The 72089-nt window shown below is 42.1% G+C and overlaps 1 protein-coding gene across 1 annotated transcript; it reads right to left on the bottom strand.

Moving 5' to 3' along the window:
- Positions 1-25700: 25700 nt before the first annotated feature.
- On the bottom strand, positions 25701-52939 carry LOC308144345 (cadherin-20-like; the record flags this gene model as incomplete). Its single annotated transcript, XM_080515444.1, has 11 exons — positions 52712-52939; positions 46158-46452; positions 45715-45834; positions 40484-40651; positions 38676-38863; positions 38308-38561; positions 32987-33123; positions 29640-29761; positions 28540-28657; positions 27720-27971; positions 25701-26221 (listed from the first exon to the last, which is right to left on the bottom strand). The coding sequence occupies exons 1-11, from the start codon at positions 52928-52930 to the stop codon at positions 25701-25703; spliced, it is 2394 nt and encodes a 797-aa protein (XP_080371570.1). The 5' UTR covers positions 52931-52939.
- Between the last annotated feature and the right edge of the window lie 19150 nt (positions 52940-72089).

Genomic DNA, 72089 nt, shown 5'->3' with positions numbered 1-72089 from the left:
TTTATTTATTTTTCTCTATGGCCACTCCAGGGCTCCGGACTAAAGCAAGACGGACGTGAAAAAACACCAATAGAGCGACGAGGAGACGCAAAGTTTTCTGACTCTTTGGTCTGAATCTGAGGTTCAGACCAGACTAGACGGAGCGACTCGGGACAAAACCAACGAATACAGTCCGTCTCCTCGTTCCTGTATGATTGTTGTCGGTGCTAAATTGGTGAGATCAGTGATGTACAAGGTTTTGGAGTGACGCAATGACGTGGCTCTCACGTGGCTCCGTTAATATATAGGTACTAGTGTATATGAGTTTGCAGATCAGATCGTTGCTCAGAACACTTTTTTGAAAGTTTTGTGGCCACCGTGAGTTTTCTAACATGCTTTTCATTGTGTAAATGTAAAGCACTGGTCCAATATGTTTACAAGCTAAGATAAAAATAAAAAATTGAATCAAATGAATGTTTAGACTGATCTGAAGTTCACATATTTAGTCCTCAGTGCACCTGCTTTAGTTAAATATAGACGCATGCACTACTGAAAGTAGTCTTGAATGAAAGCTTCCACATGAATGACATATTCAGAAGAGACACACACACACACACACACACACACACGAACGCGCGCACACACGCACACACACACACACACACACACACACACACACACACACACACACACACACACACACACACACACACACACACACACACACACACACACACACACACACACACACACACACGGGGTCAGGTGATGTAAATGTCAGAGTGGCCCATTCTCAGGCAGTCAGGTTTGATTAGCCTCGAACTGACAGGTCGCGTTGAGTGTAGGAGCAGGTGTGTGTCCTCATGAATTCATGTGTATGTGATTATATGTGATTTATGTGTGATGCATAGATGTTATGACGTGGTGGGACGTCCCCTTTTAGCCTCTAAAAGATTGAAATTCCTGAATTTGAAAGTTACATTCATTCGAACATACATCCATGTGAAAGAAGAAAGCTTTGGAAGTTGCTTTTTTAATCAGGCTCACTCAAATATGAACCTTCAGCGGCCACAAAAGGGTTTGGTTTGTCAGTTCTGAGCTTTTCCTCCAATCTGAGTGATGCCTAACAGGGGATTTCTTCAGTCTTCCACATCTGTGCACACATGCCTGGTGCAGCTTTGCAGAAGTACTGGAGCCTGCAACACACCTATTACACAGTCAGACTGCTGCTAAGGCCTTTACACACTTGGCTGTAAGAAGTAGCTTAATCTTGAACACATTTAATATCGTTAAAAAAAAAGGTTGTTTTCGCTTCTCACCATATTGAAGGGATGTCTGTGTGTAATGAAAAGGTGGGAAATTGTGTTGTTTTTTTTCCTGTGAAGTTTTTGATTTTGACAATTTTGATAGCAAAGCGCTGGGATGACCGAGAGCATGTGATTCCTCCCTTTATATAACAGCAAAAGCTCAGGAACACCTTGATAAAGCTCTTCAAACGTGACATTCATTTTCAGGTCGCTAGATTACAAGGTTGAACTGAGAGAATTCGGGCATTTCGGTATAAGTTTAACCTCAGATCTGTCTCAATTCTGCCATTGAGACCCCCCCACCCCCCAGTTTGGACTTGAAGCATGGAGTCACTCCTTCAACCATCTGGTCTGGCTCCAGGGGTGCAACTGTGGTCTCGTGGTCCAGGCAGGGAACGAGATGTTCATATTCCTGATTCATGAGGTATTTTTAGACCTGTTTGTCTGGAGCTCCTCTCCAGACTGATCCACCTTGCGTGACCCTTCCAGAAGTAAATACTCCCAATGGGATCTATAAAAAACAAAACCACCATCCAGGAAGGATATATTACATACAATCTGATGAGGAAGCTCCGTGGTCACCTCCAATTAGACGTCTACCGATAGTTAGGAGCCCTCAAAGTTGGAACAGAACCCTCTGGAGAGATAATATCTCCTGGTTGGAGTGTGACTGAATTGGTTTCCTCCCAGAAGTGCTTGAGGAAGTTGCTGCAGAAAAAGATATCCGATTTGTTTGCTCTCCGTAGTGCCACAGTACCGGAAAGTGGATATTAGAGGGAAGTTTATTACATCTCCTGCTCATATTTGAATACAATAAAAATGTTGTTACAATTAAAGTTTTGTTTCATTTGCAACTTGCACAATGTTTGATTGGTTGCTATACAGTATGTAATGGATATTAGACATTTCTTTTAAACTGACATGTTGCAGAATTAAAAGTGTTTTCAACCTCTGTGCATTTGAGCAGCTGCTGTTACCACTGGAATGCAGGAAATGTGCATTTACGAGCTTCCTTTCATTTTCTTTTTTTCTTTTTTAGAATTGAAACACACACACATGCAGACTATTTCCAGAGTGCCAAACAAGTCTGCAATTATCCTTCAATCAGATGGCACAACGGGAGGGAGCACATTCAGCTAATGGAACCTCTTTATAGATAAGGGATGAAAAAGTAAGAGCAAATAAAGAGTTCAAGAACAACAGCCTCAGTTCAGGTTTTCTGTCCCAAAAACACCAAATCAAATAGAAACATGGAATAAATGTGAAAATACTGTTAAGTAAACAGCTAAATGTCATGTTAAATCAGGAGAACGTCATTCATTGAAAAAAATAAATAAAAAATGACTCACTGAATTAGTATTTTATTAACATTTTCACATATTTATTCATATGGTTGGAATCCAATCCAATGTTGCAACTTATGTGTATCATGCACATTTAAAGTGCAAAAGTGCACAGTTCCCATGTTTATATAAAATAGATAAAAGATACAGACAATACAATAAAACAAATGTAGTTAAACAGATTAAAAGGGATAAAATATTACTATAAATGGGTATTTACTTACTTTATTTAAATATACTTGTAGATCTTTCCATTATATCTATAGTGTGTGTGTGTGTATGTGTCGGTGTGTCGATGTGTCAGTGTGTGTGTGCATTATTAGATCATTTGAACCCTCTCCTGGCTGAAGAATCCTCCAATTATTCACAGCTGAAAAATCCTGCTCTTGCTTTCGGTTAATTGGTGACCTGAAATTGCCCCTGTGAGTGTGAGTGTGAGTGTGTGTGGTTGTTTGTCTCTGTGTGTTTGTCCTGTGATGGATTTACGACCTGTCCAGAGTGTGTCCTGGCCTCAGCAGGGATTGGTTCCAGCGCCCTGCGACCCTGAACAGGATATAAACAGTATCAAAAATGGATGGGTGACTAATTATCCACGCAAATGCTTTTCCTGGATTTCTTTTCAAGAGGTTTGCATTTTTTGCATTTTTCTTTTTTCTTTTGTTAACCCTCAGAGTGTTTATGATCACAGCCACAATTATCAGTATTATTGAAGAGAAAGTGGAGGAAAATGGGTGTAAAAACTCTTCAGAATGCTCTTACTTGAGACCCTGCGCACATTTACATAACTTACATTAGCATTTGATAAGTGACCCATAGCTGTAATGTAGTGTGTTTTTATTCCCTCTTTCCTTTTGGTTCGCAACGAATGTGTTTGACCTCGTTTGAGTCTCCTGCTCTACCTGTTCCGATGCCATCGATCTGTTTACGCCTCCCGGTCTTAATGAATGCACCAGGGAGGCTGTAGAGGCGGCGTGACGGATTAAAGGAGGTCATAGACGACTCAAAACAAATGTGTGTAATCCTGGGAATATGCATCACGCAGCACTGTGGACAAGATGCTTCCTCACGCTGCAGATTTCTGTCCGCCCCAAATCCTCCTTCATCCTAGCGTCGGCTCGGCTTGACACACACAGGATAGAGACGAGAATCGGACCGGACATTTTCAAGGTCGTCCACTCTTTCAAACCACTGCAAGAAGCTTGTTTTCTGCAGATTTCTGTGTAAATTGTAAGGACAAGATCAAAACCAGGAGCCAGAGATATTTGCTTATTTACTATTCTCGTTTCTGACTGGGAAGTTGATTTTTGGGTAAGGTGGAGGGATGACTTCTTCGTTAAGAAGAAAGACACTCTGAAGAGGTTGGGAGTTGTACAGAGAATACTGTGAGCTTCTTCAAATCAGAGTTAGTACAAATAATAACTGATTGGTTTGAGCCATCACTGGCAAATCACTATGGTCACACTGGGCAATGAACCACAAGTGGTTCAATGCTTTGGGCCAACTGGTTAGTCTATACAAGGGGTCTATAATGCTTCCCGTCAAAAGAGCCATTTTTGTAGATAAAGTTCTTCTGGAGCCACAAAACAGGCTCAATCATACAAGAACACGCAGCTTGGGAAGTAATTTATGCAGTGTTGCGAAGCACAACTTCATGACATTTCCTGACTACACCTTAGAATTAATTTCGCTGTTTTAGCTTTAGCCTACAATACAGAAGACAGGAAGGTGTCACCTGAACGAATGAAGAACAAAATGAATGTTTTTGTGTCACATTTCTCTTTTCTGACGCACACATTTCATGTCAGTACAGTGCGTCTGTGCGTACACTCATACGCCTGTGTTTGGGGTCAGACTGAAAGTCAGGTTACAACAGACACTGGACGGGTCCTCAGCCCATCGCAGGGCAAATAAAGAGAGACCATCACACACACTCACTTTCACATGGAGGTAATTTTGCAATTCAGGATAATCAAATAATCTGTAATAATCATTACACTGTAATGTTTTTGGAGTGTAGTTGGGGAACCTGGGAAACATTCATGCAAATTCACCGCAGAAAGGCATTAAGGCCGGATAAGCTCGCTGTTAGATGAGAGAGAACAAACCACAACGTCATGCTTCAACACAAGGAGACCATGTCCTTTAAATCTCCAACAAATGACAATTCAGCAAGAACTTAACGACTTTCAGGAAAAAGTTGTGTCTGTGTGTGTGTGCTTGTGTGTGCGTGCGTGCGTGCGTGCGTGCGTGCGTGTGCGTGTGTGTGTGTGTGTGTGTGTGTGTGTGTGTGTGTGTGTGTGTGTGTGTGTGTGTGTGTGTGTGTGTGTGTATACTCAAACTGATAGCATACTGACAAGGGGGGTAATACAGTTATTATTCCTTAAACATCAAGGTGAACACCCATTTCAAGGTTTGAACAACATTGGGAAAGATTCGGGGAAGTCGGAGTTATCGCTCGGTTTAAAACAAGTCTGAAAAATTAAATTTACAAACAAATATTTATACATGGTATACTGACTTCATGTATGATGTACAGTATGAGGGTGTGCATTGTATTCATGCATCTATTTGAAAGCCGCTGGAAACATGGGCTTATGCGTGCCGCCCCATTGACCATGAGTAGAAGACAAGTCATTCTAGCAAGTCTAACTTCTAATTTAAAACCAACTGTGGCATTTCCACAACATTTGGAGCAAAACTGAACCTGGTGAAAACAAGCAAATACATATTGTATGACTTCAGATTGACTGTGGACACATGAATGACATGGCTTTGCTTTGTGAATGAATGAATGAATGAATTGTTTTTTTTTTTTTTATGTGGATACATGTAGATAAAACCATTGGACGTCAGAGTTAATCGTAGCTTGTCCTGAAAGTGAAAGTCATTGAAGTGGAGTGTACATGCTCTGATCTGGCTGAAACTCGCATGAGAGTCTGTTACAAGATTTGTAACAGACTCTTACTGTTACCATGATCGGGCACAGTGCCACCTGCTGGGAACAGGGCCATGATTGGGCCGACCCTGACGGGCCAGGGTTTGTTTATTATTGTTCTGTGCTTGCCTCATACAGGCTGGATAAACTTACACAAAGGTCACAAAGTCGGAGGTATGAAGCGTCTCGGCCCCTCAGAGTCTTGGGATGCTCTGATCTTGGTCTCGACTTGGCCTCAGGTTTGGTGGTCTTGACTGCAACATAGACAGTAATCATAGGTTTCAAATCTTGCCCAAGGACACTGGGTTTCCATGGACAAGCCAAGCAGTGGATTTAACCATCTATATATATGATACCAGGAACTGACCAGCTGACTGTGGTTGTACATAAAATATAGGCTGTGCTGCTTAGTGTATGCACCTGGGCTTAAACCCAACCAGACGGCTTCCTGTGGTCGAACTCGCCAGCAGGTAGACGGAGGCAGCTGCTCCTCACTCACATGGCCAGATCTCCGTGAAGTGTGCAGATGAGTGATGTGCATTGGCAGCTTCTGTGATGTATCGAGTAGATCCGGACTGACGATGACAGCCGGCCTCTCGTTCTTCCCCGACAACGTAGCCTGAGGCTCGTCCTTCGCCGCTCGCCCTTCAGTTCCCGGCCGTCATTCCTCCCCTCCTCACCCCTCCACACCTGAGGATGTAAATGTCTGAGCTGGTGCTAATTGACCTCTACAGCTCTCTATCAAGGGGAAAATGCCTCTCAACTTTTTTCCCTCGAGGCCTCTTGGAAGTTTCCTCTGGTAGTTGGCATAATGTTTTTTTCTTTCTTCCTCACATGAATTGATCTTATAATAATGTAATTAAGTGGCTATGCAATCAGCTGAGGGGTGTGTGTGTGTGTGTGTGTGTGTGTGTGTGTGTGTGTGTGTGTGTGTGTGTGTGTGTGTGTGTGTGTGTGTGTGTGTGTGTGTGTGTGTGTGTGTGTGTGTAAAACAGCTGCCGGGCACTTCCTTTCAAGACTCCAATATTGATTTTTCCAAATGCCAGACGCACGCAGGAGTCCTGGAAACACCTCATCAGTTATTTTCTGTCTCAGGAACCTGCAGAGCACTAATTGGATGGACAGTACTCAAAGAAATGTCAACTGTACGGACGTGTTTTAAAGGGACTACATGTGGACTTGGAGTGTGGAGGAGGCATAGGCTGCTGCTGGTGTCTATTTACAATCTGTGCAACACTGTAATTCACTCACTTCTCAGTTCTATCAAAGCACTCACAGGGCCACTTATGGCTAATGTTAACAAACCATCTGAATAAAAACACAGTTCTATAAGTTGATGGTCCCCACATCCACAACAAATGGTAGAAGGCCAACTGATTAAGTGTTGTTGGTTCCAATCAATCCGATGGAGTGACATGGTCTATCCTCACTTCCTGGAACAGTCCAGTGGAGGAGCAGAGACGATGATATACTGAACCTTATTTGTTAGGGTAACAATGAACTTGTCACAGCATGGCTACTCTCTCATTGGGATAACAGCCTGAGGTCAAACATGGAAAAAAGGTTTGTTTCACCTGGTCAATATACTTTTCTTCTACACTACTTCAGTTGAGTCAACTTGCTTTATATAATCAAGTGTATCCTGCATTGATGCACACTGTCGGGAGCACCTGGAGATTCACTGTCTCGCTTCAGGACGCAACCACATATGGACAGGGTTAGTTGGGGGACCAAATTCCAACCTTTGAAGTCATCAATACTGCATTAACTAATGGACCATATTTGCCATGGTAACAAACATACCAATACTATCCTCGTGTTTTTAGTTTTGGTTTCACTTTGGGCTGAAACAATAAAAAAAAAAAAATCCTTGGCTTGGTCTAGTTTATATTTAGATTTCATTAACGGTTCACAGTAAGATGGAAACATAGAACCACATACCCTTGTGTGCAGAGAACAGTACAATGGAAATATTCAAGCGACTTCAAAGTGTCTTTCTTCACCATATAGGCCTCAATGTCTGCCGTATTGGAAGGAATCTACTCTTATGCAGATAATGGTCCACTAAATGTACACTTTGTTGGCCAAGTGTTGTGTCATTCTGGTGTTGTAGTCAAGATTGGTCTTGATCGCAAAATGCAGTGCTTTAGGAAAATATTTTGCTCTGGAAGACATTTGCAGAACTGACCATTTTCAGAGACTTCCAGCACTGCTGATGTATAAATGAACTGGTAAAATGAAATGAAAGACATTAAACATTCAAAACTGTCCATTGGAGGGGCATTTTGTCAGTAGATCTGGAGCCAGTATGTCTTTCTTCACCATACTGAAGTACTGAAGTAAACTTTTTGTCTTTAACTGCTGATATGACTTTGTTGGTTAACTGTTGTGATTATAAAGTGAACTTTAAAGAAATAAGAACAATTGTTTTTTTTTATCAGTTAAATCTACTTGAATAAAGAATTGTAAAACTGCTTCAAACATTGACTCGTTTTCTTTGAAGTGATTATTCATGAATTCAAAAGCTTGACAGCTAAAGATGTGCTGAGTTAATGTTCCCCGTTAATCCAGAATATCAAACGTGATCATTAAATCTAATATCAAAGCAAAATATAAACAAATCACAGTTCTTTGAAGCATGATCTTGAGCAAATCGGCTGGCCTTATTAATACTACCTGTAAACTTCTGAAGGATATTTTTTTTTTCATTTGCTAATGCACAGCAAAAGAAAAACAACTAAACTTTCGAAAGAAACTTCTTGTCAACCATCCTCTGACTTAGACCCAAATACGCAGACGTATACAGAAGCAGCCTTCTGTCTGTCTTCTGTAATTTGGTTCTTTTCCAGGCAAGAGTAATACCGATAATGACCTGTGGGGGAGCAGTGTTGCAGAGGATATAGCACAATGAACAAAAAAAAAGAAAGAAAGAACAAAGAACAGAATGGAAATGATGGATCTCTTAAAGAAAATCTACGACATTACAAACAATTTCTGCTTGCCATTGTTGATTTTCTCTACGTTACACTTGTCACACCTCTTCTAGATGTATTGCTTAAACAACCACAACAACATACGAATGGGACTATGAAAGGAGTGATGCATGACAACATTTAAAACACATGCAGCGATTTACATGTGTGAAAGGAAGCATAAATGAGTCGTACCCTAAGACTATAAAGAAATTATACAATCAACAAATAGCACCTTGTCAGTGTCTGGGAGTCAATCCAGGCTAACTAACAGTGAAGGCCGGGTACAGCCCGGAGGCTCGCCAGTCACAGGGTGACAAACAACCACACACTCACTTTCACACCGAGGGGCAATTTTAGGGTCACCAATTAACCTCACATGCACGTTTTGCTTTCACTGGATACCAGAGCACTTATAGAAAATACATGCGCGCATGGGGAACACACACAAATAAAGAAAAGAGTGGAGTCCACGTTGTCCAATTGACTTATGAGACGAGGAACTTTCGAGAATCTCTCTTGAGCGAGAATCCAGAACTGAAATGTGATATAAAATGTGACACAGACGCCGACGCAACTTCGCTGGACCTCACTGAAGTTTTCTGATTACATTCAGTTTTATTTAAAGGCTCCAGAGACTCGTGTGCCTCGTCTTGTTCCGCTGGTTTATCTGCAGTTATTGTCTGCTCTCGTTCTGCCTTCTTCTCCCACACCATGTCATTCAAAGACTTTGAGCTGAAGCTTCGAAAATTATTTTAACAACAGCAACAATACCGGTAGCTGCATTCTCATCCCTCTTCTATAATCAAGTCACTATTAATTGTGCACACCTGATGTTTGACTTCTCATGTTTCTGAGGCCTCTGTACTGTTGTGTTGCTGATAATAAAGTAAAAACTAGAGCTAAACATTAACACAATCCCACTTTTTCAGCCCAAAACTGTATGGATTTTTGAGAGAAACATTGTGTATAAGAACATATTTTAAACTGGGACGTAGAAAAGAGGAGGTGAGGCTCAAGGAACTGTAACTGATGGATGGATTTTGCCGACACAGCAGGTTTTGAGTGCTGCAGCAGTCTCAAAGGGTTTTTACATTATCAGTCATCCACTCAAACACACTTGCACACCGATGGTGACAGCTGCCATGCGAGGGACTTCAGCATCATTGGCATCAAACCAAAATAAGAAGTGCGACGACCAAACCCGGCTCGAGGTGAAGCTGGACCCTCGTTGTTTCACATCCTGATCCTGGAGCGCCTCCGTCTTATGTGCTCCACCATATCTCAGTCTCATCATTACACTCTGTTGAGAGCCTCATATTATGTTGTCATGGCGATAAGGGATGTTGAAGCAGAGGCACGTCTCAGACAGATTCTGCCACCTGTGCTATATTGAGCTGCTCACGTGTTTACAGTGGTCACCACAGGGAGTCATTGGAAGTTGCAGGGTAGACTGAGCTTGTCACGCTGGATGTCTTTATTCATGCATTTATACCCAGGTAGACTTCTTTATTTTTCAATTGCTTTAATTCAAGTGTAAAAGGTAAATAAATACATCCACAGGTTTGAAAGTTTAAATAGATATGCCTCGATACTGATGGGACAAATCTGTTAGTTTCCCTGCCTCGACACTAACGCAGATGTACTGAAATTGAACTTTAATGGCATCTGCCTCTGTTGGATAAAGAAAAAAAAAATTTAACAAGACTGAGTCTTGTTGGAGTTTCCTTTCAGTAACCCCCCCTTTTTCCTTTGTGTATTTACCCCCTAAAAGTAGAAGTAAGTGCTTTTGAAAAAGGCTTTTGCTTAAACTCTCAAACTCATGTGGACTCATCTCCTCTAACTGTGAAGTCATCTGTGACTGATTAAAGCTGAAGCAAATGAGTTAAACACAAGTGTCCTTTGAATTTTCCATGAAGAAAATGTGAGCTGACAGGCAGTCGGAGGGATACGAGTTATAAAAAGTCCTAACGTGGCTTTGAATTTGATGGTTGCTGCTGTGAATAGAGCTGAAACTTCTAGGTTTCATTTTGTTGACGACTGCTGAAACGTCCGGCTGCTCGAATCTGCTGTGGCTGGTTGTTTGGAGCCATTCAGCAAACGTGGTTCGGTTGTTTTCAATCTCCAACGCAACCACAAAATATGCAAGAATTCATTTTCCCAACTCCGGGGGAGTCTTTCACAAAACAAAAACACAGGTCTTTACAGTTCAATGACAGCCAAACTGAAGGAAAATGACAGTTTTTCAGATGTAAAGTGGAACATTTAAATCGTGTCCCTTGAACGCTTTAGCGTCGAACCCAGAAAACTGCCGTTATTTTCAGATACATTCTCATGCGCGTTCCGTTCGACTAAACGCACACGGTGTCCTGCAACTGCAGCATGTGTTTGCACAGCTGGTGTTGCATGTGTGCGTGACCACAAGCACACACGTTTGCATGTCTTCCATCCGTCTCCAGGCATTTGACGTTTGCGCCTGCGGAGCTTTGGTGGCTTCGCCTCTGGGGACGACCGATGGTGTGCGACCGAGGCGTCGAGTTTCTGCAGGGTTGAATTCCACCTGCTGGTTTGACGGTATCGCTGAGATAATTAAATGTCCATCGTGTTGCTGCAGAGTGTTCACTCTGGTTACCAGTATTTTTGCCCATGGAAAGATATTCAAGGAAATTAACTTGGATTTAACTGTGGAAAAGCTGCTGTGAGTAAATCGGTGCCTGTTTCCTGCGTCGCTGATAATATGCAAGCCACAATGAGACCGGGAATGAAATGTGACTCAATAATACGCCACACAAATTGCACGTCTTCAATCCATCTTAAGACATTTGATGTTTAAGCCTGCAGAGCTTTGGTGGCTTCAGCCTCCAGGGATGGACGATCGTGTGCAACCGTGCACCCGATTTTCTGCAGACGTCAATCCTCGTAGCAAGACAGGGCCACCGCTGGTCCTGGAGGGCCATAAGCCTGCATGTTTTCAATATTTTCCTGCTCGAACACGCATGGATTTAATGAATGCATCATCACAAAGCTCTGTTTCGTGTCCCATCGTCTCACACTGTCTCTGGTTTTCAAGCTCCTCGACTTCCCCTCCTCATGTCTGATTGCAGTCCGCTGCCCTGATGTGTTTCACTTGAGTGTGTGACACCTGGTGACAGTAATATATATTTCGTTTCAGACCTGTGTCATGTTGGCAGTCCATCTGTGTTCCGTTACTTAATGAAAAAAAAAAAAGCGCTTGTCTTGCTGCCTGCTCTGTCCGGCTTCTTGTCCTCCTGTCATTCATGAAAATTGGAAGAGAATTGTACATCCATAGTGGCACAAAAATACAGAATGAAATCACACACAGTTCAACATTTATCATATAAAAGGTATTTTACTTATTACTTGACTTAATGAGTGTATGTTAACTATTTTTGTGTGTTTAGTGTTAGGACTTAAGCACAGTTTGTCTAATTGTTACACTAAATACATCAATCAGGTACACTAACTGTAAAAATCAAATATTCTCCTGAAGAAGAGGCACCAAATATTGTTGTGGGAACACCACTAGAATATGAGCAATAAGTGGAACAACTTGATCAGTGTCAGTGGAAAATTCAAAACAGCTTCGCTGGATCCCTGAACTGGTCTTGGCCATCGATCTGCACCTTATTCCCTTAGTATTTGTAATATAACAAAACTGTTTTATATGTCTTTGTATGCTGCTTATTTTATTTATAGGCTGCAGACGTAAACATGCAGCTCATCCTCCATCCAACAGGGGGTGCTGCAGCACCTTCATCACCTCCATTTCCTCTGGTTAATCCAACCTGCTGGTTTGTGGATTTTGCAAAAATAGTTTCACGTGTATTATCTTGCAGCTGAATGTTTATTCTGTTTCGCACTCCAAATTCAGCAGTTCAGGATCTGCCTGACGGGCAAACTAACTATCAAGTCAGATCAACTCTCAGCCCCCCAGTATCCTGCATAGCTGAGCTAAAATATTCAGAAGCGAGTCGAGCAACTCAAAAGTCAGGCCACATAGAGGATTAAATCCACACACGTGTTCATGACCACGTCGTCCATCCGTCCTCAGATATGTGATGTTTGATTCTGCAGAGTTCTGACAACCTAGGCCTCCGGGGACGGACGGCCGTGTGCCATCGAGGCATCGACTTCCTGCAGGGTTTAATTCCACCTGCTGATTTTTCCAGATTAGCGAGTCCTCGAGTAGAAATCGCCTTCGGTGGAGTTCCCCGCTGAGTGGAGCTGGGTGGAATGAAAACCTGCAGTCTGCCCTCTCACAGCCAACATGGGACATGCCTGCTCCTCCTCTTCCCGGGTGACTTGATTGCTCCAAAGCCGATTATCATAAATCTGCTTTATGCATGTCGCAGCTGTGGAGCACCTAACCTTTACATTAGGGGGGTTAATTGTTAGCTGTGAGCAGCCCCATCATCCCTCTGCTTACCTGTTTCGTTTTTTTTGCATCTCCTTCAGACTTGAAATGTGAGAAAGATCTGTTGCAGTCTTCCGACACATTTTTCTTCTTATCAAAATCTACTAATTATGAGTTTAAATGATCATTTGTCTCCATGTGAGCTGAGAGTTTAATTTATCCTGTCATATTGTCTTCTACCACCTCCGATGTCAAACCCCCCCCCCCCCCAGCATTCGGAAAGTTTTTTCAACCATTTACTTGACTGCACTCTTCTTGGTTTCTCCATTTTGCTCCCATCTCCAAAGACAGTTTCTGAACCAATAAGAATGTTTCAAGGGGAAAGTAGCACTTTCCCTCATTTCCACAGAGACAGAGTTGGAGCACTTTGGAAGCCGTTTTCAAAAAGCTGTGTTTTCAGTGACTCCATTGTCATTTAAACAACAAGCAGGGCCTCAGTATCTACTTTTGACTTGAGTTCCTCTAACTAGCTTCTAAATTAAACTTATTCAAACAATTTGATTGAAAACTACAGAAAAGAAAAGAAAGATTGGCTTCAGGTTTAAATGGTTGAAGCTTCTCAATGTCCTCCCTCCCCCAAATTTTTTGTTTTATTTTGAAAAGTCAGGAAGTCTATATTTCTTGTTTCATGTGCAATGACATATATGTGAAATGGTGTATCATAAGGAGGGTATTTTGAAAGGTAAGTAGGGAATATTAGAGTTCGTTATAAAGAATTATGGTTCTGTTTTATGTTCTAGATGACCGCATCCCTTTTGGCCGATCGTCCACATGGGGCGCCATTTTAACGGGGTTGTTTTAAGAACGGGTTCCAGAGTGGGGGATTTTGAAAACACCGTCTTGGCATTGGCGTGTGGAAGGCAAAACTCAAAAGGTGAAGTAATTTCCCCAGTTCTCGACCTGATAACCCCAGAACCCTCTCGGCGACGTCACTTAACAACAACAATGGTGGACGACATGCTGCAGAAGCTACTGATGCTATTTGGTTTAATAAGACATGTATGAAAAAAGGCCATGCTCCATGTTTTCTTTTCCATTGTTTAGCAGTGTTACAGCATCACCTATAGTCTTAGCATAGGTACTGTAATGTCTTGATTCGTTTTCATAGTGCCGTGTGGACCAAGACATTTCCTGCACCGATGCCGTGTGGATGGGAAAGTTTTGAAGAGCAATGGTGAGAACAAAGATAGTTTCGTCTCGTCTGGACAGGACCTCAAAGTGTGTCGTAGTTTTGTTTTGACAACTGAAGGAATTCAGTCTAATTTAATGTGCAGAAAGTCGCCTTTCCACCACTTCTGCTCTCTGTCACTGTATAAACAATAAACGGTCCTGCTGGGACTCATCGGAGCAGCATTCAAACCCACTCTGACAAACTCTTCACACCAACACGCTCGTATCGCGTCCACCCCCCAACCCCCCCCCCCCCCCCCCCAGCTGCTTCCCCACTTTCTCACAAAGTGGCATTCATTGTCGGGGGTCCCAGACACCTAATACACCGAGTACCACATCCAATCTGTCAGATGTGGTTTGTGTGACCACGCTTCACTTCTCTCTTTTTGTTTTTCCTTTTTTTTTTTTTTGACCCCCCCGTCTATCGAGGAGAGAGCAAGTCGGTCACAGCGAAGTGGATAAAGATGGTGGAGGAGGAGGAGGTGCAGCGGTTAACACCTCCAGGGGTCAGCTCAAACTCCCACCACCGCCGCGGCGTGAAAAGGCGTCTGTCAGCGCCGCTAATGCTAAAATGTGCAAAGCAGGCAGCAGCAGACAGGGAGAGGAGTCTCTCAGGGTCACACAGCTCCAAGTGAAGTGTTTTTTTTTTTTTTTTAAACTCTTCATGGTAAGATGACAAGAATATGTGCATGAGGCTTTAAAACAATTCGATTCAATCTTCTCTATATTGCACCATTAACATCTCAGACATTTGAATACAGAGGGGAGGAACAAAAAAAATTCTATTCCACATGACGGTGGAAAAGAAAAATTTCCTTTCAACAGGAAAAAACCTGCAGAACCAGACTCAGAGGAAAAAAGAGGACAGACGGAGAACAACGCATAAACACACGGTTGTTTCAAGAAGGTAAACTAATCTACTCTCCGCGGACAACGATGACACTGATTTATCTTCATCATCTGCAAACGGCAAAGTTATTTGATGCTGTTGACAGAATTTGGATGCTCGACTGAAGAACAAGACATTATTAGAAGCTCTTGAAGCTGACGTGTGTGTGTGTGTGTGTGTGTGTGTGTGTGTGTGTGTGTGTGTGTGTGTGTGTGTGTGTGTGTGTGTGTGTGTGTGTGTGTGTGTGTGTGTGTGTGTGTGTGTGTGTGTGTGTGTGTGTGTGTTGTATTCAGTGCACCATTGTGTCTTCTCTTCAAAATGAGTAATTCATGTGGAAACTTTCATTGAAATGTACTTTCACTTTTAAGCTTTCATCTATTTTTTAACTAAACCAGGCTCAGCGAAGACTAAACATCTGAATTTCGGACCGGAATTTCAACATTTCAGTCAGTCTGACTCACTTTCTAAAATACTTGAACTGATAATATGCGTTCATACCTTTAGCGTAACAGATCTTGTTTGAATCCCTCCAGTCACTATAATCGTTTCTCTGATACGTTCATGTAAAGTTATTATACTGGTGCATTACAGTGGGAGATGAAAACATGATCTGGCTGTTGAGTCGTGCTTTTAACAGTGTGAGACATGTTTGTATGTGTGCTGATATTAACACCTTTCATGCGTAAAATAATTTGTTTCATGTTTATGTGTCAATGTTTTGAAAATGACGTCTGTTTTCACGGGAAGAGCAGAAACAAAACACAGTGTAGTTCGCATGCCAGGTCCCTGAGCACACCAAGCATTCATATTGAAACTTTGCACAAAGCCACACACAAATATGAATATGTAGGTCATTCTGCTTATTTAGATATCCACAGCTTTCTTTATCCTCTTCTTCTTTCTCTCCTTCTATTGTCGTCTACCTGGAGAAGAGCTTTCTTCGCTTGCAGCCTACGCAGACTAAACAGTTTCCTGTGTGAGGAAGCTGCATCTCCTGTTTTATTCAGGATGTGACCTGGAAGCCTCCCAGCTGCTTCTGTTATTGTGTTTATCGCAATACTTAAATGTAAATAAATTCTCAATTGTAAATCCCAACAGACCAGATGAAGTGAAGTCAACAAAGCAACACAGTTGTGAATGTTAAAAAAAACATTCATATATTGGATTTATTGGACATACGTTGGATTTATAGTAAAAAGATGTTTACTGTAGTTTCATGCAACACGTTTTTTGTGGCTTTTGTATTAGTGATGTACATTATAGATTGGTTTTGTAACCTTTGGATTTGTCTTGTAAATTTTGTATTCATCTAGCAACTTATCTATTTGTATTGTAGTTTTTAATATGTATGGAAACATTTGTATTTGTGTCGTAACTTTCAATTTGAGTTGTTATTTTTGTATTTGTGTTGCAGCTTTTGTATTTCTATTTTAATTTCTATACTTTCTTGTAACTTCTAAATTTGTATAGTCATGTTTGTATTTGTGTTGTAGCGTTTTTATGTGTTGCAACATTTGTATTTGTGTAGTAACTTTCTATTTGGATTGTTATTTTCTATAATTTTATGTAGTAGCTTTTGTATTTGTATTGGGACTTTTGCATTTCAGAGATTCAAATGTGAGCTGCTCCTCCTCCACATTGACAAGAGCCAGTTGATGTAGTTCTTCCTCCCATTGGAGGTTTACGGAGAGAAAGAGATTCTATCTTTGATTTTTTTCCGGCAGCGGCTAGAGAAAGTTACCAGGGACAGAGATGAATGGAAATGCAATGTTTTCCTCAATATCATTTGGTTTTATGATATTTCACTTGCAATTGCAACTGATATTGTGTTCAAATGTGGCTTCTTTTACATCCTCTTATCTTTAGAAATCCACTCTACTCTGCTGCTCTTGTCGTCCATTTGTTTTTTGCGGAGAAAAGACGAATCACACTGAGCAAAAAAGAAAAGCCTCCACATGATTTGATTGCATCTTAAAAGATTTAACCCTCTTATGATGAAATTGACTGGATTAGCATTTATTTAGTTTAGTTTAGAATCAAACGTGTCAATGTGAGGCTCAATGCAGGCCAGTTAAAAGCTTGCGATGCAAATGTGGAACATGTTGGGGGACCTTCTCTGCGATTGGACGGTTTTACTGCAGAAGTCCTGGCAGCCATCACAATGAGCAGTGTATCATCCAGAGCTCCATTTCCTTGCAAGAGCTATGAGATTGTGGATGAAAATGTGAAAAGACTCATTAGATTGTTGTGAAGTTGCTTGATGCGAGGAGCCAAAACGACCCGGCGACCCCGGAGCTCATGTTCTGCTGCAGCTTAGCCAGATAAAGTGGAAATAACCCGTCGCACTGAGCGAGGCAGAGCGAGAGTTAGAGGAGAGGGAAAGAAGCGACAAGCGGGGCATGAGAATGAGAGAAAGGCTTTCTGAGTCGAATTCGTGTGGGAATAAAAGTGTAGAGACGGGGAGATAAGGGGATCAGGGGGATGCCGCCCGGCAGCCGTGTGCACGGCCTGTGTGAACGCGTCGCTCTCTAACTCCAACATGTCAAACGGATGGGACCGGCTCTCCTCTCCGGGGGGGCTCCAGAGTTGGCTTTCTCTTTCCGCCCCTTAGTTTCCAGCAGAGCGGAGTGTGTTTTTCCACTTGGCATTAAGGGATGATTCAGTGGGTCTGCGGCGGTTCACCCTGGGCAGGATTAGAGCTGGGAGCCTTCTTATTATCTCCTACTGTTGGACCTCTGGCGTCTGTTGGAAAGAGCAGTGGAGCTTAAGACAAATTACCCCCTCAGTGGCTTTCCAATGGCGCCCCTCCGGCACGGAATCTGGGAAAAACACCAGCAATGGGGCAAATGCAGGAGGAGGAGGAGGAGGAAGGAGGAAGTTTGGAGCTTAATTTATGCAGCAGGATGGGGCAAAGTGGCAGAGGAGGGCAGCGAGGAGGAAAGACACTCGAGGACATGAGTTCTGTATGCTGACAAGTGCTTCTGACAAGAGATTTATGGTAGGAAGAAATGGGAATAAGGTCAGAGGAGTTTGCTAACCTCCAGAATAACATTCACAGAATCAGACTAGGAAAAAAATCCTTCAGCACTCATTCATTCTCTCACAAAGACTGAAACAAGAAGTCCATCCATTTTTTAGTGCTTAAAATGGTGATTTACAGCAGTGTTTTTCAACCTTTTTCGAGCCATGGCACACTTTTTTCTTTGGAAAAATCTCGAGGCACACCACCAACCGAAAATGTTAAAATGTGAAACTCTGTAGCCTCTATTAACAATATAAAGTCATTCTCATCAATGCTTTATCAACAGGAATCAAATAAATACAGAAAAAAGTATTTCCCAATTTCTTTTTTTTATTTGTACTCACTCTGTGAAACCTGGACCTGATGGATGAACACAGAGCTGAGATCCTGGTTAGATTCTTCCTTTTCAAAAACTTCTCCATCACTGTCACTGACACAGTACTTTGATACAAGATGGGAGCAGCCAGGTGGTGGAGATTAACCAGACTGACCTCTGTTAAGTTTCATTTCACCGGCAACGTTCTGTGCTGCCATCTCGTAGTGAAGAGTATTGTAATATAAACAACCCACCATTGCCTGTTCCAAACCAATACAAAAGAAAATAAAAACAATTTTTTTTTCCATACCTCAGTTCAGTTGGTTAGAGCGTTGGGCTTGTAAGGCCAAGGTCGCAGGTTTGATCCCCGTTACGGGCTACACAGTTTTTTGCCCCAAATAGAGAAATTAATTTCTTTTTTTAACGCTTTAACCTGCTTTCGTACCGCGTTCTTACGTAATGACGAAGGTGTAAAACACAATTTTTACTCAAACTAGTCCAGAAGAAGTCGGGTTTTTGATGAAACGGCACACCTGACTATATCTCGCGGCACAGTGGTTGAAAAACACTGATCTAGTCTTTATCTAGTTTTGGTTAAGTTTAAACAAGGCAGCGCTTTTTAGCTGCACGTATCGCTTATTGAAGGGAATTTCATTACCGGATCCACGGTACACTTGACTATATCTCGAGGAACACCAGTGTGCCGCGGCACAGTGGTTGAAAAACACTGATTTACAGCGTTGAATGAAGTTGAATACTAGCTTCATTGAGGCAGAACTGAGGCACCAGGTAAATGAATATTGATAGATTACTCTTTTCTTATCTATGATTTAAAGAGCATGTGAATCCAACTAAAACAATCACCAACCATCAAGTCAATGTATTTTTTAAACTGTTAAAAAAAGAAATACAGACTGATAAAATTGTATTGTAAATCATTATATCATTAAAATCAGAGAGAGAAGAAAATATACAGATACATGTATGAAAAGACACACACTTTAATAATATGGAACTGTATAAAGGCTATAGTATGTGAATCCATTGAAATGTAATAAATTAGATACATATTAAAACATAAATCTGAGAGGATGTAAGAAGAGATATCAGCCTTCCATGCTTGTGTGAAATATTTAAACGTTATAATACATTACGACCAGCAGGGGGCAGTGAGAGAATTACACGCGGGCAGTAAACGAGAGATGAGCTTATTGGAACAGGTTGCAGGTTGCCGCCGTATTGGATCGGGCAACGTGGACACTGTTTGGAAACATGAGGCAAGTGTTTACTTCTTTGGAGCTTCTTGATGGCTTCTTGGTGCACGGTACTTTAATATTACTGAGGTCAGTGGGATTACCTTTTCTTGTTGAAGAATGTGGTTTTGAGTTGGAAAGTGGAGTCACATGGTTGATGTGATATAAGCACATATACTCACCTGTGTGCACTTATTGGAGAGATCTTTTATCATTTAACTAATACTGTCGGTTATTTTCTGTCACCAAAGTGTCGTTGATATGAGTTGGACGTCAGCTGGTCCTTGATAGTGGTAAGTACAACCTAAAACAACCCAATAGTGTTAGTTGGTTGTCTGATCACGTCTTGGCTGTTTTATTGCATCTGTGCCGTCATGTTGTTGTGCCTGTGTTATCATATTTCATAGGTGATGTTATATAACAGCCTATAACATTTATTTATATGAAGAGAATTTATGCTCATATATTGTATCTGTGCTCTCATATCGCACCTGTCTTCTCATACTGCTTCTATGCCTTCATATCGCATAATTTATATCATATTGCATCTCTGCTTTCATATCGCATAATTTCTATCATATCGCATCTGTGCTTTCATATCGCCTCTGTGCTTTCATGTTGCATCTGTGCTGTTATATTGCATCTCTGCTTTCATATCGCATAAGTGCTATCATATCTCATCTGCGCTGTTACAATACGTATATTGCATCTGTGCCTGTCATATCACGTCAGTCCTCTCATCGTATGCATGCTGTCATATTGTGTCTGTGCTATCATGTCACACATCTATTACTCACATCGGCGCTGGTACATTGCATCCGTGCTATCCTATCGTATAGCGTCTGTGCTGTCATATCACATCTGTACTGCCATCGTGTGTATGAGCTATATACGTATCTCTGCAATTGGGTTGACTCTATGCAATCATATTGAATCTAAGGTGTCATATCCCATCTGTGCTATCGAATTGTATGTATGGTATCATACCGTCTCTATTGATCCCATACCTGCTATTAGAGATGGGCAAATGAAGCTTCAAAGCAGATTCATGAACCACTTTCTATATGTTTTGAAGCCACTAGATGGCACTCTCTGTTCAATAAATGTTTGAAAACACACTTCATTGACAGTCTTTCAGCCTCTATCTTCAAACCAAGAGTGCCACCTGGTGGAGTCAGAAAATATAGAAAGTGGTTCATGAATCTGCTTTGAAGCTTCATTTGCCCATCTCTACCTGCTATCAATTGCATTTACGCTGCTATAATGCAATTGTATGATCATATCTGTGCCATTGTATTGAGTCTGTGCTGTCATATCACATTCATATTGCATGCATATGATCATATTTTGTCTGTGCTATCATATCACATAATGTGGTATCGACCACATCCATGCTGTTATATTGCACAAGCGATATCATGTTGCATTCTTGCATTCTGCCTCATTCCACCTGCTGCATCTTATCACATCTGTGCTTTCAATCGTATCCCTGCTTGCTTGTCGCATACACGTCGTGGTAATCTATGCGCTGCGTCTTTACTGTCCTATCGTGTTCATACTATTGTGTTGCTTCTGTGATGTCATATTGCATATCACATCTGTTGTTTTCTAGAGCATCTTGTGGATGTGCTATCAAATGGAATTTCACATATTTGCCATCATTCTCCATTTATGCTATTAGATGAAATCTGGGCTACAATGAGTGAACTTTTAGTGGCGTGAATGGCCTTAATATAGATATTGTATAATTTTCAAACATTAGAGGGCAGAAAAACGCCACAAATTGGCCAAAGCGACACTGCTGACTCAAGGCTGGATTAATACTGTGATCTGGGGAAGTGAGATATGATGCAAAGAAGAAGAAGAAGAAGAAGAAGTGATCAGTGGAGGCTTTGTGGCGTGTTGAATGTTAAAACAAAAGCAGACAGATTAGAGTGAAATCCCCAGTGTGTAATTGAAGTGTTCTACTCAGCATGAGGACGATGGGTACGCGCTTGAGCGTAAATATAAATCCAAGAAACGTGGCACTGCTCATCTGCTGTGCAATTTCACTGCTGAATGCCACCCAGCAGGTGAGGCAGCGCCGCACATTTCACATTTCTTTCTTCCATTCTGATGAGAAACGGGAAAAGATTTAACGCGAAGGAAAATGCGTAGCAGGGTTGGTTACCGCTGTTTTCCCTCACTGCCCACCTCTTAGCCTCCCTTCACGTTTTCTTCCCTCTCATTGGTATTCCTTTGATTGACATAAGCAATTAGGTGGAGCCGCTTGTTTGTCATAGTTTGATTCCCAGTGGCGAAAACTATGTTCGCTCATGCAAATGTTGCATTGAGAGCAATCGGCTGGAACGATCGGGGGAGTCGGGGCTCAGGTACATCGGGGTTGGTGAGCTTTTAATCAACGGTGAGCATTAGCCAAACAAAATAAGTAAAGGAAATGGAGCACTTTGAGGGAAACTGTAATGAAAAGCGAATCATCTGCAGTAACACTTTAGAGGACAATTTAGCATATGATTGCGATTTTTAAAGAGCTACTTTATCTTCTTAAGGACTTGCGTTGCTGTCATGCTTCAGGGGGCTGCATAATGCTCCAAGAAGCCGTTTATTATTCCCAAAGTACTCCGAATATTCTGCCGCCGACTTATTTGGGAAGGATTCTTCTAGTTTTTTTGTTGCACTAACTTCAACCAGGCATATTTCAAGTTAATACAGTTGTTTGGTTTAGAGATTAAACTTGGAGCCTTTTTAAAACCTGCCATTAAAATGCAGCTACTTTTACCATCCTGCCTCATCTGATGGAAAAAAAGATGGAATAAGAATTTGAAGAGCAGCCTCAAGTGTGCATACAACATTTTAAAATGCTATTTATCCCATCCTAAATGCTATTTAAATGCTATTTATCCCATCCTATTAGGATGGGATAAATAGCCTACTTGGCATTCATGAATGAGTTGATTACTTGCTATTAAATGCTATTGAATTCAACTTTTTTTAAGTTTTACCACACTCATCTTGAGGAAAACACCTTTTTTGTTTCTCATATCATGCCCGATGTTGCATAAAATATTACAATACATAAGAGCAGTGTTCCCATAATGTGTTAGATATACATTTTAATGAAAGTATTTAAAAAATCTCTAACTGTAAGTGTTGGAACTCATACAAAAAAAGAAATGCTGTTGTGAGTGCTGTGACATAAAGCAAATTCAAATAATGCATTGTCATGAACTAACAGTTACCCCACGCCACATCAGAAATTCTGAAATGCAGATAAAATGTGAGATTTTTGTGTGTTTCGACTGACTGTTAATGTTTAATGTGTTTTTATTGTGTTCAAATATCAAAACAGGTCAATTTGGACATGGAGAACTTATAAGGAATAAAGCTAACATATATAATTTTTTTGTTATCGGGTGTATTGTAACTGCTGTCATACAGTGACATCTTGTGGTTGCTGATGGTTGGTACAGTCGATAATCTGATATTAAATCGCTTCTTATTATATGTGACTAATCAAATGAGTTATGCTCATCCTCCAGAAAGTACGGTTCATAGGAAGTCGTCATGCTTTGTGGACCACCTATACTTCCTAACTTCCTATCTCCAAAAAAGTGATATGAATTACTTGTATAAAGAAAGTTTCAGATATTTACTGCCGCAATCATGACAATCCTACTACAGAAAATTCAAATAAGGATGGGAGCATGACAAGATCTTGCTTTTATGTTTAAAACATGTTATTCTTTGTGTTCTATATTACTGTATTCATAAGAGATGAGTGTCTGCTACTACACTGAACAATAAGTCCTCATTTTAGGACTAAACATGCCCCCAGACATTTTCTCATTTGGTACAAGCAAAGGCTATCATCTTTAATATGTGATCATCTCACAACATGACTTGTGATGAATATACTTATGCAGATGATGTTAATGATTGTTTATTGAAATGGCTGTGCTCTTTCTCATGAATTCTAATTTACATTGGCTGTTTAAAGACCCTGTTTGTTTTTTGTTTTTTTTATTCAAGCACCTTTAAAAACAAGACAAGACTCGCACGTTTTTAGCTTTTTATTACCAAGAATACAAAAAATATCTACATTCACATACCACTTACTGTAGCATGACTGACCACATAGATTTCAAGTAAACTCCATCCAATTGAATTATCAAAACACTCGTCTGTGTCCACTCCCGGTTTGTAAAATCCTCTTTTGGTGTTTGTTTTGCTGACTTTTTTTTATCCTTCTTCTTCCAAAATGTCTTTTTTTTTCTTCTTTTTTTTTTTTTTTAGTCCTTTGTACATTTGGCACTTGATGCAGATTATCGCTGTCTGTGGTCCACTGGATTGGAGGACCAGGCCACATCACTGTGTGATCTCATAACGGGGACGGATCAAGCCTCGCTGCTGCCATCGTACTCCGGCTGGCACGGCGGTGTTTGTTTGTTTGTTGTTTTTTTGTTTTTGTTTTGTTTTAACCCGAAATGAAAGGCGACTTCTTGGTCATGTGCTCGTCCGCTGTGCTGCACACCTCAGGGCGAGGTGGTCGTCTCAAGAGATGCGTCCATATCCATGAGACGACTCCTCAAATTGGATAACTGCTTTATGTTTGTAAGGAAGAAAAAACAACTACGATACAAAGACTTTGAAAATGACACAGAAAACAATAATACGATAAACATTAGAAAAGAAAACCCAACACGGGATTACAGCATCACCAACTCCTGCTTATGTCATTGACATTAAAGATACATGTTCCAGGGCCCTGATGAAATCCAACTTTTGTCCAATGCATTTCGGTTGCCCATATTTGTTTGTCTCGTATTGTTGTCCACAAATCAACTTATTGATAAATTCATGAGCTGATCACAGGACGGCACCTGTGAGGATTATCTATTTTATCTGTAATCTGGATGATAGCTGAAATTCAATCTGTTAGTGGGAGAAAGATGCTCTACAATCTAAATATTGCATTTCTATTGGTTCTGTTATTACCGAGAGCTTGTTGCAGCATTGAGACTTGGGTGTAGTAACAAGGTCATCAAACTTGAGAGACTTGTCAAAATATAATCTCGTTTTGCTTGTCGTCGCAGATTAGTCCTTGAACCTCTCACGTTGCAAGACGTAAGACAGCAGATTTAGTCAAGATTTCCCAGTTCTTCATTTGTGTCTATGAAAATAAAGTTTGAATTCACCATTGGAGGAGGAAAAGATTCTGAACATCAATCAGATGATTGAATGGGACTAGTGAAAGGAGACTTGGTTGCTAGGAAACTTCCTGCACTCAATTTGACCATATTTGGTCATTTCTGTTAAGAAAGTCAACACAATACCCGTGGAAGTCCACAGAATTGAGGTAAATCCCTTCGATTCTGTGATTCCGTCCACTTGGTGGAGATCCCAGGGCCCTGGATTACAGCATCACCACCTCCCGTGCGTGTCAGCGACATGAAGAAATACATGTTCTCACACAGACTGAAAACAAAGGCAGTTACATCATGTTATGTTACAACAAATACGTGACCTTCCTGGAGAGGTTCCCTCGAGTTCACGGCAGCTTTTAAGCACAGTGTCTGCTTGAAGGACCCAAATAAGTTAGCTAACATATAAATACAGCCATGGAACAAAGAAATAAATTAGGAGGCGTCACAGATGGAGCTGAAGCACAAATCTCCAGCCCGCTGCCGGCTTCGGTTTGGTCCTCCGTGGCGTGGAGTCGCTGGGTAAGGTAGTCACTCGCACCTGGAACCGGAGGGGTACAACCGATGGCTGGGTCAGGAAGGGAGAGGGCATGGATGGATGGATGAATGGGTGGAGGGGTGCCTGCATGTGCTTTGAAGCTGTCCTTCTGCGTTCCCCCGGAGACGCTGCCAGATCCGGCCGTGTCTCTGAAGAGGTTTGAAAAGCAGCTCACAGGCCTTCACCTTCAGGACACGACAACTTCTAACAGTCGTGGATATTTTTATTTTGCGTCTTCCTTTCACCGTTTGCGTCGCGTCGCGCTTGTGTTTTCGTCTCCTCGTTTGAATCCCCCCCCCCCCGCCAAAAAATACAAATTAAAAAAAAAAGTCCTTCTGTCCTACCACATGGGGGGGCTGGTCGTCTCCAGCACGCCGTACATCTCGGCCAGTTTTTTAAAGCGCGGCCCCCAGTCGTTCAGGTAGTCGTACTCGTGGTCGGTGTTCGACGTCCCCGACTGGAGCGAGCTGAGCGACTCGGCCACCGAGCCCTCGCCCTCGTAGGCGTAGGTCTGCAGCGAGTCGTAAGGCGGCGCGCACGGGTCCACGTCGGCCTCCAGGAGCTTCGCCAGCACGTAGCCGTGCACGTTGCTGTCGCCGCCGCCGCCCATGACGCAGGCCTGCGGGACGTAGCGGGACAGGCTCTCGATCTCCGGCAGCATGTCCTGACGCAGCTTGCCCGGCTGGTGGTGGTGAGCCTCGCGGGGGTTCCACATGGCGGCGATGTCGAAGGCCTCGGTGTCCTCCTCGCCGCCGCCTTCGTCGTCGTAGCGCACGATGTTCTCGTGCACGTTCTCCTCCTCGTCGCACAGGTAGGGCTTCTTCCGGTGCGTCCGCAGGGAGAGCATGAGCAGGATCATCACTGTTTGCAACAAATGGAAAGGAAAAACCTGTGAGTACACACGCAGTGACGCTCAGTGTCGTCATGTTCAAACCAATGGAATATAAATATAAATAGCCTTAGTGATGCTAAAAATTCACTCGCAATCTGAATGCGATATAAGAACGTTGTTTAAAAAAAAGTTGGGACATTGGAAACTAATATAACACTCATACAGGATAAAATATAATTTTTTTATTTAAAATCCATAAAATGTATGCTTTTTTTGTATTTTTTTTGCAAATAAATTGTTTCAGAAAGGTGAAGACCGATGGAAAAGCGAAAAAAAAATACATATGTAAATCATTGAAACCATTTTGGAAAATGTTGGAACCATGAAATAATATAGTAAGCAATAATATCGTTTTTAACAATACATGAAGGAAACTGCATTAATTTTGTTCAAAGTTAGATGCTACATTTAAATATATACTGGAAAGGCAACAGATCATAATATCATTTTAATCAAGAATCATTTATAGTATTGAACATATACAACAATCAAATTTTATACTCATTTCGATGCTGTTGCAAGTAAAATATTTCAAAGAAGTTGGGGAAACAAGAAACAAATGAATATAAATGCAGAATATAAACGAGTAAAATTTACGAGGACTGAACCAACAAGCCAATGTGAGCCTCATAAAATCCCAACATTTTTTACATCAGCTGAGTTGTAAAAATAGCATTTTGAAGCACCTAAAACCAGAATGACTTTGTCTAATCCAAAGTTCAGAGCCCCGAGTGGGCAGAGATCTTTCATGTGAATGTTTTGTGTCTCAGGAGGCGCCGGTCCGACCTGCGGAGCGCCGGGGTCTGCAGGGACTGATAAAGTAGATGCATATCGGCCTCCCAGGGACACGAGAGGAGAATTAATAGCCCAGAAAATAAAACCCAGCCGTGATGATGATGATGATGATGATGTCATGCTGGAACATGCTTTTTAAACTTCAGGTGTTTTATTTCGTCGTAAATGTGACTCAAGCACTCACATTATTTAATGAAGCAGAAGTACATGGACTTCAGTTAAAATTCAAATAAAACAGTGGAAAGTACTCGATTAAATATGAACTGCTAAGGTTTTACGCTTAAAAGTAAGAAAGTACTGCTTCTGAAATGTACCCAAGTACAAAGGTTTTTGTGCTCATGTAGTAACTTTTGTATTTGTGGTTCATCTTTTGTATGCATTTAGTAGCTTTTGTATTAATATTGCAGCTTTTGTAGTTGCGTTGTAACTTCAGGATTTGAATTTGTAGCTTTTGTGTTTTATCAAGGCTTTTTCATCCATCTTATTTTGGCTGCTTGGAGCCATTAGTTCGTTTAACTTCACATCGTCTGTGTAGACGTCCACCGAAAACAAAACGAGAGGAAAATGTATTCCGAATGCCTTGTTCGGAGTCGGGAGTCGCGCGCACGCTCCCTAAACAAAGCCTCCGCCTGAATAAATGGCAAAAGGTCAGAGCAGCAGATGGCGACTCACCCAGCAGGACGAAGATGCAGGCCAGGATGGCGATGAGGGCCCCCCTGCTGATGCTGGCGTTCAGGCTGTAGGCCTCGGCGTTGCACGACATGACGTTGCCCTCGTGGTCGCAGCTGCACACGCGGATGGTCAGCAGGCTGGTGCTGGACTGGACCGGCTGCTCCCCGTCGGAGATGAAGATGGGCAGGTAGAAGACGGACTGGTCGTGCTGCGACCAGCCGCCGCGCCGCGTCAGGATGGACGCCGTGTTGTCTGCAGGAGGTCGCGGAAAGGTTGAGTTACAGTGTGGGAGTGAGAGGAGTGAGAGAAATGAGAGGAGTCTGCGGAGGATTCCGCGCAAGGAAAAACAATCACCACTTTAAGAATCTGACAGGAAAATATCGACTGTCTGAAGTCGTGTGCGTAGAAACAGAACTTTTCTGTTGTGGTGATTGAATAATAGTAATAATATCTAACACCTGGAAATGATTAAACCGTCACACAAACAGAGACCGAAGATGGCAAAAATGTAAATGACATGGTAAAAAAAAAGTCACCAAAATGCTAATGTTCATAGCTAACTACATTTTCAGCATTTTTGTTAACAGGCATCGTTTTGAATATGTTGCAGCGCAAAACGGAGCCTGACTGTTTAGTGATTTTGTACTTTTTTTGTTGTGTTTTTGTCACAAGTTCTCATAAATTAAGAGCACAACGTGGCTCTCTGGCGCCCCCCCCTCCATTACATAGTTTGAACCACGTGGACAAAACTCTTGCTTGTTCGCTGCTGCACAGGCTTTAATCAGAACTGACCAACGGTGGGACCGGTCGATGGGGTTACCTTGGTTGTCCCTGAGGGTGAAGTTGGGGTTGTTTACCGCCTCTGGCGCCAGGCTGTAGTAGAAGTGTTGCCCTCCCAGAGGCTCGTCTGGATCCACGGCCGTCACGGTCTGGATCAGCTGGATGAAAACCAACAGACATAATCACATTTCATGCTTTGTTGCCACTCAGCACAGCGGAGTGGCGTTAAAGCGCTCCGTTAATGACACGAATCAGCTGTTGGTGTGTTTATATTTGGCATCGTCAGCTGCTTTTTAGTCCAAAAAATTGTAACGTATAAACAGGAGGGACGGCTTCTGTGCCACTAAATTCAATCCGTTTATGTACAGTTGAACTTTTCACTTCATCGCGGTCAATTTGAACTACTTTCATAGTGTCTTCAGGCGCAAAACTATTTGAAACTACCATTATAATATAAATGCTATATACATATAATTGAGCATTCAATTCTAATTTAGTCTCAGAAGAACACATGACATCACACAAATACATAAAATATTTTGCCACTCTTTAGCAGATTAAAGCAGAAAAACAAATGAATGTATGCCCACAGGCCTGTTAAAATTTGATATAAATAAATAAATATACCATATAAAATGTTTTTCTCCCCAAAATGATATTGATAATCTAGAGAACAGTGAGATACAATTATTTAATAAGCATTAAGTTACACACCAAATAAGTTAACCAAAAATAAGTGTAAAAAATCATACATATAGATGAAAGTTAATTGATTACCGTACAGATGATTGAACCTTTTTGGTATAATGTTTTTTTAATGTGATAAGATCTGCAAGGAAACAAGTGGCTTTGGTTGTAAAACAGAGTTTAAATCCAATAAAAGTTATAACTATAATTAAATATTTATGAAATATGTATGCATTTGAAATAGAAATGAACACATACTTACATTCTATATAAAAAAAAAAAAACCAAAACATTTCCAGGTTTGCTGTTTATGTTAAATTAGAAGCTACAATTTCATCATTGAATAATCTGTTTTCATCTGGCCCTCTGCTTCTGCTGCATTCTCCCTCATGTCAGTCGCTTTACAGGCTTTTGTAGCACAACTGTTCCTGTTTGGACCTGAAGTGTTCCTACCTGTCCTGCTTTGGCGTGTTCACACACATACGCCTCCAGATAGTGCGTCAGCAAGGGGGCGTTGTCGTTAACGTCCAGGACCCTCACAGCCACGGACACACTGGAGATCTGCGACGGGTTATCTGCAGAAAGAACACACATCAATTTTTAGTATTTAGTGTATTTGCTTTCTTTTAACATTTATTTATTTACTCTCTTATTCATTTAATTAAAAAAAGTCTTAAACTTTGCTTTAACATCAGTTCCAACGTTTGTCTGAGTATAATGATGATAATAGTTAATAGTTAATGATTAATAAATGATTTGGAAAAAAAATACGTCAGTTTTAAGTTACTTTTGTCATTATGACATTACTTGTTCTTTTATGTTTTAATATGATTAGTTTAACATCAGCTTGACCTTTCGTTTGTCATGTTATTTTATAATTGTGTATTTTATATTTATCATCTGTTCTAACTTTGTATTTAGCAATATCTTTTAATGTACATTTTGTATTTATATCTTTTTTTCTTTTCAAACAATTTTGTCCATTTGAATCTCAGTTTTACTGTTCTTGTGTCATACTACTATTTTAGTATCTATTTTTTATTCATTTATTCTGATTTTCACACCAGTTTCCACTAATGTTTCCGAGATTATAATATGTTTTTCTGGTGTTTAGGGATTTTACCCACTTTTTCTGTGTAAACAGATATTGAGGGTCAAGATGTTGCTGTGTGAAGTAGAAACTTTTCTAAAAGGAAAAAAGATGCGTTTTCAGTTGAAGCGTTGCGAGTGTGAATCTGGTTCACTCCGTCTCCTCGCACTCACATTCCAATTGTATTATTCTTCATTACAGTGGGTGATTTGCATACCTTAACCAGCTGTGTAATAGGCTGCAGAAAGCTAATTAGCGGGCAGTAACTACTTTCCCAGGCTTCATCACATGATGGATCGGTCAGCCGGTGTGACTTTTCTCTGAAGGTCGACTTCCTGTGTGTCACTTTAACTCCGGGAGAAAGTTTTCTGTGATCAAGTGAAACCGAAACCCATCGGGGTTCAAGCAGTTCAATTAAAGCTCGATTAAAGTGTGAATCTGAGCCGAGCTGCTGTGACAAATCAGTTTTTACTCCAAATGAAAGGGAAAAAAAAAGAGTTCAACAATTAAAAAGTAATCAATTAATAGATGTTTTTTTTTTACATTAGAAGTGTCGCAGTAGGAAAACAATATGTAAATGAAACAATTAATGTCGGCTGAATCCCATTTAGCTGCTTAAAGAACAAAAACAATTTTAATTTGATTAAATAACTTCTATAATGAATAATGTTTTATTTATTTATTATTTTCGAATGATCTGCCTTGTTTTATGCAAACTCAAGTTTTACAGTTGTAAAACTTGAGTTTTATTTGAAAGTATAACTTAATCTACATAAAACCATGGCTACCAAGGGACATTTCTTCACGTTTCAATAAAATACAACTAAATTAACTTAATTAATTGCTCTTGATTTCTATTTTCCAATAAATTATAAAATTGTTTGCAAACTCTTCTGGTCGGCATCAATTTTTGATCTCCCCTCCACCTGCCCTTCAGCTAACTCTCCGTCACGTGTTTAATTCGCTCCAACACAGCAATTTATGCAATTACCAGCTGATTGAATTACCCCGAATCTCCCATAATATGTGACCACCAAACAAAGATGTGAACAGACAAACAAACAAAGCAAAGGAAGGTCATCTTCATTATTCTGTCTGAACTGTTTCGCAGACATCACCACTTTATGCCTTTAAAAAAAGAATATATATCCGAGAGGCAGGGATTTATCTGAAGATCCAAACTTCTGATACCAATTATGTCTGTCTCAATTGATTTTCGTGTTAAAATATTAATATTTACATTGTAGTTACTGTTTCCAATTACACGTGTTAGAAGTTCTGAGTTATGGTTCTATTCAGTTCTTATTTCCTGCTGGTTGGTGTCGCATCTTCCCTCCCTGACCAGCGACGCCATTCTGATTGTATTCATGCTCCCACATGTTGGAGATGAAGATCATCATCAGAGGTGAACAGTCTTCTCTGGAGCTGATCTAAACAATAATGGTGCTTTTTTTAAATCCAAAATATGTAGAAATATGCTCTCTTTAAACACAAGCCAAGGGTTACACTCACATGCTTCTATATTACAAATACATATACACAGTTGCAAATCCAGCTTGTTTTACTTGGGAACTTTTGTATGAAGTATCTGTACCATATTAGTGTCATGTTGGCGTTGGATCCGTATTGCATGTGTCGTTACCATTGTGGTATCGCAGCTGCAGTGCATCTTCATCATATCACTATCATATTGGTATTGTTTAGGTATTGGACGAACATATCGCCATAGTATCTGCATCATATCGCCATCATATATTGATCATATTGGTATCATATTTCTTTCAACGCAGCATTGTAACGGTATCATACTGTTATCGTTTAGGCATCATATCTGTATTGTATTTCCATAAACTCTGCATCGTATCAATAATTGGGAAACTAGCTGGATTTACTTGAGGACTTTTGTGTGAAGTATCTTGTTGGCATTATATCAGCATTGTATCTGTCTTGTATTAGTGTGATATCAGTGTCATGTTGGTAAAGTATTGGAATTGAATTGGTGTTGAATCAGCATAGTATGGTTATCGTATTGGCACTACATCTGCGTGATATCAGTGTTGAATCGCATCAGTATTGGTATTGTATATATTTGTATCATAGTGGTAGCACATGGGCATTTTATCTGTATTGAATCAGTATTTTATCTGTGTTTTGTTGGTATCATATCAGTATTGTATTGGCAATATATCAACATCATGTCAGTATCATATTAGCATGGTATAGTAACTGCATCATATCATTTCAGCATAGTAGCTGTATTACTGGGATCAGTAAAATCCGCTCTGGTATGAGATGGTATCTGGTAGAAGAGAGCGGTTGTATCACACATCACCAGAGGCGACTCAAAAACTGAGTCTCTCTCCTGAAACAAAGAGTTTCTGATGTTCTTCATCAGTTTGTGAGGTTGCAGTTTGCTTTCATGTGTATGAAAGCGACCATGTGTCAGCAATCATAGTGATTAAAGCCTCCCGACCAAAACACGTGTAGTGATCACTGTGACCTCCAACAATGAAAATCTTCAAGTCAAATTTGAAGTTAGTATCTCGTAGTATTTGCGAGGTGTTGTTTGGATCATAGTGGTCCTAAGACAAAGTGTTGCCTGTCAAATCCAAGTAGTTTCACTAAAGAGGCACGAAACCAAAAACAGAGGTGTTGTTTGGGACTCCAGTTTAGCGTCAGCGATAGCTGGATGTGTTTGCGTCAGACATACTCATCTCCATGGCGAGGACTGTGATGTTGTGCCAGCCGATCTCTTCCCGGTCCAGCAAACGCACCGTCATCAGCAACCCGGAAGTGATCTCGATGTAGAAGTATTTCTCGGGGTCGCTGGACTTCTCGATGGAGTACCTGGTGACAGGAAGACAGCGTGCGGTGTGGGTGTCGGCGGCCAACGAGGTGCACCTTTTTGTGTGGTTTTCGGAGGGGGGGGGGGGGGGGGGCTTGTTGTAATCCTATCTGAGGGCTACACATGCTGGCCGACACAATCCGGCCTGTGCAGCATGTGTGTATCAGCGTGATAAGACTGGATGGCAGCTCCTGAAGGCACCAGAAGAAGAAGAAGAAGCAAAAGTAGAAGAAGAGGCTCCAGATAAAACTTAATCAGAGTATCTGCCTTCTCCTGCCAAACAGACGCCGGAGGACACGCAGACCTGCAGCGTGCCGCTTTGGCCCGTCTCCTGCCACCGCGGGCCGCTTTACAAAAAAGGTTCCTCTGAAAGCCGCATGCAACAACAAACCTGCCACAGTCACACCACGAGGAGGAGGAGGAGGAGGAGGAGGAGGAGGAGGAGGAGGAGGAGGAGGAGGGTGAAGACTCTCGCTTCCAGGCTGCGAAGCAGTAAGTGGTTCATGCAGCTCCGCTCACACACGGACCAGCAGCTCCCTCGCTCTCCTCTCACCTGGACGACTCGCTTACATGAGTGAATAAACTCCAAACGAATGCAACTGAGTTTAGGATGAATGCTGAATAATGGATGTGCTAATTACAAGTTTCTCTTTGAAAACACTTCATAAAAATGATTTATAATCACACAATTACTGCACTGTTTACGATAGCTAAACGGTTATCCTGGCTTTTACAGTGGCCTCCAAGCCGTCTGCTCGATAAACATCCAATCGCAAACAAGGTGAAGCACATTCGTTGCTTCTGCCGCTCATTGAAAGTGATTTAGAATTTTTTTCAACAAGAAGAAAGCTCTGAGTTTATGCTTCTACCTAACAAAACAAGTTTCCCTTTGCAACTTCCGCTTCTACATAGTACACACGTTCATTCGCATCTATTACAAGATTGTATCCAGATCACTCTCAAAATTGAATAATTTCCTCTCCACATAATCAATCATCCCACCTATTTTCATAAAGTACATTCATAACTCACATTTTTCATATCAAATTATAACTCTGGGTTCCTAAATCCAGAATAGGATCCAGATCTCACTGAACATTTAAATAAAACTTCTTGCGTGTCTCATTAACTTTTAGCTTGCATTTTTCATATCAAATTCTGCCCACATGTTTTTGAGTTACCAACCAACCAACCAACCAACCATTTATTTGTACATTATCCCGCAACAATACTTTTTTACTTTTGCAGAAATTAGGAGTCGTGAGAGCATGTCCCATTGAACCAAATGAAAATCTCCCTTTAAATACCTGCAATGACCACTAGATGGTGCCCACATTGGCACCTATTCAAAAAGTTTTCCAAGGTGACAATTCCCCCCCCCCCCCCCAAATTTTAGAACGATGCTTCAGTACCTGGTAATCTCAATTGTCAGAGTTAACTTAGATAACATAACACTGTCACTCAAGTGCTTTAGCTTACAACAATTTTTTCCTCTAAAAAGGCTGTAAAGTCCTCTGATTTACCAAACACTAGAGGGCACATCTGAGTACAATGAAATGTTTTTTTTCCCCCTCAAATCGAATTTCAGACAAAGTTTGCCCATGCCTGGTGTCCTTCCGAGGGGGTCTCACACCCCAGCTTGGAAACCACTGCTGTTGTGTATGAATATGTCTTTAGAGCTCTGTGAAGCTCTGAAACAGAAATATTGACCACAAGAGAAACCAATTAATGCAAAAATCATCCAATATACTATTGGTCTCGGGTTACATGAGCAGAAATGAAATGTTGAATCAAAGGCAGATGTCAGCTGTGTGTGTGTGTGTGTGTGTGTGTGCGCTGTCGTGACTAGAGCTTCCACTGCTGGCAAGAATCTCCCTGAAGGATCTCTATTAATATCACCACTGTCATGAAGAGGAGAAATGCGGCTGCTGCAGTGTGTGTGTGTGTGTGTGTGTGTGTGTGTGTGTGTGTGTGTGTGTGTGTGTGTGTGTGTGTGTGTGTGTGTGTGTGTGTGTGTGTCAGAGATGGCAGGTGAATGTGTGTGTGTGTGTGTGTGTGTGTGTGTGTGTGTGTGTGTGTGTGTGTGTGTGTGTGTGTTCTCACATATATCTGCCAGTCATGCTGCAGTCGGTAAAGGACAGGAAGATGTAACATGGAAATGAGGCTGACAGGGAGTCTGAAGGTCACCTGCTGCTTGTTGTTATCTGTCATCTCGTGTTGTTGATGCTGCAGCGGCGACTGGGGCCGCCGATAACTGCTGCCCGTCAGCCCACACAGGAAATTTACCAATCTCCCACCGATGCCCCGGGGATTTCATCCAAATGAGATATTCAGATTGGAGGTTTAGTCAAATAAAATAAAATAAAAAAATCAATAAAAATCTTGCGTGAAAGACTGCAACCTTTGAGAAGTTCTTTGAGAAGAACAACAGTGGAAGATGCAGCATCTTTCATCGCCCACTGGAGATCAGAGGTGCAAACTACTGTGGTGGGCGGAGCCAATTCTGCGGGATAGTTTTACATCTTGTATGTTTCATGATTTCTGTTTGCGCTGTCAAGGATGTGCGTTATAAAAGATGAGCGGCGACAGGTGTATTACATGCATCAACTCCCACTTGTTTTTTATTCAAGGCCCCATTTATACAAGTGACAACGGAAAACTTCTGCCGCATTTCGGGTGTCCGTTTACATGACAACAGTGTTCAGAGTCACTGAAACCGCAAGGTTGAGAAAACGGTTCCCGAGGGACAACTTTTTGAAAATGTTCCATTTCCTTGGAAACGCAACTTTTTGAAAACGCGGCTACTGCACATGTGCATCAAGGCCGTAGTAAATAGTTCTTGAGCAGTTGTGCCGTTTCCATGTAAATGGACAGAGTTTTCAAAACCTTTCTGAAAAGGAAATGCAAAAGCGACGCGTTTTTACTTGAAACATCGTCATGTAAATGGGGCACGAGTCATAACTTTTCATTGACCTCAGCATGCGGCCCAGATCTGATCTCCAACCACAGCCTGTGCTGCTTTCAGCCCCGGGAGGGGGGGGCGGGTCTTAAAAATCGGGGCCACAGCTGGGACGGGACGCCACATGAAACACTCCTGGTTCCCTCCGATGATTTATAGCCTAATTAAAAGATTTTATGTCTGATGAGTTTATGAGGGGTGCAGTCTGGACGGCCGACCTGCCTGGAAACATCTGTTCTGGAATAGTTGCGAGGCGAGCGGAGCGTGTGCGCCATGCGGATGTTCAACACACTCTAATGTTTCTGTCCTGTTGCACACATACACACATGTTGATGGATGGGATGCTCCGTGGAAGCTCAGGGACCAGAAGACTGCAGCTGGGAGGACATGCGTGGAGGTGGGGCCCCCTGCTGGTCCACAGCTGACAGTACATCTGGTGCCATTTAAAATGATGCAGACAAAGTCAGTTACTGACCTTTACTGTAACAGTAACACTAAATTAAGCGGTCAGTACGTCTGATACTTGATTTTGATGAACAAAAGCATCTTGTGTCCTGAAAAAGCACTATATAAAACCTATGCATTATTAAAACATTTCATTGTTGATAAACTACACATTATGATTATGATTTAGTCAAATATTACATTTCTTAATCACATATTTACATTTTGTCACATCATTTTTTAAGTATGTTCTCATATTTTAGTTTTCTTTAACTATTGCGTTGTCCAAGCGTAATTTGTGTTAATTTGAATAATATTGTAGTATACTGGCAGATGAATGTTTTATTTGGGAATGTTTCACAATTTTCACAATTTTTTACTCTATATTTAGTAAATATTAGAGATGGGCAAATGAAGCTTCAAAGCAGATTCATGAACCACTTTCTATATGTTTTGAAGCCACTAGATGGCACTCTCTGTTCAATAAATGTTTGAAAACACACTTCATTGACAGTCTTTCAGCCTCTATCTTCAAACCAAGAGTGCCACCTGGTGGAGTCAGAAAATATAGAAAGTGGTTCATGAATCTGCTTTGAAGCTTCATTTGCCCATCTCTAGTAAATATCCTTGGAATTAGTGTTGAATATAATAGGTTCTTAAAGAGACACACGGATCCTGAAATGTCTGAGCATCTAAACAAGAGTGAGTAAGTCAAGACACTTGAGTAGTTTTTCAAATGCATATACATTTTTATTCAATAACAATAATCACAATACTATAAAAACAGCTATAATGTCCTTTATTAAAAACTTGTGTGGGGCTATTCTTTTTTATCCGACAGGAACAATATTTGTTTTCCTAATCTTTCTTTAACATTAATGATTGCACTTTGTTGGCATGATGGAATTCTTTTCCAAAACTTTGAGATAGGAGTTCACGTGGATGATTTTTTTCTAAATGTGAACCTCAAATAAATGAATTATGAAAGAAAAACAAATCATTGTACTTAAGTTCTTAATAACTCACAGCTGTGAGTAGAGCTTTTGCAAATATCTAGTGTGAAAGTTATCTAATTTAAAGACTCTTTTATAAAGATGCTTGTATGACTTTTGTAATACTTTTGATCATATACCATTGTTGTACAGTGGGTTTAGGTTGTCAAACACATTTTAGTTTAGTTGCCACATTTGGCTCAATTTAATTTTGAGTGGACTGGACCAGTTAATTGTGCCATAATAACCCTTAGATATGAGAATTTAATGCTTTTCCCCCCCCGTTTTTGTAGTGGAGAGTACATGTGGTGTTCACAAAAATGAAACAATTTGCACCAAAAATGATTGCAATCCCATCATGACGCCAATTTTGATGATGACTTCTGGTACAAAATATAGTGAAAGTCCCCAAAACTTCTCCAAACTCATCCTGACAGCATGGCTTCTGAGGCTAATGCTAGTTTGCTACCTTTCATGTCAGCATCTCCGATATCTCAGCTTGTGTTGTGCTTCCAATTTGTTTTCAAACAATGTTTTCATAGAAATGTTTACAATTTACTTGGTGGTTTATTGGGCTGGATTAGAGCCTCTTGTGGGCCAGTTTCATACCACGGACCTTATGTTTGACACCCCTGGTTTAAACTATTAAAATGTTCTTGAATAGCTCTGATCGGTGCATGTCTTTATAAATGGAGCTGTTGTGTGAGTAAATCAAGAAAAATGGGACTTTTTAACCAAATGTGAATCCAGGGAGTGTGTCCCCAGTTTGTTGGACTGGCGCCTCGGCTCACCTCACGGTGTTGTTGGCTGCGTCCGGGTCCCTCGCCGACACCGTCTTCACCACCGTCCCGACCTTTGCGTCCTCCGGCAGCTCCGCGTAGTACGGCGGCGAGTCGAACAGTGGCGGCTCGTCCACGTCCTCCACGCTCACGTGCACGATGGTGACGTCGGTGAAGGGCCCGCGGTGGCGGAGGCCCGGGTCCAGGTGGGTGTTGGCTCCCTCCACCTTAAGGGTGTAACTGGGCTTCTTCTCAAAGTTCAGCGGCTGGAGGGGGAGAAGGGAGGGAACGTTGAACTGGAAATAAGAAGTTACACAGTGGTGGAGTGTCAGAGGATTTATATTAAAAAAAAAAAAAAAAACGGGTCCAAACCCAAGCACCTTTTTCACTGTGATGATGCCGAAGAGGTTGGTGGGGTCGGTGCTGATGTCGAAGGTGTCCCTCCCATCTCCATCTATGATGCTGTACCTCATCTCGGCATTGACCCCGATGTCCCTGTCCTTTGCCCAGATCCGCCCAACCACCGAGCCCACAGGGGCCGACTCCGGTATGCTCATCTGGTACAACCCTGTAGAAACACACACACACACACACACGCACACACACACACACACACACACACACACACACACACACACACACACACACACACACACACACACACACACACACACACACACACACACACACACACACACACACACACACACACACACACACGTTGATTCCACCTTCCGTCCTGTAGAGGGAGCCAAACTCCTTCCATCGTCACCGGCAGACAAGGTGCCCTCAGAATGAGGAGCAGGGAATAAACGCCTCGCGATTGAGTTATGCGGCGTCTCCTGGGTCTTCCTGAATTTCATCTACTGCTTAACCTCAAAGAAGAGGTGACAGCTGCCCAATTTGCAGCGCTCCCCGCAGCCCAAAGCGAAATGCCTGCACATTGTGCTCGACAGAGGGGAATCCCTGAAGCTCCTCACTACTGATCAGAGTTCCTTCGGAGTGATGGCCCTAATTGGACTGGTGGTGGAGGTGGGAGAGGGCGGCGGGTGTTTTCTTTTGTCTGAGAGCCACCAGTCGTCCGAGCTGGGATGACCGCGGACAGAAGTCCACAACCCCTGACCTCGGGAGCACGGTAATGAGAGGAGCGGGAATCGGGATAATCAGAGAGACAGCATGGGGCGTCTGGGAGGAAGAGGAGGAGCGGGTGAACAACTGGGGGCCAGATGTGGACATAAGGTTTAAAGACTGGGATGATCCAGAGAAACTGGACCCGGAGCCATGCTTTTAAAAACACGTGGGCCCGAGGTTTTTCAGATGTCGCAGACCCAATTTGTCTTTACCAGCCGCTGTCTCTTAGAAGAGCAAATGTAACCCACTGGGTCACTGGTTCAAATCCCACTGAAGGTCCCCGACCATGAATACAAAACTGCCCTGATCATGCCAGGAAAATCATCCGAGGTAAGAATTAAACATGCCAATGTCATGACCAGCTGTGGTCACCCTTGAAGCATTTTGGGTTTCTGTTTACATGACAATGGTGCTCAGAGCCACTAAAAAAAGCAAGTTTTTAAAAACTGCCCCCAACTTTTGAAAAATCCAACTTGTTTGATTAGATGGTGAAAACGCTGCTGGAGATTGAGTTTTTCTTTCACAATGCACACATATCTTTTCCTTTTAATGCTACACATTGTGTACTGAGGTAGTTGATCTGTATGTCTTCAGACAAAACTGTGCAGGCATGATGTAAGAACAGTATGAAAACTCAACCTTGGGCTCATTTCACGCCTCTGTTAGGATTTCTTTAGAGTTTTGGCCTCAGATATCTTTACTACAGCTCCATGTACAGATTTTATATCAGAGTTTAACTGATTCTGAAGGGTGTATTCCTTACTATTTCTTTCTTTTTTCATGAAATTTTTAGATTTTTTTTCTTTTCTGAAAGGACAAGTGTTTCTTAAAGCTTTTGGCACAGAATGGAAATAAATACAACAAGAAAATAAAATAACACCCTCCCACTGTGCAAAACAAAACATAAAATATACATGAATGTATTGGAACACATTCAGAAATGGCAGCATGTGGAATTTATCGTGACATTTCTATCCAGATTTGATGCAAACAAATGAAATTTAAAAAGAAAAAAAGATGTGGAATCTGCAGGAAGCAAGAGCAGGGTGTTACTCACTCTGGTCGAACATGGGTGGGTTGTCGTTGACATCGCTCAGCGTGACGTTGACGGTGGTGGTCCCGGCGAGACCCCCGAGCTGACCGCCCATGTCCTTGGCCTGGATGACCACAGTGTAGTTTTCTCTGATCTCGCGATCCATGTCCGCCAGGGACACACGAACCACACCTGAGAGCACGTGCACACACACACACACACACACACACACACACACACACACACACACACACACACACACACACACACACACACACACACACACACACACACACACACACACACACACACACACACACACACACACACAACATGAGAAAGGGTAAAGGTGGTTGGCGAAGGTCTGGCGGCACAGATTGAGGCCACATGTCAGAGCCGTGATCTTCCGGAGTGTCAAGGCTCTCGATGGACGACATTTTCTCATCCTGTTCTTTTAATGGAAATGTTTGAGGCAGAAGGAGCGGAAAACCAACAGAAGAGCTTGATTTGAAATGGTCTTCTCTGAAACAAAAAAAAAAAAAAACTTAAATATTTGAGTTTCTGCACACGAAAGCCTCAGGAAGAAAGTATATTTCATTGATCTCCATGGGGAAATTATCTATCAACATTCTATCCATCCAATTCAAAGTTAACCTTGACTACTTCTCATTGGACCAAAGAGCTGCTACAGGGAAGCTGCCGGAAGGTGAGAGTGCTACTCTGGGACTCCAAGTAATAATCAGTCTGCTTTAACTTGTGCACATTGTCTAATCTCGTTTTGGTTGCTGAATATTCAGCACACGCATTCAGCACTATTTGATCCATCATCAATAAATGATATACGTTGATGGGGTCAGTTAGAGGCTGGATGTTCAACCAGAAAAGTAGGATCCAACATACTTGAAACATTCATTATTGTCTAAAACCTGTCTATTTATATTTTTGTATTCCCTCCAAAAAAATGTCAATCCGATTTGGTTCCATTTTGCTTCACACATCCACTTTTGCTTCCATCTCAATTTGCAGCTTGATTTGGAAGCCTCATCCACTGTCCAACTGATGTTAATGTGCTGTTCAGAAGCAAAAGAAAAGAAAGGTTTTTTTTAAAAGAGTACAAATTACAAGGTTTCCTCACTCAAGTGGGCACATATCAGAGCTTTAAGCATTTTCCATTCTTTTGTATCTCTCTCGCTGGATTTCTTAATCCATTAAGATCTGGAACAGCACATGGAGTCCTCTCCACACTTATATGATGCCGTTGTTTTAAAGAGCCGAGTCCCATAAAGTGCATAGTAATCAGGATGTGGTAAAAATGGCAATCACATCCGGTCTTAAAAAGGAGACGCTTGCAAACAATCACAGAGGGATGATGTTGTTGCCTCGGGCCTTAATGGGTTAAACGTCTCACACAAAAGCTTTTCTTGGAGGCTTTTGTCCAGAGCAATTTACACTTTATATTCACATTAAACGGACAATTGTCTTAATCAGTTGAGCTGCTTGTAATTGCAACTGTTTGATGGGTAGAAACCTGATTGTGACTTTCCAACTTGGGAATGCAAAACATGGATTATTCACATTTGAAACACTTAAAAGTTTGAGAAATCACAGAATGTGTATTGTGTTCTTGTACTTTGGTATATTTTCAGGTGTTTTGAGTATTTTTCCCTTTTCTCCTTGCGTTTGGCAACAAATATCTGTAATTTCTCCTCCATTCATTCATCAAAGTGGCTTGATCTTAACCCCTCACAGGGATCCTAAACTGTGTCAGTTCTTGGTTTTAACAAATCAAAATGGTGAAGTTTAGATAATAACATAAACATGCTGCAACCGATAATGTAAAAATGGCCAGTGACAAGATCATTTTGCATTTTAAAGGCTATACAGCCAATAATGTAATAACTTAATGATACTATATAGTATTTTCATACAGTTTGCTGAACAAAAATGGGTATAGTTGGCGATCTGGTTGTCATATTTAATGATATACGTTCTGGTTCAGAATTTTGTTTTCACCATTTTATTACATCACCGGCAAGTTATTCCATCATTGGCTTTAACACACCAAAATTATAGTTACCAGTGGCAAAAAACGTTAACACTTGCATTTTAAAGTGTTCTGTATACATCACCTCCTCCCAAATGTGTCCAAGATTTGTTTTTTCTTTTCTTTTCTGCTAGTAAGTCTGGAAAAGTGGGGTAATCACATATTCGGGGTCTAATATTCACTTCCCTGGTGTTATGCCGAGTTCTTCATCACAACAGTTCAGGGGTCTCAGAAAGAAGAGGAACATGTTGGATGTGATCGGTAAACCCCTGAGCGAGCTGCTCAGACATTAGGTGAACACTGTCACCTAGTGTTATATTAGTGCTACCTCCTGCTGTTATCATCATAAAGTTCTCACTGACATCCATCTTCTCTCTAAGAATGAGCTCTACTCTTCTTCCATGTTGATTTTGCAGTACTCACTCGTGGCCCAGTATGAGAACAACATCGTTTTCAGAGTTTCTGTGATTACTGTGTAAAAATGGACATTGTTTTCAAAACATTACGGTGAAAGTGGAAAACCTTTCTGAAATGAAAGCGCAAAAACAATGCGTTCTCTCTTGGAACATCTTGTTAACGGGGCCTGAGAGTGGACCGAATGCTGAACACTCGTCTAATGAATTGGATGCGTGGAAATAAAAAGACAGGCGTCCATGTTGTTTGAATGTGTTTGCATGTAAATGGATTTTTAGTCACATTGAAATAACGCTTTTTTTTTTATTATTTTTTTTAGAAATAACATTTGGTGTTAAAACCCTTTTCTCCAGGCTTGTAAACGGTGACCTTGTCTTGTATTCAGACCGATTGGGTTCACAAGTTCATTTAGTCTTTATTTGAATGAGAATACTTTTAAGTCTGGATTTCATTGGTTGCAACAGGAGAATAGTACTATTCATATTTGATCAGGAAAAAAATTTACTATGTAAAGCAACTGCCTCTGTGAAGCTGTAACTACCTGGCCTTGATTTAAAAAAAAATTTTTTTTATTCAAAATTAAAAGAGGACAAACTGGACGACGTGTAGGTTTCCCAGTGACAATCAACGTGAAGAGGTTAGTCCGGCCTTGACCTCGCAGCTCCACCGGATTTCAGCGCCGCACTTTTTGTCTGGATTGCATCTGTGCGCCTTTACTGAAGAGAACAACTCCATACACAGGGCCGATTGTGTGCTGCACAATTCAGTCAAGGTCAAGTGTTGTTTCGTGCTCTGGGGTTGGAACAGGAGAGTATCCTAGCGGCACCGAGCTGTACTCTACGTGTTTAACTGTTGCACTGTTAAAAACCTCCTCATTGTCGAGAAAATGCAGCTGTGGTCTGTGGGGGATGTACAGAGAGGGACGTCTCTGTACTTAAAAACGAGTCCGTGCTAAACAATACTCTGCGAAACAAACCGGTTGCCGTCGGAATTGTGAAACCTTCTGTAGTGCAGCTTAATCTAAAGGAGAGTTCTCTGCTTTAATTACACATTCTGTATGCTTCAATTTTTATGAGCGAGTGTTCTGGATCGAACGCTTAACTTCTGCTTTGTTCCCAGAGAGGATAGAAGTTTGTGGACAGCATGTTTTCTCCCCAGATGAAGGGTTTCCCACCCCACATTGAGCAGATAGGAGAGTGTGATACAGTTCATACGTTCATGCCAAAGGTGTTGCATGGAGTTGAAGTCGGGGGGCTTGTGCGGACAAAGTCAGGTTTGCTCTCATTAAACTGAGGAGATGGATTCGTGCAAGATTTCGACAATGGCAGACATGACAAACCCTGGGTGATGTGGCGGAGGTGGTATATAAAGACGAGGTACGTATATGACGTATGACAGGATGGCAGGATGGAATGAGGTGACACGGTTCTCAGTGCAGGATAAAACTCTTCGCAGTATTACACAAGTTAAATATGTCAAGCAAAATGAAAATGGCTGACAAACACCTTATATCGGTAATATATAAATACAAATGCAGCTATACTGACTTTCGTTTTACAGTAATACTTATTTAAACAAATTAAATAAAGTAATAACATTTAATTTTCTCCAGGTTCATCTGGGCCACACCAACTATCTCAGCTCAGGATACAAAAACATCTGAATCAGACTTTATTTTTACAGTAACCCTGATAAAATGGCGTAGGATTACATTAAACGTACTGTTTCATATTTTCACAAGGTATGCTTGTGATAATCTTCAAATAGCATAGAAAGTGACTTGCACAGTAGCAGTGTTTCAAAAAGTCTGGATTAGCTCTGTGAGGTTTATGCTAAAAAATGCTGCACGACCTGTATCCTGGTTAAATAGGCGTTATATGTCTCAGAAGCCTAACATCAGAAAAGAATATAATTAATGTGAGGCTCTATTATGTATGCTTTGGCTAAAATTATGCGAGGAAGTCTCCCGCCGCTCGTTCGGCATGCTAACGAAGACCCGTCTGTCTCAATCTGTCCCAATGTTCCACGCAGAAGTCACACTTTGAGCTTCGCACGTCCTTTCCATGGAGTGCCGGGAGTTACGGTCAATCCTAACAAAGGAGCGGGGTGTTTCAGTGTTGGATCGTCTCTTAGCAACAACAGGAGGCATACTGACATCCCACGTTTCATACTGAATTGCGGACGGCTGAACTCGGACTGTAACAAGACACAGACGGCAAAGTGGACACTTGACTGAGCTTTGAGGACAGATCATCTCACAGCATTCCTATTCCTTGTTGTACATTTTGGGATTAATATTCAGTTTTACAGTAATGAGTTGAATCAGTATTTCTGCCTTTACCGAAGTACTTTTTTTGTATTGTGTCAGTACTTTTACTTAAGTTATTCATTCAGTTCTTAACTGTAACCAGTCCTATCTTACTTGAATATAGTACATTCACATCAGTACTTTTATGGAATTGGGTTAACTCTGTATTTGTACCTTTTAAAAATTCCTTTGAAACATGTGGATCAGTACATTTAATTATGTAAGAGTGTTTTTTTCTTATACTTTTCCCAGAGTCTTACGTTACTTGCCTATGAGTACTTTTGCATTAAGGTAAATGAGTACTTCCTATATCAGAGTAATTTGACATAGGATTGTCAGTATTTCTACTTTAATACTACTGACATCTCTTTAATAAAGAGTGCAAATATTTTGCCTCATTTGATTTCTGGTTCAAAATACCAAAACCACAACAAAACACTGGTTGCCATGGTTATGTAATGGGTTTTTGAACCACATGTGCAGCCGTACCGGTCTTGGCGTCCACTGAGAAGTACGGCTGGCCCTCCAGGATGCTGTAGACCACCCGGGCACTGTTTCCATACGTGGGGTCGTCTGCGTCTGTGGCGGTCAGCTGGATCACTGACGTTCCTGAGATGAAAACACAGAATTCCTTATCATTACATCTACCATAAGCATCATTTTGGTTGGGTGGGTTTTTTTTTTTTCTTTCATTCCGTCAGTGGTCACGAATGAACCCTTCTTCACTTCAAAAAAACCCATTTATGAATAGTGAATGAGGCAGATGGAGGCGAGTGTGTAAGAACAAGCAGCAGCCATGGCTCTGCAGGGCTCTGCTATTGTTCACCAAGGCTGCAATTTCCCAGCAGCCCCACTTTAAAAAAAAAAAAAATCTAACAATTCACTTCCTGTCTCCGTCCATCTGCCTGCCCTTCCTTTCTCTGCCCCCTCACCTATTCTGGACATTTCTGGCACGGTCGCTTGGTACGGCCCGTCCAGGAACCGGGGCTCGTTGTCGTTGATGTCCTGGATCTTGACGATGAACTCGGACTCGGGCTCCAGCGGCCGGTCCGTCAGGCGGTTGCGGGCCTGGGCGCGAAGGATGTACTGGGACTTCACCTCCCGGTCGAGCCTTTGGATGGCGTGGATGTCACCGGTGCTGTCGTCGATGGTGAAGGTGGTGCCCGCGCCCTCACCAGTCAGGATGTACTTAATGGAGCCGTCGCCTTTGTCCATGTCTGAGTGGAGCTGTTGGAGTTCACAGAGGGGTCAGTCAAAGGTTTTATCAGTGCAACAAACAAACCTGGCAACCACTACTTTAGGAGTTTAACTTTAAAACCAAATCAAAGCTGGTTGTATGGGGGGATTCTGGTTTTAAAAATTGAGATATGTGACCAACTAACCTTCATGATGCTTGGTTATTATGCCAGGCAACATAATGTCACCAATTTTATCCATTTCAAAGCCAAAATACAACTCAGACAATGCAATTCTGGAGATGGCCTACAGTTTCTTACATGATTTAGCACACCTACCTCCTCCACAAAAGTCTCACCTCTTAGCACGACTTCAGATATGCTACAGACTGATAAATCTTCAACTTGGATATCTTGGATTTGGCAAGAGCACAAAGCCATAAAGGACTACAAGGACTTCAGTTCAAGTTCATCGTTTCTGGAGACAATAAACTTCCCAAGAGCAACTTTTAGCTGCAGTCAAACATACTGTTCTATAAAGAAAAGTATAAATAAAAGCCATTTTTACGAGTCGGTATATAGAAGAAATGATGTATAGGTTAGAGGTGATACATTCGAACTAAAATGCATCACGACTATAACGGTGAACAGAAATATAAGCCGGGCTGCACAGCCATGTTGGCACACAGCCAGAATATATCAGATTCAGGGTCCTTCTGTGTGGAGTTTGCATGTTGCTCTTTTTGTTTTCCAAATACTTTCTGTTTCACTCCCACAATGGGACTCTAAGTCCCTGTTTGCAAGTATCTTCAAGTGAAAACGCAACATTTTTGTTGTATTCGGGGTTTCCGCTTACACAACAACGGTGTTCAGAGCCAGAAAATGCAACTTTTAGAAAACGTTCGGGCTCGGAGATGTTGCTGCTGCGCATGCGCACCACAGCTGCAGTAAATCGTTCTGCACGTGCATGAGTCCATGGACAATAACAATAATGTTTGCCTCCAGAGTGTCTTGACTCCCAGTTCGTACTCTCCTGGCACTTAGTAGTTTTATAGTTGAGGGTCACCAGGAATAACCAACTTTGTCGTCTATCCGTTTCCTCGCTATCGTTGTTGTATCAAAAGAACCTAGGTGTTAAAAGAAGTTTCTTCTTTGGTGAGGAGTTCCCCACGGGAGGTCACTGCAGTGGATCTTCTTCTCAGGCTTCCTCTGGATCTTTGTACACTTTGAAAGTTTAGAATTTCATCATTCAAATTCCAGATCAAACAAAGTTGTAATTAAGTCTTAATTTTGCTGGTTGAGATCTTACATTTTGGGATTGCAACAAATAAGATGTTCAAATACTGTATGGATGTTTTTACAGTAGAGTCGCCCCTATTTGATATCTGATTACCTTATGTCCTCTATTGCATCGTGAATTACGCACACCGTCGATCACATTTATTCAGTGGGAAAAGATGTTGAAATATAAGTGCAGAGAAGCCTTAGACTTGGCACCATAGCTATAAAAGCTCTTGAGACCAATCAGTCAGTACAATAACAAGAAATGTACTGTTAAAATAATCCAGACCAGATAGGAACTTGGGTATTGATTTTGCAGCAGGCACTGTGTACATAACTGAATGATGGAGAGACTTTTTATAGCTGATGCCAAAGCTGTTCTTGGATTTATTGTGTGAGCCACAATATAGTGGAATACATTTTCATCTGCTCAGGATGAAGTGTTTCAAGTGTCCGTTTTGCCCGTTTATAACAACGACGGATCATTTTCAAAAAGTTCCACCTTGGGAGTCAGACTCAAAAAGTTGTTTTCAGTGGCTCCAAGCCCCGTTGTCGTGGAGATGGACTCCCAAAATGCATTGAAAGTTTTGTTTTGTGTTTTAACTTGAAAATGTTACGTGAACTGACTCCTTATACAAAAGCAGCTGCGTCCACTCAAGCACAAGTCCAGTGATCAACAGGCGGGGGAATAGTTAATGAGTTTTAACTTACACATACTTTTTAGTGTATATTAACAGCACAAATGCAGACGGAGGGTGATAAATTAAATAGTTTTTTGATTGATGCCTGAGTACACAGTTAACAGACCTCTGAGCAAATGTAATCTTTAAAGTGAAGGAACAATCAGCGATTTAGAAAATGACATCAAGTTTAAAATAAACCCATCCACCATAAGTGCAGACATTTTAATTGATATAATTCACCACTCAATCTTGCAGCACTTTCCTTTCAAACCTGCAGCAGCAAATGTCACAGCAGTTTAAACTCATAATAAAAAGAAAAGGAGAAATGTTACAGTCCAGATGTAGCAGGGCAGTGACATGCTTCAGAGGGTGTTAAATCAGGTCACGGCTAACAGTTTTAGAACAATGCGGCAGCACAGCGATCTCACACACACACACACACACACACATGCAGAAGACAACCAAACAAGTCTTTGATGCCAAAAACAAAGCAGCGAGTCCAAGTCCCACACATGATCTCCATCCAAGTAAACATGTGTTCCTCTCACTGAGGAGCAGAGGAATAAAACTCAGACCCCAGAATTAGGGTGTGACCATTGCTTTTTTAGCCTTTCAAATAAAAATTGACTGGATCTGGAAAACATGTTTAAACTTTAAAATGACCAATAAAATGGTTTCACAAGATACACCAAATGTGTACTTGCATTTCTGAAGATGCATAACTACAATTGTAACAACTATTTTGAACAGTTATTTACTCCCAATGTCCTTTTGCTTTGTCTGAATTACAGATTTAAAGATATTCTCCAGCTTCTTAAAGGGATGTATGTACTTTTTGACAAACACAATTCTGTCTCACTCCCACAACTTTCTTTTCAGAAATACATTTTCTATTGATAATTTGAATTGCTAAAAAAGTCCATATTTAACTTGCAATTTGACCTATGTTGGTATTTGAACCAGGGGTGCTGTGTTTTTACTTATACCATAAGACTGTAGCAGTAAGCACAGATGTAATCACTGCTTACAGCCTGTTTGTTGCCATGGACCCTTGCAGTGCAATCAGACGCCTTTTGTGGCCCGTAAGTGCAAATGCCAGCCTGTTGATGTGCAATCAGTCTTTACTTTGTACTTAGAGGGGCCTCGGCGCACGATGAGTGCTTCGTGTCGTCACGCTCGCCGAGTGAAATTAAATGCCCCCATTGACGCATCCATCTCATATGTAATCACCAGGCATGTGTGGCAAGCGCACAACGCAGCATTCAATTTGAAAACACTCTTTCAGCCTCTGGCCTTTTGGCATCCTGAGGCCGCTAAGTGTGATGGGAGCCGAGGTCTGAGCTGCAGACGGCATTAAAAGAAGCCTAAAAACTTTTTCTTCTTGTTATGCCGGTGGTAGTCCAGCAGCAGAAGTCTTCACAATACTTCTCATTGCTGAGCTGCACACAATAGACCTTCTCCTATCTCTCCGGACAACGTGCCCACCCTCACTCAGCCCAGAATAGATTTCCTTCTAATCAACACCTGATTGTTGGCTTCAGCTCCGTGTTCGGTGGTGATACATCTCAGACCGCCGGCTCCTTTTCCTCCGCCTCAATCCGCCCTTTTCCCCATTCTGATCCCCTTCCTGTCCTCCCCAGCTTGTGAGAGGAGTTTGACACTCAGGCTATCAATTACCTGCTACAGTCTCAAGGCTGCCGACATCCCGGTTAGCTCTGAATACTAAGTTGTCCAACAGAGGATGGGCGAGGCTGGTTGAGCTGAAGGGAAGGAATCTAAAGAGGGAGGCTTATAGGATGGCTCTCTCCAGCTTTGTCATGTCCAACAATGGTCTTTCTTTTTGCCGAGAGTGGCTCTCTGGGTAGCAGCCCAGCCTGTCGGAATCATTTACTCCATTCAGCTTGGAAAAATTAGAGTGAAAAGCAGCCGTAAAGAAATGGGAAAGAGGAGCTGAATACGCTACACTGACTACAAGGAATTTTTCAGGCCACAGAGGCAGAAATTACCCATTTTTTCCCACTTACAGCTTCCCCAAGACCCTTCTTTTATCTCGGTGCACATGCTTTTGCAATATCTGCTGGAGGATATCTCATACGCAAGTACGTATACGTATTTTTCAGTTATATAGTTCGTAATATTTCAATGTTTATAATGCATATTTCTGTATACACCACTTACTGTCGAATTATATATACTGTTTTCTACATTAGTTTATATTTACTTTGTGGTATTGCTCTTATCATTCTTTTCAAGACACGCCCACTTTGAAGTAAACCACAAGACATACCTACTTTCAGAAATAGACTCAAAAGGCAAGGCCACTGAAGAAGAAATAAGTCCTCAAGACATGGCCACTTCAAAAGAAAACAAACCCACAAGACCCGTCCACTCAAAAAACCATCCCACAAGACACGCCCACTCCAGAAGACAATCCTACTTTCAGATACAAACCCACAAGACACGCCCACTTACAAGAAACAGATCCTCAGAAAGAAACTTGGCAACAAGACATGTTCACTTTACGAAACATACTTAAGTCGCGCCCAGTTAAATAAGGAACAAGTCAACAAATATCATCCGTTTACATGGAGAAACAGTCACCAAAGGAAACGACACACACTGAAAAGTCACACGCTGACAAGACATCCCACCAACTAACAACACAATCAAGCTTGTTTCTCTTAAAAGGAACATTAAACCATTGAAGATTCACTCAAAATAACACACACACACACACACACACACACACACACACACACACACACACACACACACACACACACACACACACACGCACACGCACACACACACACACACACACACACACACACACACACACACACACACACACACACACACACACACATTAAAGTGGCTATCAATGGACACACCTACTTATGACACATTTAGCTGGTCTCTGTTCTGTATGCATGAATACAGCAGGTTAATGGTCAAGTGAAGTGTGACATTTTTATCAACACGTCAATTATCTTCAGTGCTTGTCATGATTACATATTTAAGAGGTGCTTATTTCTCCTGTGGAGAAATGTCAGATAAGCTATAGGATTGACCCTAAGGATGACACCTGGGTTTCCAGGGTCTTGGGGAGTTTGGGAGAATTATTGTCCCCTTCAACGTCCTGGAACCACACCCACATTCCCTTTTAATTCACGTCTATTCAACTAAGACGTTTTAAAACTCAGCGTTGCAATTGTTTGCATCATGATTTTTTTTTATTGAGAGAATGAAATAAAAAAATACGTTTCTGTTGTTTTTATGGTTGTCTGAAATTCAAACGACAGGGCTGATTTAGAAAGGCAGCCTTTGTTTTGCTGGTTATTTCTTAAAAGCATTTATACTTGCTTGAGTTGAAAACATGAAATCAATTGATTATTTCTGAATAATCTGCACGGATTGTATGGCAATTTTATGATTGACAAAGCCCGGTGGTGTTAAAGGAGGGTTTTTGTTGTGTCTCCGATTGGCCTCACAACCATTGATCGACTGTTCAATTCACTTCATCAAGCCTGAGCGCTCTTTTGCAAGCGGCTCTTTTCAGAGCCCGTCCGTGGTGTTGCAGATGCACCGCCTGCCTCTGAAGGGAGAGAGGCCGGGCGAAGCTTCGGTTAGAGTCAATTAACTCAATCACTGCTGTCTGGCTGCCGTTCAAAGTGGACCCAAGAGAGGCCGCCTTAGCTTGTAGTGCATCCAGGGATTAAATTGAGATTTTTTTTTTTCCCTTTTAATTTGCCTCTGCCCACACATGATGCACTTTTTTGCATTCATGTGCTCAGCTCGAGCAGAGTTACATGTAACCTCTGGGCTGCAGAGCTTCCCTGTTGTTTGGCTTTGCAACACCTACATTGAGTTTATCAGCTACATTGAGTGAAACATTTTTTACGAACCAGGCAAGAAAACTTGTACGCTTTGCATTTCTTCTTGGTTTTACCTTTGTGTGTGCGTGTGTGTGTGTGTGTGTGTGTGTGTGTGTGTGTGTGTGTGTGTGTGTGTGTGTGTGTGTGTGTGTGTGTGCGTGTGTGAAAGAGAGAATTTCCTGTGTGAGGGGACTCTTCTGCATCGAACCTGGAAACAAGAGTTGCTGCACACACACGCACAGATCTTCAAGCCTTTAGTGGCAGTCCAGCTCTGCTCGAGCTAACAGGCCACGACGGCTATTCAGCGCATCAAAAGAACAACATTTCCAGTGAAGCACATGAAAACACAAGTGTGTGTGTGTGTGTGTGTGTGTGTGTGTGTGTGTGTGTGTGTGTGTGTGTGTGTGTGTGTGTGTGTGTGTGTGTGTGTGTGTGTGTGTGTGTGTGTATACAGTGCAGCATCGACACTGACCTTTCCAATGTAGAGCGGTTCCAGCCCAGTATACTCCTCCAGGACAAAGAACTGATTCCACACCCAGCCTCGCTTCACCCTCTGCAGCAGCGCCGAGCTCGCCGCCTCTCCTCCCTCTGACCGGTTCCCCATGAGGCCGAGAGGCAGCAGGGTCAAAACACCTAGGGCCACAGGGAGCAACGTGCTGGCAACGCCTGGACGATGCAATCCAACTCCCATTGTGAAGTGCAGCGTTGTGTTTTTTCAAAAAAAGAAGGAAAAAAAAAAGGCTTTTCCTCTTTGTTTAATCCCCCCGCTGGTGCAGTTGTGTCCTTGTACTTCCCACTGCTGTCCTGGAAGAAGAGAAAGAAGAGGACAGGATGAGACTCGGCCTTTTGTTGTTTGCTGTGGGGCTGTTGGAGATGTGTGGACGACAAATAGTCACTCCTTTTATCACCTGCCTCCAGATTATCCCCGCAAAACTGAGTTTTTGTTGACTTGTAATGAGTGGAGACTGTGTGAGCCTCATCGTGGCCGAATGAGAGGGTTCGTCTTGTACTTCAGCTGAGGTCACACAGAGGAGGACGAGATTTGATTGCTCTCGTGAAATACGGGGAATAGGTACATGTCAATGTAACAACATTTTATTAAAAATTAAGACAACATGTTGAGCAGGGTGTTCAAAACCACAACAGTGCTTCTTTATTAACTAAATGCTTAATTAAAACTGTAGTAAATCATCAAACACATTTCGTCCTCTAATGTGGCTTTAAAACATTAAAATTCAATTTCAAAAGTTAATGTTTGGAACAGAGAAAGTTCGACAAAATGCACAAATGACTGAATATCGAGATATTTTTGTTGCCACATAAGAATTTATATAAGCTATTCCTTCAATCCCACCAGAGGGCGGCAGCTGGTGTTTACCTTTGTTCACGCTGTATTGGATTTGATTGTTTTTTCAGGTTGTGCTGCCTATATTATGTCTTTATTATGTCTATACAACAGTTCAAGTGACACATCATAACATCAAAGATGCCCGTTCACCCCGAAACGTTGAAAACAATGTAGTTAGCATGCCTGGCAACACGTTGCTGCTGTTGGTTGTTTTTTGTAATGAAACCACACAAACACATGAAGAGAGCAATATAAACATTTACAATGGCGAGTACAAGTACATTTGTATGAAGCACGGTGGTTTGCCGTTACAGTGACTTTCTACTATAAAACTACCAAGTCCCAGGAGAATATGGACTGGGAGTCATGACACTCTGGAGGCCGCCATTGTTGTTATTGTCCATCTACTTTACAGCAAAACTATTTACTACGGCCATGGTGTACATGTGTAGTAGCAGAAAAGTCGCTTTTTACCCCCAATGGAAATGGAAGCAACGTTTTCCATTTTCACTTGAAAATGTTGTGTAAATGTGGCCTAAGTAACTGTAATCGATTACACAGTGCAAAGTACCAAAGAAATGTGAAGATTACATATGTGCAGTGGTATTAGACCTTAAAATGACAAATGAATACTTCGTTCCAAAAGTGACAGTAATCAGTTTCTCATTTCCAGCGGTTTAAGTGCATTTGCGTTCACAAAATAGCTGAAATTCTCAAAATAGTTGTTAAAAGTGTGTAAAACAAAGCCTGGCTGCACATTTCTGAGCTCTGGAGAAGAAAAACCTGTAGGAGTTCCCTTTCGTTTTCCTCCAGTTTGGGACAATCGTGTATTTCATATCAGGAAAAGACACGAGAAGGAAATCCATAATGTACGAGTGTAACCGCACTCTTTCCTTTTCCTCCCCGTCATGTGGAGAGGTGAGCTCCTTCACACTTCTTGTTAAAGGCCCGGGGGTGTGATGTTCTCAGATTGTAGTGTTTCTGTTAACACCACAGCTCAGCTTTACTCACACCATGTTCTACAAGCTCCGTTCAGTGCTGCACACCGCTCATTACAAGTGTGCTGTGTGGTTTTCATTTTTTCCTCTCTCTCTCTCTCTCTCTCTCTCTCTCTCTCTCTCTTCCACATTGCAGGTTTTCCATGGCCCCATGCTCTTGTCTGAATGTTCATGCCACTAAATACCACCTCCCCCCATTTCACAGGGAATCTTTAACATGGGTGAGGTCAAACCTGCACATTTTTTTGCAGGAGATCCTTCTTAAGCCATCGATTTGGACTTGATCGATACCTTTTCGCATGCGGCGCCGGGGCACCGACATGGCCTCCTTCCATCTGTGTCTTGTTTTTTGTGTGTGCGAGTGTGTATTGGGAGGAAGCCTGCATCTGTGCGCTCCTCCTGCATTAATGAGCTCGTATGGTGGGGAGGGAAAACGGACGGGTTTATGGTCAGAAAGCGGGGAAAAGAGAGGGAGGCTGTCAGCAGGACGAAAGAGAAACTTTGCATGGCGGAAGAAAGAGAGACTGTTTGACTCACGGGTTGACTCCATTATGTTTTTGTAAGCGAGAGAGAGGGGGCATTGTGCGGCTATGGACTCTCTCTGAATCACCAAACTCAGTTAATCATTGTTGAAGAGGCACAAAAGCCAGGCGAAGGGTGGGAGGCGTGGCTGCATTGTCAGCGGCCGGGGGGGGGCTCCACCGAATGCATGTGTTGAGCCAAACGCCAGCGAGGGCCGTTTGGCAGGACGTCTGACACTTGACCTCGCTGCTCCCCTCTTTTCTGCCTATTCAAGCAGCCTGGTCGCCATTATGAAGTCAAATTAGCTCCCCTCTCTCTCGGCTCCGCCCCTCCAGAGGTCACAGCTCGCACCCCGTGGCGCTCTGCCCCCGTTTTGTTGCGCCTAATGAGGTGACACGCAACGCAATTGTGCTGGCAAAACATCTCACACATCTTTCTCCTGTTAATCTTATGGTGTTTCCACTTGTTTAAGTTAGGAAGCAGCTGGCGTTTGCCACACAGGCTGCGAGGGGCGGACAGCAGCGACGGGGAGATGAAGAGATGAAGGGATGATGTGCAATCATATGAGAAAGCTTTGCCAGGCTTAAGGCTAGGAGGTATTTTCCCACCAGGATGAAACATTCCTCCATGGTTTGGATGCACATTAGCTTTAACTTCCTCAAACATCTCTCTTCCACATATTTTGTCATGCCACAAAATTCTCAACCTTGACCTTTTCAAGTGATCATATTGACTTCTGCATTTCTTTACTGTTGCTTCCAAACTAACAAAGGAGACTTCCGGAGATGTTTACATTGTTTTAATGCAGGTTTGGCAAACATGAGGCCCGTGGGCCAAAACCGTCCAGCAAGAGGCTCTAGTCCGCTCTGCCAAACCACCAAGCAAATGGTAAAGATTTCAAAGAAAATATTTAAAAAAAAATTTTGAGATTCATCATCAAAGTCATGCTGTCATGGTGGGTTTGTAAAAACACCTATAATGCAACAGCTATAGAATTTTTTTTTTCACATTTGTTGAGATTCTAGGAAAATTATAGACCTTTTGATTGAATTTAAAAGTTATTATGGTTCTGGTTTACCGGTCCGGCCCACTTCAGATGACATTGGATTGTGTTTGACATCCCTGCTTTAACATGTCGATACTTTTAATTCATGAGAACATTCACACTCCGTCTAATCATGTGCATTGCATGACCATAACATTAAGTGATATTTGTGGCACTCAGAAGTGAAAAAGATTTTCTCTTTCAGAAATCCATATTTCTTTCTATTTACAGTAATTTTTCACACTCTGAATGATGAAAGAAGCAGGGGTGTCATCACTTTAACACTTACCAACATATTTTATTCAACAGAAGTGACTTTGAAAGACGTAGACGAGTCTACAACTAAAACATGATTTAATTATCAAGAATCAAGTGTTTCACTCTGTCTGTACATGCACCAAACTGGAGAGTTGGGGGTCTTGAACCACAAGTTAAGAACCACTGCCAAAAAGAGTAAATTAGATCAGTTGATGCCAATATTATTTATGGACCCCCTCCAATCTTTGATTTGTCATTAGAGTGCAGCCAAAAACTGACGGATGGTGGACACACCCAGTCTCACCATACATCATACCGATGCAGCAGAAGGTTTCCAGGTCTGCTCTCGGTTCTAGTTTTTGTTCCATCAGTCTGTATTTTTTATTTTTTTTGACTCCTTTAAACCCCTGAAGATTACATTTGAGTTAAGCTATGGTCCCCCGTTAAAGTTCTGTGTTGTCAAAACTAAATTGCACCAATGTCAAGCTTAGGTGGACATGCCCACAGTCATCAATATACTAGAGCAGTGGTGGTTTTCAAAGTCTGCTTCAGAGTCTGGACTTTCACAAATTCATTCAACATTTCAAGTGAAACTGCATTGTTTTTGCATTTTAAGTTTTTCATTTACACAACAAACATTTGGAAAATGATGTCGGTTTACACGGAAAAGGCAGAAACGTAGAAAACAGTGTCGTTAACATTCCAGGCCACGAGTTGGCGCTGTTTTGTTTTTTGTAATATAACCACCACAGGCTATAAACAATACCAATGGCAAGTACATGGACATTTATATGGACAGACGATGAAATTGGATTGTTATCACAGTGACTGTCGGCTATAAGGGCTAGAGGGCAGACTGCAATATACAAATGAAAAATTGCATTATTTAAAAGCTATTCAGCAAAAAAAAGTTATATAAATCTTCAATTTGTCCTGTTTTATGCTTTGAAATGCAGGGCAACCCTGGAAAAGAAGGTGTTTGTGTGGGGAGGAATTGAGTGACAGTAGAGGAGACGGTGATTGTCAGGGGGAGCAGCTGGCGTGGGAAAATGATGGGCCATATTGTTGTATCATTGCACTCGGAGTCCACCTGCTCCTCTATTGACTGCGATCCGACAACAAAAGACTGTATCAAACTGTTTGTACGTGAACAAGATGGAGTGAGTGTTTACCTCCAGTGGAGAGAAAACAAACTGGAAGCGACTGCCACGGAATGGCTGATGGGCAGAAATGAATCTGTAACTCCACCTGTTCAGATTAATGAGTCGCTACTGCCCCAAATTAGACAAAAACAACCCTGTGAATGACTGTCAAATCACAGCAAAGAAAGCCTGTTAGGCATTGGCAAAGATTTGGGAAATTTGTTTCTGGTACAACCCCCATACTACTGCCCACCATACGGAAGCATGTTCTATGGCACCATCTGAAGGGAAATAAAGAAGCTTTCCAATGACACAAAGACGTAATGATCTGGAAGAGATATACTGTATATACTTTTGGATTTAGACTTGGCCACTAATATCAATGTCAATTTGTTCTATGGTGTTCAAAATCATTAAACCAATACAAATACATAGGGTGCATGACAAAAGCAAAAGGTCACACAAGAACTGAGAACAAACCACTTTGAGTGGTTTGCAACTTTTGCATTTAGTGCTGCAGCTTTGGCATTCATATTGCATTTGTTGCATTAAAAGCAAAGCATGCATCAGCCACAACACACACACTTCAATATGAATTGGGTACATCATGATACAGTGTGCAGTCAGTGCTGTCAGACCTCCATGTCCACCATCCTGCTCTTCTCTGACTGAGCCAGCTCAGTGTGTGGCACATTAGCATGGTTTGGCCCTGTTTAAGTGCTATGTGGAGCATTATTAAGCGTTGATTTCACAGTGGTCATGTCTGCACTTTGGTCACCTCGACTCTAAAAGGAGGCCTCCCAGACTGTGGAAAAGGTCCTTTTAAGAAACTGGGTGGACCCATGAAACCCGGTCCCACCCACCCTGGCAGGGTGAAACGTCACGGCCAATTTGTTAACCACAATTGATTTTGCACGGTGGAAAAAGCGAAGGAAGGAGCCGAGGCTCCTCATATCTCTGACCCAAGCTGCTCCGATGCAATTTTTTTTCTTTTTTAAATTTTGAGACGCAGAAGCAGGCGGCATTAGAAAAAAGTGTCTTTCAATAAGCTGCACACAATAAGCTGTGCAAGTTTTTTTTCTCTTGAATCTAATTCCATTTCCCAGGCCTGGGCACCGACCATGACGAGCCATATTTCTCAACTGAGCGTAGTTTTTTTTGTTGTTGTTGTTTTTTTTTTTTAATTTCTCAATGCTAATGTTTATTTACTTATTTACACATAATTGAATTGAGACTCCACCGCTGCTCTGACTTTTTAATAAGCGGGACCCATTCTCCTCAGTGACATGCTTTATGTGTGGATGAAATGACCAGGTTTTGTGGATTTCTAAAGTGAAAAAGAGGAGGTGGGTGGTGTCTGTACCGTCGGCGCCTGCAGCAAGGACCCAGTTTCCTCAGCTGGCTCGCAGGGCGAGATGGCAGCCTTCAAAGGCAGCATCGGGTGGAGGGAGGTGTGTATTCTGGCCAAACTCTCTCAAGATCACACAGTTGTTTGTGTGTGTTGGTATGAATTTAAGTTCCCAGTGTGTGTGCACGAGGCAGCTACCCTCTATTCGTCCTCATTCCTCTACCCCTGGCCCCCCCAGGGACAGAGATGCTGGCATGGGGGCAGGCTTTGAACCTGCCTCTCTAATTGTGGGGAGCTCCCCGGGCTTCGTGCCCCGTGCAGCTGTGCACGCCGCAAAGAGCGACTTCACCCGCCCCTCCCCACACTGCTCCTTTACTGTAAGGTGTTTTTAATTACCCGTCCCCTCCTTTTCAGCTTTCTATCTCTCTTTGTTTGAACTAAGGAAAGTTTGCTCTGCTTCTGCAGCCCACAAATACTCCACCGACTTCACATGTTTTCACCACTTCAGCATGTCTCAAAGATGCTTCATCCGTCAATGCACACACAAGATCTGTCTTGCAAGGTGTTTGAAATCCTTTGTGACCAATTTGGGGTTCAGTATCCTTCTGAAAGACTGGCAGAAATAGGAAATTGAACCACCAACCCGCTTTACCTCAACAAGCGTATTCTTCTGCAGAGATTTCCCTGCTGTGATGTGTAAGAGTTCCCCTTTGAATTCAAAAAACCCTTAATTGAATTTCTCTTATTTCTATATCTCCCTGGTTTTCAACATCTGTATCCAACTTTTTCTGTAATCCCATCCCTCCCTCCCTTCTGCCTTCCTCCTTCCTTCCTTCCTTCCCCGACGCACATTTAGTTCATTCATCGCCCGGTGGAGGCCATAAAAGGGGCCTTGTCATTTATGGGGAAATTAAATCACACAAACTGGCATTCATCCCAGCCACTGGTGCACGGCAATGATGTCACCGTGCATGAGCGTCATCTGGAAAAGTTTGCAATCAGTGTCGCAAATTAAACGGCAGCGTCTTGGGGACGGATCCATTGAAATTAATAGCGAGCCTGTAATCACTTTTGAATTACGGGAAAAGAATCCCGCTTCCTGATGGTCCCTGGGAATGTCATCCGAGACATCGTGACCTGCCAGTGCCCTCGCAGAAATCTGAAAGTTGCTACTGCAACAGAGGCACGCGCTTTCAGGAAATCCCTCGTCGACAGCATCTGGCTGGTAACGGGCGAGAAAAGTCTCACGTGTCAGCCGGTCGGCCGTCTTGTTTGCTGGCTTTGCAAGGCAGGTGACAGCTTAATGGGTTCGATAGCAGGAAAGAGGGGAAACAAATCATCTGGAAAGGTGTAAATAGTAAACAGAGGTCGGAAAGTTCTGAACCTGCCACAATCCATCCTTTCCTCCCACTTTCTCTCTGAATATTCACCGTGACCAACTTTGACAGGCAAACACGCCTGTTTCTGTAAACCCTTCTTATCAATTAACACCATAAAAAAGCACCAAAAAAAACCCCCACCATGAACTACTGCATTTTCCCACCTCGTGTCTCATTCATCAGCTGACAAATCCCAAGTCGCCCTGGAAGCGTGTGGCTTGCCAGAACCTGTTTACACCTTGAAAGCCTTACTGGCATTTCTTATCGGCACTGTTCAAAATGTGACCGGTGAAAGTCAAAAAATAATGCTCAAGAAAGAAGAGGAAATCCATGACTTACCTTATTTAAAAAAAAAAAAGAAAAAAAGACTATTCCTCCTTATGTGGAAAATACTCGTCTTCTCTTATCTCTTTGTTCTTCCTTTCTCTGCACACTTGCTAAATTTCCCTTGTAAAAGTTGTGAAGGCTGCTGCCTGCAGTGCATCAGTTTCCCTAAAGTCACCTTGAGTCCACGCGCTCTCTCTCTCTCTCTCTCTCTCTCTCTCTCGCTGGCCTCTTTGTAAAGTTTCCCCCTCTCTCGCTCTCTCTCCGTCTCTTTCTCTCTCTCCGTCTCTCTCTTCCTCCCTCTCGTCTATATAAATAAATATATATCTTGTTGCGCTGCCTCTGCTCTGTCACCGCGGCTCTCTGCCTCTCATGCCTGTCTGCACACTCTCATCCAGGCTGTTGCCTATCTGGAGACCCAATCAGACTAAAGGACCAATTGTCCCTCTCCTTACAATCAGTGGGACGACCTCCCCCCGGGTGCTAATCCAGCAATCTACAAACCCCGGGCATGTGGACCGAGATGAGGTTGGAGAAAGAGGCAGAGAAAAAAAAGAAAAGTGGGAGGGGAGGGATTGACAGCGGGGTAGAAAACAGCGAGGGAGAGGTACAAAATCAAGCAGGAGTGAGAGGAGGTGGAGGGAAGTGCTCCGGCATGCACCCACAAAAAGGCAACCCATTTCATCCCGGGAGTATTTGCAAGTGAATAAAGTGGCGGGTAAAAGTGGAGATTACCATGGGAGCAGGATCACCGACCAACCAAGTAGAACAAAAAAAAAAGAAAAGTCCAGAACATCACCTTCCAGCACACGGCCACGAACCTTCCCTAATGCATTTTAATGAGTCGGTGTTGTACAAGGGTTTATGGGCATAAAAGATGAAGCTTTAAACTGCATTATATTCCGCCGCTTGCCCGGTCAGAGCCAAAGCAATTAGTTTTCCAAATTGGCAAAAAGATCCAGAAAAATTAGGCGCACGCCAGCACGCACAATAAGAGCAGCGGAAGATTAGTCATGGTCACGGAGATGTGATCCCTGTTTAGCACCGGGTGGGGAAAATAGCAGTGTTTCATTTAAGCAATCATGGAATTAATGCAGCAAAAAGGAGCTTTTCAGAGTCGAGGCTTCGTGCAGATTCTTCCCCAGGAGGAGACGGACGGTGGGGGGAAGTGAAATCATATTGGAGATGTACCCAACCATGTTTAAACAGAAATGAGAATATATTACACAGAAAGCGTTCTGGGCTCCTGCTGCCTGGGTTTCTATTTGGTATTTTTTTCATTACCCAGCCTGAAATACATTTAGAGACGAAATAAAGTGATGGAGCTCCGCACGGTTGCAGGAGAAAGTTTCTCTAACGTGTTCGTCGCCCCAACGGGAAGAATTTGCTCTTTTTTTTTTCTTTTTTCCTCCTTCCACTCGACAGCCCTTTGACTCTCCTTAATCTTCCTGACAGAGTAATTTGGTGTGTTGTACAGCTCTAATAATACAGATGAAGGCTGTTGTCACCCGCCGAGCCAGATGGTCAAAAGGTTGTACTTCTCCATCGGTTCAATATGTTTTTGCTCTCTCCCACTCTGTCCCTTTCAATATGTCTTCTTTCTCATTTGGCAGGTCATTCTTCTTCACCGCCACCCCCTCTACCCCTCCCTGTCGTCTTTGTCCCTTTGAAGACCTGACTGGTTAGCGCCCCAGCCAATCTGTTAGCGAATGCTTGACTGGACCCCCAGTCCCAGTCAGGAGGGCCTCCCTCTTTGTCGGGGTGGGTCGAGGAGAGGCTGGCTTTCATGCCTGTTGAACAGCACCTTCCATCACCGTGACGGAGCTGAAGATCATAATTGGCAGAACGAATTGCAGCCATAGTGCTTATGGAAAGGCTCCTGTGTGATCCGGTGATGGACGTGTGGAAAACAAGTCCCTTCGGTGGCCTCGTCACAAAGACCCAGATCCGCCGTAGCAATAGATTGGATACAGTTGTGTTCTGCATGTGGACCGACTTTGGTTTCGCGGTGATACGCGGGATGTTATGAGGACACGGTGCTTTCACGCATCGGACCGAGTCCGCCTTCCTTTTAAAGTGTCCGGCTTTAACTTTCTAAGAGCCGTGACTTGTTCTGTCACCTACGAGAACTTTATACACCATGTACCCCTAACTCTCATGGGGAAAGTAGATTTCATGGCTGTTAGGCTTACATGGAGTTTCCCTGGAGTATCTATTAATCAGTCCTACGACAACACCTTGTTGCTCTGTTACTTTTCTAAAATGTTTGGTGACTTTAGTGTCTTTTTTGCAGCGCTAGTTTTAGTCTCCACACATGGTTGAAAAGTGTTTGAAAAACAAGATCAAAATTAAAACAATTGACTTTTGGGTAAACCCAGCAAGTGACACAAATCAGACATCTATTCAAACAGAAGGTGACACACCACAGCTATTTCAAAATAAATGTAAGAAGTTTTACCATGCTCACGATAGTACACTATAGTTAGCTATGGTACGTCTCACTACAACTCGTAGTTGGTAGTTTTGATTATTTATGACTATATATGACGTATACTGTGGTATATTTGATGGTGCCATGGCATTCTAGTCAATAAAATAATAATAATGATAATAATAATAGCTTTATTTATATAGCACTTTTCAGAGTACACGTTGCACAAAGTGCCTTACAGATTAAAAACACAAACAAAGAATGAGACAGAAGAGATGGACAATCAAACAGACAAGCATTAAACTGATGGAAAATTATAGACAAAAATTATTATCATTGGCGACAAAACACCACTGACCTAGGTGGCTTAAAGAAAGAGCATAAAAAAAGATAAAGGGGGCAGAATTTGATTAAAAATGGAAGTTTCAATGAAAAGCGAGTCTATAAAACTGGGCTTTTGAAAATGATTTAAAATAAGTCACTGATTCTGCAAGCCTTATCTCCTCGGGCAGGTCACTCCAAAGTCCAGAGGCCCTGGTGGAGAATGCACGGTCACCCTTAGATTTAAGTTTTGACTTTGGGAGGACCAGAAGAGATCCACCTGAGGATGTATTGGGTCAGCAGGTCAGTAATATAACTGGGCGCCAGACCATGAAAAGCTTAACCTTAAAATCAATTCTAAAACAGACGAAATAGTGCATTCCAAGACATTTTGGATGGTATAATACAGTATACCATGATATCTTAAAGTACCATCTATACCATGCTATATTTAATAATAATAATAATGGCTTGGATTTTCGCTAGCACTTTTTTGACTTAAAGCTCGTACAGAATTATTCCATAGTCCTGGGACATGCTGACAGAGACGTGGCTGCCATTTCACACCCCTCATATGGCCCCTCTGACCACCACCATCATTGACGCACCATTCGTACGAGGTAATGTCCCTTGCCAGGGACACAACGACAACGACTTGGATAGAGCGGGATTCAAACCGCCAACCCCTCGGTTATTGGACGACCCACTGGACCACTGAGTGATGGTTAATGCCACAAAGCATCACTGATTTTTGGTTGGAACATTTATTGGTACTGCAGTAATTTGGAAAGTGAAATGCTTTATATTGTGGCATATTGGGCAGGACCATAGCATTTTGTTAGCTAATACCACATCTATCTCACAATACTCATGATTACATATCAGCAAACTATCCACTGCTGTAAATTTGAAACCTTGATAGAGATTTTTGTTTTTTACATCAACCAAACTTGCTTGAAAATAACACAAACAATCACCTGTTGCTCCTGCCAGAAAATCAATAATGAACGCTAATGAATCTTTCATGGTGATATTACATTAAAACATCATAGAAAATTAACAAACAAAAAGGCAATTGAGATAAAATGTATTGAAAAAAGAATGAAAAGAACATGTAAATAAGAAACGTTGTTGCAGAGCGAGACTGAACTGAAACCAACTGTGACGTCAGGGCAGTTTGTGTTGCAGTACCTCATATTACCACCAGGAAAAAGTACTCAAATCTGATACAAAACTCTTATTTAAGTTATTGTAATGAGCAACACAAACGTTCCCTGACTCAATAAGAACTGCAGCTCAAATGATTTGTATTTATCTCCACAATTAAAAAAAACAAAACAAAACAAAACCCCAGTATTTTTTAAAGACAACTCCTTTCATGGCAACATTTGAAAAAGTGTGGAATCAAAGAGAGCTGAAGAAACACCCCTAACCTGCTTCACCCAAGATTGGAAGTTAAATAAGCTCCTAATAGCGCTGTGCAACAAATAGGCAATTAAAAATAATGACAACAGTTCGGTCCACCAGACTTGATGAAAAACACTGCGCGCGAAGGTAATGCTCCGGTTCTTTACCCTCACACTTATCAAGCCGCAGCCTTCAGAGGGAATAACCTAAACAAAAATTCCAGCCGCTCTCATTCGACGTATCGCTTTGCCACCACAACCACCACTAGGGGAAAGCATGAAAGAGGGTTAGGTTTCAGAAGAACGAGATGAGAGAGCTCCAGAGAGAGGGAGCAAAGCCTCCATGTCATCTAAGATAAGAGGAGCAGCTCTCTTCCCTTCTGCCCGAGATTAAAAATGGCATGGAGCAGAACAAGCCTGAGTACAAAGAGCTCTTCTGTGTCTTTGGGGTGTGCAGTCGAGCCTTTTCATGTCTGATTTTGGCTACGGGTCGAAAACAAAAGGAAATTACGTGGGGAAGCCGTTCGCGACTTTGTCGAGGGAGGCGCGCTCGCGCACACGTGGAGGAGGATTTGTGTACAGAAGTCGAGTCGTAGTAACCTTTACAGTAATTGGTGGAAAAGACCAAAAGAAAATGCTTGGCCTTGATTGTGAGACATCAGAATTGGCACGGGGTCGAAAGACTGAACCCTGACATTAAGTGGTTTCTCCTTGGTTCCAGCGTTTTGTCTCAGATCCTCATTTTTCCCGGTGACCTTTCCACCGCCCCTCCCCTCGTGTCTCGAGCTATGCCACCCCGGCAGGGTATCGACTTTCACTCCGCCGCGTTAAACTTCGCCATCCCATGTGCCGCCGAGCCTCCGCTGTGACAGGAGGCGGCATTCTGTTCGGGATAAAAGGCTCCCCGGGCTGTTTGATGCGGTATTCCAGCAGGGATAGGCAGGGACTCGGCCTTGATGAGCTGACGGGAGTCGAGGAGACGTGGGGGCCTCCAAGCAACGCGACCGCCAAACCTCAGGAGCGACCCGTCTTCCTCTGATATTTACCCCCTCCCTGCTCTGTCATTACCCATAACCTCCACTCTCAGCTCCATCCCCGTGACCCTCTACTGATTCTGGCATGAAAGACTTTTGAAGTCGAAATTAAGGGCGCACGCATACGTCGCCACCGATACAAGCGGCAAGCGCAAGCTGAACATGAAATGCCTGAATTATAAATGTTTTCCTGTCTGTAATGTTATTCTGCTCAATTATTTACGCGCACCCAACAAAATGAATTTAGTGAGAAGAAAAGAAAACATGCTCCTCCAAATGCAAAAGATCAGCCGGATCCAGACGAGTTTAAGTCATACTGCTGCCAAACTGGGGATTACGGGTATTTGTGCTATATTACTGTAGTCAAATACTTTTTTTTTCTTCAAGATTAGCCTTTTCACCTTTATGTCAAGATAAATATCTGTACTTTGGCTATCCAATGTTCTTCAAAACGTTTCTTGTTTTAATCACTGAGGAGGATTCAGTTATAAAATATAAATCAAATCAGCTGTTGGTAAAAGACCAACTTGTAATGTAAACTTTAGCTTCACAATATTTGAGACTTTTAAGTACTGTAAAAAAGCAAAGTGAACATTACACAACCACCTCCGGCAAACTACCTCACACCACTGCACCACCACAAAGAAGTAAACAAATAATAAATACACACATTCAAAACTAACAGGGATGTCTAGTGCATCCATGTTTTCTATGTGCTCTAAAACCATTTGTATCGAGTAAGAAAACGTTTTTTCTGGGATCATACTGCGGGTCTCTGATCCACTTATTTCTAGTTGGAGGGTTGAATTCAATTTTATTCATGTAGCGCCAAATACACGACAGTCATTTTCAGGCACTTTCCAGGATTGTGTGGAAAAGCTATCTTTTTATTTGCATTGACTTTTCAAACTATCTTCACGCGGGGGTGTTGGTTGTGGTTGGGTGGAATGGTAGTGGTCCGGATAATGCAGCGAAACCATTTGCAATCACACAGATCTGATTCTGTAACTAACTTATTTTCTCGATTTAAATAAAATCATGTAACAGATTGTTAGAATTCTTTGAATTGACTTTTTTTTTTTCCTGAAGCAGAAATGGCAAGTCTTGGCATTCAAACATTACTAATGTAACTTCTGCTGGGAGAACTGCACTGGGTGTTTTTCCTCTCTCACATGAAGTCATGTTTCATTATTATATGACATTCTATCTCTTTCCTGTAGTTTTGCAGGTTTCTTCCTGTGATTTTGTTTCCTTTTCTCACCTATACTTCCTCTTATGAATTCGAATTGTAGAGATGACTGTTATTGTTGCTATATAAATGAACTGAAATCCCACCTGACACAACATCATCTACATGTATTGGTTAACCGATGGAGGACATCAAACTAACTTATTCAAGTTTGAAAGTGGAGCAGTCAGTCTTTCTTTTGATGGACTGGCCACTATGGTAAAGTGAGAGTGGTCAATGTTTATATCCGTAATGACTGAATGCCAGTACTTCCTGTGTGTAAAAGTAAAAGTTCTTCCCAAGTCAATGTAAATCAGGGTTTTTTCATAAAGTGCAGCCAGTTTGCAAATCAAAACAATGATACAATCCTGATCTATGTCAGTATTAATCCTTGAACTTGCCTCAGGTAACATAGTATTACAGTAACAATAGCCATAATGTGTTTGCGCTTACATGTAAGTGCACCACAAAACATAAGTTTGAAGTCAAGAAGTTACGTTTTACTTTAGTGCTTGTGTACATTGCAGTTTTCCAGACTGAATCTTTACTTTTGATGTTACATTTGTCATATAAAAGAATGTGTACTTGAAGTGGAGTACACAGCATTTCCGACACCTCTGCTCTGCAGCGCACCATTTATAAACTTTGTGGATTTTCCTCTTCACTTATCGAACCGAATGGATTCATTTCTGCATTTCAGAAGGAGCTCAGTAGCCAGTGCACGAGTCTCATATCAGCAGGTTTAACCAAGTCAAAGCCCCCCCCCCCCCCCAATGCAGTAAATAGAATGACAATTAGGGGGAGCGAGCGCGCTCCATTACATGTTTGGTATGCGAGAAGTGTGTGCTCAGGCAGTCGCAGCTAACCAGAAACAAACACACACCGGATAAATGTCTCCTTTGTTGGTCTCTGTGTGTTTGTAGTTCCACACTGATCCAGTGATCAGAGTGGAAGAGTTCAGCAGGGGTTTAAACAACACCATCCCTGACTCTCCTCTCCTCTCCTCTCCTCTCCTCTCCTCTCCTCTCCTCTCCTCTCCTCTCCTCTCCACTCCTCTCCTCTCCTCTCCTCTCCTCTCCTCTCCTCTCCTCTCCTCTCCTCTCCTCTCCTCTCCTTCCACCCCTGGAATAAATCCAGCTTATCACAGCGGCAAAACCAACGGCTCCTTTCAAAACTACGTGCGTGAAAAGTTCAGGCTTTCTCCAGCTAGATGAACACAATAATACCCAAACACAGCAGAGAGTTATAACAGGAAGAGAGGGCGCATTATTTGTTTCATTATCCCAAAACGTCTTACATAGATGGAGCTGTTTGTTGAGCTGAACCACTGGTGCATGAAAAAAACCCAATTACAATATTAGTGAAGACCTCCCTCCACCTGGAGTCAGCCTCTCAAGGTCTGTAGCGACACGTGAAGTCAATCCGTACGGGGGATAATATTTTCTCCTCTTGTCACCTGGCAACTAAAAGCTTGAAAGGATCCGATCCCCTCAGAAGATCCTGGGTCCTGGAAACTTGCTTCATTTCTTACAACCGCGTTATCCAAAGGTCAGAGATGTCTTGGACTGAAGCCACAAACGCTTTTACTAAAGAATGCGACTTTTTCCATCGCTGCACTTAACGACCAGGTTGAAAACTCCCATGTTGGTGACTTTATAAAGTGTCACTGAATAACAGGTATACAACTGTGTATGTGTGTGTGTGCGTGCGTGCGTGCGTGCGTGTGTGTTTGAAACAGCACACGTGAACTTGACATGATGAAGGAGGGATGATCTGACAGGAAGAGAGGGAGACAGTGGGATACACTAACCAGACATGAAACCATGACATATATTATATATCTCATGATGGAGATGAACAGTGGGCTGTGAACAGGTGTCCATTTTAATGGAAGTGCTTTTTAAAAAAAATATTTTTTTTAATGCAGTCCTTCAATCTATCGCTTTTGTATTTGTGTTATAACTTTTTCGAGTGACTCGACTATAAAACTACCAATTCCCAAGAACATAGGGAGTGGGAGTCATGAGCCATTGTTCTTCTTGTCCATCAACTTGCACATTTGCAGGCGAACTAATAACGATAGCTGTGGTACACAGCAGCAGCATTTCAGAAGTGTTCCAGTTTCCGCGGTTTCTACATGGATGAAGTCGGGACATTTTCAAAAAGTTGCGTTTTCAGTGACTGAGCACCGTATTTGTGTAATTAAAATGTTTTCAATGTCGTCATGTAAACGGGGCCTAGATGTATTTAGATAAGTGTGCAATTGATAAAATTTTTATACCGCATCTTAGTTAAGCAGGCTCTTATGCTTCTGGTTTTGCACTTTCCAACAAATTTGACCGCACAGCAATTTAATGTACTGGTGTTTCACTTCTTCAGTGAGATTTTTTTTTTTCAATCCTTTCAGTGATTTTAAATGGTTAAAGCCAGTGTATGCACATGAACTCCGCTCTGGAACCGTCCTGGTTTATTTTGTCAGGGTGCTTCTTTTAAATTCGTAATTTTATTGCAGCGGTGACACTTTGACATGATGTTTGCAGGATAAAAATTATTTCCCCCCCATGTTAAAAAGGTTACGTTTTCAGTGACCCTGAACAACATTGTTGTGTAAATAGACGGCCAAAATGCCACCAAAATGTAAAATTTTCACCTGAAAATGTTATTTTGTAAAGGACTCTGAATTGCAAGAATTTGAATGAATCTCTGCAGTAGAGAAAGGTAGTCACTATTAAAGCGCAAATATTCCGGCTATAATGCGACTTTAAAACGGCCCTGACTTTACAAGGACACTGTCACCTCTTCATCCAGCTCCTCATCAAATGTGTTGATGTGTGAACTTTTGTATCGAGTGTCGAGCTGCACAATGAAGACATTGTGTCTTGAGCTCTGTGTTTACTGCTAGCCGAGCCACATCCAGAGATGAAAGAGAACCAGAGGACACAGAAGAGAGAGGGAGAGAGCAGAATCAAACAACGGATTAAGTGGCTGCTTGATTTGCAGGAAAATCTGGCACCTGTTTTTCTCGCTGATTTAATAATGTTCCCATTAACAGGACTCTGGGGTAGGAACCCAGGGGTTGGTGACAGACTGATCTGAAATCATTCCTCTCTGACTGCTTTAATGACTCCACTGCTGTGCTCTGCTCCACAGCAGAGTGGGATTCAGGACTGCTGAATCCGGAGGCGTCGGAGGAAAGCGTCACCATCACTTATTTCTAAAGGAAGTCTTTTTTGTGTGTGTGTGTGTGTGTGTGTGTGTGTGCGTGTGTGTGTGCTGGATAGACGTCGAGAAAGCAAAGGGAAAAAATTTTAATACCTCATTTACAGAGCTGACAGAAACTATCCCACGAATGTGGAAACATTTGGTATTGATGAACGCAGAAGAAAGCAGGCGGAGGCTCCTAAAGTCACAATTAATTGGCATCAGCGCCGCCGCCACCGCTGTGAATGAGTTTGCGAAGATGTGACACTTCTGGGACTGATCTGGGCATTATCTGCAGGAGAATTAAACCAGAATTCATCCCTTATGCATGGGCTGGGATAATATGACACCTCCACATTCACTGAATTGACATCTGCGAATTTAGTGGAGACGGCGTAGCCGGAAAGTCAGTGTGACACGAGGTATTTGGAGCAGACTATCAGTTAGTGTCAGACTATTTTAGAGTCGAGCTGGAGGAGGTGACCCAGTGAATGCATTGACCTGCTCAAGGATTTCATGGTGGATCAAACGGAACAGGTCTGAAGCATTGATGGAAATTTGTGAATTCAAAGGGCCTGGTCAGTTGGATCATTTTTCAACACAGGTTGGCCGCTGAATTTTGAGTCACCAATTGGTCTGAAAGGCGTGATCTTTCACTCCACCAACCAAGCAAACTCCTCATGAAAAAAAGCCCCCAAGCCCAGACTTACACTGGAGATATTCTACTTTGTCAGCTTTAGTGATCCCATTCAATATTCGATTGCTTTACTTTTTACATCATGTTTTTCTTTTAACGATTTCAATTAGAGGTTGAGTGTCTTGCCGAAGGACACCGACACATGGACATGGTGAGATTTGCATTACGAACTCAGCCACACCTACTCAAATTAATGGTTTGACCCTGCAAACATGTCTTCAACAAATGCTGTAAAATACCTGAAGCTTAGTAGTCACACATTAATTGAAATTTCAGATTTAGTGTATTTTCTTTCCGGTTTGTGGTGTATCTCTGGCCAGGACCAAAATGTGATTTGTTGTGTTCAGTTTCATCGGCCTTCACATCCTAAGTCTGCACCAACTTGTGGATTGTCATGTTTCCATGACTGTTGAGCAAGGAGCATATGAGAAACTCCAAAGTTGCGTGGCTACGGCCGGCATTCCTCCAAGTACTTTGCCCAGCTTCTTTTTCTGCGTAACCGCTTTCCATTTTACTAATTGCATCATGTACTCTGATGAATTCCGCAAGGAATGTTTTGGCTGAAGATTGAAGCCTCTTTCCATGAGACGTTCACTGACCACATGACATCACTCTTCCTGTTCGTTTTCGAATGTTCCATGTTTTTGTCCTGCTTATCGGACCGAGTATGAATTGAATCTGAGTTAAGTTCAAGGTATTAGCTGTGGTTCACAATGTTCGATCACATGTTCACTTACGTTGGACTATGGGAGTATTTTCAACTCAAACTTCTCAACCAAGCAAGGCAGTTGCGGCAACCGCCGTGATTGCTTTCACGCTGCATTAGCACGACACCAGAATGCAACTTGAAACCACGCAGGTATCTTGTGTTTTGGTGAACCACAAAGAGTCGACCTTAAAATCTTGTCAAAGCACGCTGAAATCCTTCATTGGAGTAGATGTTCCCAGGTTTTTTTTTTTTTTTTTTTTTTTTTACTATTACATTTATCTTAAACGAAGTCAAAAACTTTCACACAAAAGACACCGAATATGCATCTGATGGCTTTTTATCAGCTTTCAGGCTGCGTTTAAGTAGAGCACCTTGTGGCCTTCATGTAATTGTACCGGCAGCCTTGCTATTGACTACTGACTTTATGTTGTGATTATGTTGTTTTCAGCGTTCTCGAAA

This window comes from Blennius ocellaris, assembly GCF_963422515.1.
Source record: "Blennius ocellaris genome assembly, chromosome: 19".
In the NCBI taxonomy this organism is placed as follows: Eukaryota; Metazoa; Chordata; class Actinopteri; order Blenniiformes; family Blenniidae; genus Blennius; species Blennius ocellaris.
The sequence above is the reverse complement of the archived record's forward strand: the minus strand, read 5'-3'. Positions and strand labels throughout refer to the sequence as shown.